At 42.0% G+C, this 72,089-nt stretch overlaps 1 pseudogene; it reads left to right on the top strand.

Annotated features, from left to right (window-relative positions):
* Nucleotides 1-54,119: 54,119 nt before the first annotated feature.
* Nucleotides 54,120-55,475, top strand: LOC138094489 (tubulin alpha-1A chain-like; annotated as a pseudogene).
* Nucleotides 55,476-72,089: the final 16,614 nt, after the last annotated feature.

Raw genomic sequence — 72,089 nt, 5'->3', positions numbered from 1 at the left:
TAGGGCTTATATCTCAAGTGTGCCTTTCTGGGCTCCAGTAATGAGGAGATAGGGATGCAGGAAGGGTTCTGGATTGCAGGTATGCATATACCCTGCCAATATGTACCTCTCTAGTCAGCTAACAGCAGCTAGTGGACTCTATCAAGGCTTGACAGCCAGACTCAAAGTTGTGACATCATGATTTCAAAACTGAGTTTATCTTTTCCATCTGGTGTTGCAGATAGCAGGGACTAGGTCTTGGTGTTAGAGAGTCACATTGTCACTTTCAAATGCTCTCCCTGCCAAAAGTATACCTCATTAACAACAAACAAAAACTTTTAAAATAAAATTTTTAAATATACTCATTTATACACATTTTTTAATCTAGAAATATTTCATGAAAATCAAATAAGAAAAAAAATCAAACAAGAAAGGAAGTATATTCTATTTTGGCTTGTTTCCTTTTTTCCAGTCTTCTCCAAATACTTGGATGCATGCTAAGTTGATGAGTTCATGGATTGGATACTGTAAATGCTTTGAATTTTTATAAAATCCTTAGGAAATTATACCAGATAAAATTTTTTCCTTCTTGTGATGTATTTGAGGAGAAGGAAAGACAGGAGGCACAAAGTTGAGCAGGCAGTGCCTGTGTACTCAGTCGCCAGGCTCCTCTGTCCATGAGATTTTACTGGCAAGAATACTGGAGTGGGTTGCCATTTCCTCCTCCAGGGGATCTTCCTGACCCAAGGATTGAACCCGCATCTCCTGCATCTCCTGCACTGGAGGCAAATTCTTACTACTGAGTCACTGGGGAAGGCCAGGTAGACAATGAGGAGAAGGTTAACAGTGCCAATGACCAGTTGTTATCCGGAGACCTGAGAAAGGAAGATTGAGGATCCTACGACCTAGTTCCTTTCCACCTTAGAATTTCTCTCCTTACATTCCCTAAGTGATTTTCCATGTTTACATTTCCTTAATGATAATGATAGATGTCAAGATGAAAGAAGGCCAGTGAGTGTATCCGAGTATTGTGCTTTTGCCTTTCAACTAGGCACCTAAGTACATCCACAAATCAACTCTTACTCAGAAGAATGGCCCTGTAGAAGGTATTGTCATCGTCCTTAATCTCTAAGCCCCTTCTTTGAAATGACTCTCTGACCTTCTGCCGTTTGCACTTTTTCTTGGCAATTTTTCTTCAACGGTATTTTTCCTGTTTTCTCTCTAGCCATTATGTTATCTATTTTACTGATGAATACTATTTCCTCCCTATCTACCCATTAGCTTACTTCAGCTTTATTTTACTCTTTCTGACTATTGCCTCTTTACAAACTTCCCACACGAGTTCCCCTTTGGCACTTTTCCAGCCATTTTTCTTCTTAACTCCTATTTTGTTCAGAGTTCATAAAAATATATATGTAGTGAATATATAACACTTGTTCCCAAGGGCAAGCTTTACAGGAAGCATCTCACAGGCCCCATTCATCAAATTCCACACTGTAACCTGGCCTCAAATGCCTAAGTATTACCCTTTTAATAGCAGATTCTATTTAAAGCTTTTGGAGCAGCATCCTGAGAATGGAACCTAACTCTCTTTCTCCCTGTCCCTCTTCCTTGTCAGCTGTCATAATGTGTGTGAAAAGGCTTTGAAAACACTGAAGCATGTGCTGTGGTTGTTGTCATTGCTGATATTACAGTGTGTTTGCTTATGCCTTCATTGAACAAGAATTTATTGAACACCTTCTCTATGTCAGGCATTGGAGATAAAATGTGAGCAGAAGAGAATGGTCCAGAATGCAAATGGTGAGAACAAAAAAAAAAAAAAGGAAAATTACATAGTTCCTATTCTTATAGGTCTGGAGAAGGCAATGGCACCCCACTCCAGTACTCTTGCCTGGAAAATCCTATGGACGGGGGAGCCTGGTAGGCTGCAGTCCAGGGGGTCGCGAAGAGTCGACATGACTGAGTGACTTCAGTTTCACTTTTCACTCTCATGCATTGGAGAAGGAAATGGCAACCCACTCCAGTGTTCTTGCCTGAAGAATCCCAGGGACGGGGGAGCCTGGTGGGCTGCCGTCTATGGGGTCGCACAGAGTCGGATACGCCTGAAGTGACTTAGCAGCAGCAGCATTCTCATAGGTCTTACAGTCTAGAGAAGAATATGGGTGTCATTTGAATAGCTGTGTGACTAGGTTTATAATTACCACGAGGTATGATGCTGTGAAGAAAAGGTTTATCATGCCATATAGTAGGGGATGGGCAACTGATCTCACCTTGGAGGAGTTGGAGTCACCTGCTACATCCTGGGGGATAATGGGGAGTTAACTGAACCAAAGCAGGTGGTGAGCAGCACCCCAGGTACAGCGCACCTCAAAGTGGGAAGCAGCAGGGTTAGTTGCTTCAGGAACTGGAAGAAGGTCAGTGTGATTGGATGGGAGAAGGGAAGGTCAAGGAGGGATGTGGTCTGTGATGAGATTGAAGGGAAAAAATGGTTGGGCCAAGTTTTGTGAGCAACACTTAAGGGTTTAGCTTAGTTCAGAGAGTTATGGGATGAGAGTAAAGCATTTAAACAGAAAAAAACAAATTCCATTCAAAATTTTTCTCTCTGCATACAGTGGAGAATGGATTGTATTGTAGGGAAGAGCAAGGAATGGTCAATTCAAGGAGCCTGGGCGGGGAGGATGATAAGTGAGAGAGATGGTGGTGATTTAAGCTTAGGCGGTGGCAGCAAAATTGGAAAGAAGTGAGGAGAGTTGAGAAAATACTTAGGATGTGAAATTGTCAGAATTTGGTGAGAAAATGAATGTAGCAGCAGCAGAAGAATGTGAAAGCAAGATTTGCTTTTTTAAAAAAAGATTTGCTACTAGCTTTTCCACTTGGACAATTAGATGTTCATGGAATCATTTGCTCAGCTCTTCATCCATGGAGTAGTAAGTGAGGCCATTCTGAAAGAGCATCTCTCCCCCACACCTACACACACAGCCTAAGATTATGAGTGTGCAGTGGTCTTGCTGAGCAGCTCTGTTTCACAGTGGCTGAGAAATCCATGATGCTAACTCCAAAGACACTAAAGGACAGGAGTCGGAACTTCAGAAATGAGACAGCCTCCATTCAACTACAGATCAGCAACCTGTTAGGCAAGACCTTCTAAACCATAGTTTGGTCCAGTCACTCCACAAACACCACGTGATGCCTGCTCATTGAGCTCTTCTCCGTCCACAGGCCCCAGTCCCATTAGAGCCACTGACGGATCCCAAGTCCAGGTCTCATGGTGAACACCTGGTAAATTTTCTGTCCAGAAAATTTCCTACCTCAGAGCCCACATAATAATTTCCTGTCTCAGAGTCCCAATCCCTCCTCTGTTATGACCTAAACCACAAATCTCTCATCCTAAATGCTTTGTAGGACAAGAGTTCATCTGCCTCTCTGCTGGAGAAAAATACAGAAAAGCAGGTTGTTGCCGGAGGTGTGACGCCCAATCAAACCTGGACATTTCTCTTTCTGAACTCTAAAAGGCTATTCTTTCATTCTTTTTGGACAATCAAATGGGATTACCTTCAAGAGGATTCTAGTCTGCCAACACAATAGATCTGCTCACAACTCCATCTCTGTGATTAGAGATGGAAGAAGAAAGACCTTGAGTTATTCTCCCAATGCTGCTTGAAAACTCTCTGAACCCCACTTTCTACAGCTCAAAACAAAAACTGTTTAAGTTCATCTTCAGCAAAGCATTCTGCTATGCCTGTTACATTGTCAATGATATTGTCAATGAAACTTGCACTGTGAAGAATGTATCTAGTTGTCCTCCAAAATCCAGTCTCCCCCTCTACTTAGACGGATGACCAGACTAAATTCCCAGTCCCCACTGTAGTCGTGTGTGACCCTAGGTCCAAGTTCTCTCCCAAGAATGTGAGTCATAATGGTTTGCTCTACTTCTCAGTCTAGACCATTAAATCCTCCAGCCTGGACCCTGAATGATTATAGAGGATAATGGGTCTCCTGACTAAAACTCACATACCATGACTATTAGATGAGAAAGAAATAAGCTTCTTTTCTTTAAGCTGCTAAACTTTTGAAGTGTAACAAGTAAACAGAATATTTTTTGTTCTGAGGTGACTCATTCACTAAACCATGAGCTTCTTAAAGTCAAGGATTACACTATACCTGATTCTTCATTGAATCTATTGCCCCTAGCACAGTGCTTGACAAATAAGAAGCTGTGCAATAAATGTATTTCAAATACGTTGTATTGCTTAGGAAACAGTATGCAATAGGCTTGCAAGTTTGCTCACATGGCAACTCAGTCATAGAGAGAGATGTTCAGCTCAGTCGCTCAGTCGTGTCCGACTCTTTGCCACTCCGTGAATCGCACCACACCAGGCCTCCCTGTCCATCACCAACTCCCAGAGTTCACTCAGACTCATGTCCATCAAGTCAGTGATGCCATCCAGCCATCTCATCCTCTGTCGTCCCCTTCTCCTCCTGCCCCCAATCCCTCCCAGCATCAGAGTCTTTTCCAATGAGTCAACTCTTCACATGAGGTGGCCAAAGTACTGGAGTTTCAGCTTTAGCATCATTCCTTCCAAAGAACACCCAGGACCAATTTCCTTTAGAATGGACTGGTTGGATCCCCTTGCAGTCCACGGAACTCTCAGGAGTCTTCTCCAACACCACAGTTCAAAAGCATCAATTCTTCAGTGCTCAGCTTTCTTCACAGTCCAATTCTCACATCCATACATGACCACTGGAAAAACCATAGTCTTGACTAGACAGACTTTTGTTGGCAAAGTAATGTCTCTGCTTTTGAATATGCTGTCTAGGTTGGTCATAACTTTCCTTCCAAGGAATAAGCGTCTTTTAATTTCATGGCTACAATCACCATCTGCAGTGATTTTGGAGCCCCCCAAAATAAAGTCTAGGCATAACCTTTCTGAAGATGGTTCCCTTGCTTGATAGTTGGGGTTTACAGAAAAAAGAAAGCTAAATGTCCAATCCAGTGAAACTTCTGTCTATTGCCATTCTTAAGTAGCCTCATTGGGTAAAGATTAAACTTCAAAGATAATTGCTCTCATTTATTCTCACTTGAGTGCTTCCCCAGTGGCTCAGCAGTAAAGAAATCCCTGGTTCAAAAAGATCCCCTGGAGAAGGAAGTGGTGACCCACTCAGGTATTTTTGCCTGGGAAATGCTATAGACAGAGGAGCCTGGTGGGCTCTAGTCCATGGGGTCACAAAAGAATTGGAAACAACTTAGAGACTAGACAACAAATTCTCACTGGACTTTCTTCCAGATGGCATCTGTTGTGTAAGAGGAAACACATTTGAGTAAAAGGGTCTCAGACCTACCTGATGCCCTCCCAATCCCGGATGGCCTCAGCTGTGGAAGATCTGATTGTGGTGTGCCGTTGCCGAATGTTTTCTCAGTTTAGTCAGAGTCCTGTGTCCACTTCTTGTTGATTCGACTCCCTTGCTTTTTGCAGGCGAGACTCAAACTCTCTGAGTCTCTGCTGTGTCCTAGAACCCTGACCCAGACTTTCCTGCTCCATCCTGTACCATGAGATCTCCACCTCCCTGGCCTTCTGTTTGGTGTGCACGCCATGCAGGAATCAGGGGAGACCCGGGAGTGCAATCTAGATTCTCCATCCAAATACTGACCATTTTACTCAGCTGCTTGTCTCTTGTTTCATGGGGTCCATTGCACAGAAGCCTCTTGCAGGTTCAAAACAGAAAATGATACAAAAGAAATGCAGGACCAGTATGTCTGACAGTTTTCCTCTCCTGCCTTTTCTTCCCTCCTTTTTCCTATGATCACTTGGGGTCGAAAAAGGCTAGAATTTTTCTCCTCCTGCACAGCAAACCCTCCTACCCAGTGAACATCATATACCCAATGAACACATCACAGCAGAAAATGTGTTTGGCCCCAGAACATATTTATTTCTTAGTGTAGAGACATGTGCTCCAGGTGTGATTCTAGCTATGTGAAACTAGAAATAAAGGATTTAAGAAATCTTTTGTCTGACATAAATCTGATCTTCAAATATTTTTAGAAAATTCTGTATTGTCACCCTACTTATTTAACTTATATTCAGAATCGGTCAAGTGAAATACCAGGCTGGATGAAGCACAAGCTGGAATCAAAATTGTCGGGAGAAGTATCAGTAATCTCAGATATGTAGATGACACTATCCTTATGGCAGAAAGCAAAGAGGAATTAAAGAGCCTCTTGATGAAAGTGAAAGAGGAGAGTGAAAAGCCTGGCTTAAATCTCAACATTTAAAAAACTAAGATCATGGCATTCAGTCCCAACACTTCATGGCAAGTAGATGGGGAAATAATGGAAACAGTGAGAGACTTTATTTTCTTGAGCTCCAAAATGCCTGCAGATGGTGACTGCAGCCATGAAATTAAGAGGCACTTACTCCTTGGAAGAAAAGCTATGACTAACCTAGACAGCATATTAAAAAATAGAGACATTACTTTGCCAACAAAGATGCATCTAGTCAAAGCTATGGTTTTTCCAGTAGTCATGTCTGGATGTGAGAGTTGGACCATAAAGAAGGCTGAGTGCTGAAGAATTGATGCTTTTGAATTGTGGGGTTGAAGAAGACACTTGAGAGTCTCTTAGACTGCAAGGAGATCAAACCAGTCAATCCTAAAGGAAATCAGTCCTGAATATTCATTGGAAGGACAGATGCTGAAGCTGAAGCTTTAATACTTTGGCCACCTGATGTGAAGAACTGACTCCTCAGAAAAGATCCTGATGCTGGGAAAGATTGAAGGCAGGAGGTGAAGGGGACGACAGAGGATGAGATGGTTAGATGGCATCACCGACTTGATGAACAAGTTTGAGCAAGCTCTGGGAGTTGGTGATGGACAGGGAAAGCCTGGCATGCTGCAGTCCATGGGGTCGCAGAGTTGGACACAACTGAGAGACAACTGAACTGAATTTTCAAAATCAGTTGCTAACAAGTTTGCAAGTTTGGTGAAACTCAAGTAAGTAAGTCTCTTAAAAGATAAAATCCAAGTCATGTTCATGCTTCCCACATTAATTTTGCACTAAGTTCCCCTCAAAATAATTAAATCATCCTCTAGGAAACAGATAACTTGGTCTGACTAGAGAATCACACACTGGAAATACAAAAAGGAAACTTCTGTTAAAATTATATCTGACTCCAACTCCATTTGGGGCTTGGAACAACATGAAATGTTACCTTGTAAAAATCAAATCTGTAGAAGGTGAGAGAAACATGATTTTATCTACCACCAATGTCTTTATCAGCTGTGATGTTGACATAGGCGTCTTGCTTAATAACCAGCTGTCTCTCTTAAACTATAGGGAATGCAATTATCTTTTCAAATTGGCTCTGACTTCTTCCCGAGTTTGGACAGTGGATGCCCTGAAAATAATGAATGCAGAGCACAGACAAGAAACAGCTATTTAGTTCATTAACGATAACTTGAATAATCACATGACTTGTTTGCCTTTCTCTTTTCCAAAAGGAGTTTACGTTAAACACAATTATTCATGTCAGACAATCTAAAGCAGACATCTTAAAGAAGGGAGATTAAAGTCTAATAAAGATACTAGTGTGTTATTCATCCTGACATCATAACAACAAAAGAACTTTTTTTTTTTTTAATTGAAGTATGTAATGTGAAATCTTCACAATAACCCCATGCGGTAGTCACACTTGTTATTTAACTTCTGCAGGTGAAGAAACTGAGGCTTGGAGAAGTTAAATGTCTTAGTCAAGGCCCACAGGGAGAAAGCAAGTAGTAAATGGAGCCAGGACTTGAACCGAAGTCCTTTGCCTCTTGGATCTGTTTTCATTTCACTCACTATACACACCATCAGTCCTCGTGTCTGAGCGTCATTTCCGCTATGATCATTACTGGTTGTGCTGGGTCTTTGTTTCAGTGCACAGATTTCTCTAGTTGCAGCACGCAGGTTTAGTCGCCCTGAATCACGCAGGGTCTTAGTTTCCCGACCAGGCGTCAAACTCGAGTTCCCTGCATTGCAAGGCAGGATTCTTTACCACTGGGCCAGCAGAGAAGTCCTTGACCATTACTCCTTCTGATTTCCAACATCTTGAGCCTTTTTTTTCTCTCAAGACATCATGACATTTAATTGGCCAAAGCCCTCAAAAATGGATGGTGGTGCTATGGAGACTTCCTTGATACAGGAATTAGCTTGTTAGTAAATTAAATCAGCCTGTAAAAGAATCTTACTCTTACTCTATTACTTTAAGCCATCTGCTTTGTCATGATCTGAGTTTTAGCTTAATGAAAGAAAAAGTTGAATTAAAGTTCTTTTTTTTTTTATCATAACACCAGAGGCATAGATGGGAGATGTTTGCCATAAGCTTCGGATGGCTCATCTGCCTCATTTGTGTGCAGAGCACACAACTCTAGTCTTTCCAACATTTTTGCAAGACAACAATGGAATGGAAATATGAAGAGATCTCTTCCCTCTGAGCTTCACAGCTCTGCCAAGCCAGGAGCAATACGGGAGCAACAAAATATAGCAGAAAACTCATTTTTATATTAACCCATCTGTCTGGGTTCTGTTTCTTTTTCTACATAATAGTTTGTAACAGTGTTTACAATATAAACTGTCCAAGACCACAGACCAACATTTTAAAAAGAAGAGAAAGAGGAAGGAAGAGAAAGAGATGTATTTCTGTCTTTAAATACTCTGAAAACCTTTGTAGAGGGAAAGAATCTTCAAACTTTGAGCCTGGCCTTTCCTGCTCTTTTTTATTTTCTTTCTTTTTTTTTTTTTTTGCTGAGCCAGGGCAGCTGTGCCTTACTCACACCCTTTCATTTTCCTCTTCTTGTGTTTTCTCCAGACAAAGCATCCATTAGCCTCTCTGGTGTGTGTAATCTAAGAAATAATTCTTTTTTTTTTTTAATTGACTTAAAACATAACCTCTAGCTCATGTCTTCATTATTTGAAACAATTTAACTCTAGAACCAATCAAATAAAGCCACCTAAATTCAACCAGTCATTTGTGAAAGTGCATTAATAAACTTGAATGTTAATTAACCAAAGCTATTTCTTCCACACTCCTGCATCAGGTCTCTCTCTCACTGAAGTGTCTTAGCACTGATCCATGGACACCTTCCAATTAGCGTGGCTTTCTAGAAGCCTTTAGCCAAAGGTTTAAACAGCTTATGTATTATTTTGCACATTAGTGGCGATTAGCTTCAGTAATCACAATTCCCGTTTGCTGCGGGAGCCTGGAAATTAATTCCCAGAGCAGGCTGAGCACAGGACAATAGGCCCAAAGGTGTTTTAAAAGAAAATATAAATAGGTTTAGTCATAATGCATTAATCAAACCAAACATGTCAGTTGGTCTCAACATCTCTCTGTCTTCACTTTTCTGATCCCCAGTTCATATGTTTACTGTGAGGACAAACAGATGATTATGAAAATAGAGATCAGTTTTACAGGGATGGGAACCAAACCTAATTGGTATTGAAAAGACAAGGTGGTCAGCACCATGGATCGTTACCTGTCAGTTACCATATAGGTCTGGGATTCTGGGGGTTGAGTAGGAGAGCATGCTTGGGGAACAGGAAAGGGAACTATAGGGGGAAGGGGAGGTTCTAAGATTAGCCTATTTCCTGTCTCCAGTCTTTGTTCTCATTACTAGTTTTCTCTGTTTAGAACCAAAAAGCAAATGTCCACAATCCCTCTACTTGACATATCTGTATGATTTACGAGACTATTACCATAATGATGAAGAAACTGTACTTTTCTTCTGAAAAGCGTTTGATAAAAAAGCCACAAGACGGGCCTCTTACTGGGTGAAGATGAAGAATCTCCTTTTCAGCAACTCACCACCTTTTTACTTAAGAAACCTCAAGGAGTTAAAATTCAGCAGAGCACAACAGATATCCCCTATTGCCATTGATGCTGTAACTGCACTTTCCGGGACACGTCTTTCACAGCAATTTGAGAATCTAAGTAAATCGAGGAAACAGTCATGAGTTGCAATTCAGAAATCACACTGGTATTATTCTTGCTTCCAAAGCAGATTATAGGATCAAAGATTAAGAACATGGTTTTCCTAACTTCTGACTGGAAAAGAACCACAATGATTAAGCTCCACATTAGGAATCAGGTGCAGAGAAATGGAGCTACCGTCTTTTGGAATGGAATCTTTGAGAAGGCCAATCTACATGGTCATTTGGAAGGAACTGAACAGCATTTAGGCCCAAATGTGTATGTGTGCTAAGTGGCATCAGTTGTGTCTGACTCTTTGCGACCATAGCCTGCCAGGCTTCTCTGTCCATGGGATTCACCAGGCAAGAATATTGGAATGGGTTGCTGTGCCCTCCTCCAGAGGATCTTCCTGACTCAGGGATCGAACCTGCATCTCTCAACGTCTCCTGCATTGGCAGGCAGATTCTTTACCACTAGCACCACTTAGGAAGCTCTTAGGCCTAATAAGGCAGGTTAAACTTTTATAAATGCTATTATAATTCTCTAATCATTACCTTTGGCCAACTGATGTGAAGAACTGACTCCTCAGAAAAGGCTTCGATGCTGGGAAAGACTGAACACAGGATGAGAAGGGGATGACAGAAGCTGAGATGGTTGGATGGCATCAGTGACTCGATGGACATGAGTTTGAGTAAACTCTGGGAGTTGGTGATGGACAGGGAGGCCTGGCATGCTGCAGTCCATGGGATCACAAAGAGTCAGACTTGACTGAGCAACTGAACTGAACTGAACTGAATCATTACATTTAACAGTAGGGTACTAGAATCATCCATAGTTTAGGAATTTAAAAAATCTACTATTTAAAGGGAATTGGTCAGCTTGGGCTCTCTTACAAAACAGCATAAACTGGAGCTTAGAAAAACTGAAATTTATTTTCTCACACTTATGGAGGCTGAAATTCAGAGATCAAGGTGCCAGCATGGTCAAGTGTTGGTGAGTGTTCTCTTCTTGTCTTGCAAATGGCCACTGTGTCCTCACATGGCAGAGAGCAAGTTCCCCGAAGAGCACTAGTTCCACCAGACCAGAACCTCAGCCTCATGACCTCATCGAGCCTTAATTACCTCCCAAAAGTCCCATCTCCAAATACCATCCCATTGGGGATTACAGCCGCAACATGTGAATTTTAGAGGGATATAAGCATTCAGCCTATAACATAGAGCAACATGAGATTCAAAACTTGGCCACATGGAACAGTGAGAAAAAAAAAATTAATATCTATAGTCTTTAGAACCAAGAATTTATGCTAACGTGTGCCTCCTTATTTTGTGATTCTAAAATCTACAATTCCATTACCTAGAGACATATTCATACTTCACGTACCTAAATACGGAAGAAAGGAGCTAAACACACAAGAAGCACCCTCTGCTGCATCAAATAACTTAATGTTTGGGAACTGAATCATCTCCAAATTATGATTAAAAAAGAGTGCAGAAAAAGGAATGAATGACTCAGCAGCCCAAAATTTAAAGCATATTTGGGCAATTATTTATTCTGTCTCAGCTTCCTCATCTGTAAAATGGGGAGAATAGATACCCTATCTATTTTACAATGCTTATAAAAGTATTAAATGAGGTGTTATTGAAAAGTTTGCCTGAATGAGTAGGTATTATTATAGTATTAATGTTGCAAATACTTATTTAGTTCCATATATCTTGTATTCTGCTGTATTCAAGAAATGCAAAGTTAAGTTAGACAAGGGTCCCTATCAATAAGGAGATCACCATCTGGTGGCAAAGACAAATCCATAAACAATGCTAAACAACTGATTAGGGTACAATGTAATAAATGTTGTAGAAGAGCTGTGTATGAGATACTATAGAAGTATCACATGCACGCTAAGTCACTTCAGTTGTGTTAGACTGTGACCCCGTGTACTGTAGCCTGCCAGGCTTCTCTGCACATGGAATTTTCCACACAAGAATCCTGGGGTGGCTTGCCATTTCCTCCTCCAGGGGATCTTCCCAACCTAGGGATTAAACTCCTGTCTCTTAAGACTCGTTCATTGGCAGGAAGGTTCTTTACCACTAGCACCACCTAAGAAGCCAAGGAAATATCACATTGGAGGCTTAATACAGGATTCAGAAACTAGCTATTTGGCATGAACCTCTGGCCAACCATTTGATCAGATCTTTCAGTTGGCTCTCAAATTTCTTGCATATGGTCTCCTTGCATGGACTAGATTGGCTGCATGGATTTTTGAAGCTCTACTATTTGAGGCAATTAATGTTTCAGTTCAGTTCAGTTCAGTTGCTCAGTCGTGTCCGACTCTTTGTGACCCCATGAATGGAGCACGCCAGGTCCACCAAGTCAGTGATGCCATCCAGCCATCTCATCCTCTGTCGTCCCCTTCTCCTCCTGCCCCCAATCCCTCCCAGCATCAGAGTCTTTTCCAATGAGTCAACTCTTCGCATGAGGTGGCCAAAGTATTGGAGTTTCAGCTTTAGCATCATTCCTTCCAATGAACACCCAGGGCTGATCTCCTTCAGAATGGACTGGTTGTATCTCCTTGCAGTCCAAGGGACTCTCAAGAGTCTTCTCCAACACCACAGTTCAAAAGCATCAAGTCTTCGGCCCTCAGCTTTCTTCACAGTCCAACTCTCACATCCATACATGACCACAAGAAAAACCATAGCCTTGACTAGACAGACATTTGTGGACAAAGTAATGTCTCTGCTTTTGAATATACTATCTAGGTTGCTTATAACTTTTCTTCCAAGGAGTAAGCGTCTTTTAATTTCATGGCTGCAGTCACCATCTGCAGCGATTTTGGAGCCCCCCTAAATAAAGTCTGACACTGTTTCCATTGTTTCCCCATCTATTTCCCATGAAGTGATGGGACCAGATGCCACGAACTTCGTTTTCTGAATGTTGAGCTTTAAGCCAACTTTTTCACTCTCCTCTTTCACTTTCATCAAGAGGCTTTTGAGTTCCTCTTCACTTTCTGCCATAAGGGTGGTGTCATCTGCATATCTGAGGTTATTGATATTTCTCCTGGCAATCTTGATTCCAGCTTGTGCTTCTTCCAGCCCAGCGTTTCTCATGATGTACTCTGCATAGAAGTTAAATAAGCAGGGTGACAATATACAGCCTTGACGTACTCCTTTTCCTACTTGCAACCAGTCTGTTGTTCCATGTCCAGTTCTAACTGTTGCTTCCTCACCTGCATACAGGTTTCTCAAGAGGCAGGTCTCGTATTCTCATTTCTTTCAGAATTTTTCACAGGTTATTATGATCCACACAGTCAAAGGCTTTGGCATAGTCAATCAAGCAGAAATAGATGTTTTTCTGGAACTCTCTTGTTTTTTCCATGATCCAGCAGATGTTGGCAATTTGATCTCTGGTTCCTCTGCCTTTTCTAAAACCAGCTTGAACATCTGGAAATTCACGGTTCACGTATTGCTGAAGCCTGGCTTGGAGAATTTTGAGCATTATTACTTTACTAGCGTATGAGATGAGTGCAATTGTGTGGTAGTTTGAGCATTCTTTGGCATTGCCTTTCTTTGGGATTGGAATGAAAACTGACCTTTTCCAGTCCTGTGGCCACTGCTGAGTTTTCCAAATTTGCTGGTATATTGAGTGCAGCACTTTCACAGCATCATCTTTCAGGATTTGAAATAGCTCCACTGGAATTCCATCACCTCCACTAGCTTTGTTCGTAGTGATGCTTTCTAAGGCCCACTTGACTTCACATTCCAGGATGTCTGGCTCTAGATTAGTGATCACACCATCGTGATTATCCGGGTCGTGAAGATTTTTCTGTACAGTTCTTCTGTGTATTCTTGCCACCTCTTCTTAATATCTTCTGCTTCTGTTAAGTCCATACCATTTTTGTTCTTTGTCAAGCCCATCTTTGCATGACATGTTTCCTTGGTATCTCTAATTTTCTTGAAGAGATCTCTAGTCTTTCCCATTCTGTTGTTTTCCTTTATTTCTTTGCACTGATCGCTGAGGAAGGCTTTCTTATCTCTTCTTGCTATTCTTTGGAACTCTGCATTCAGATGCTTATATCTTTCCTTTTTTCCTTTGCTTTTCATTTCTCTTCTTTTCACAGCTATTTGTGGTCCACTGGAGAAGGGGATGGCAAACCACTTCAGTATTCTTGCCTTGAGAACCCCATGAACAGTATGAAAAGGCAAAATGATAGGATACTGAAAGAGGAACTCCCCAGGTCAGTAGGTGCCCAATATGCTACTGGAGGTCAGTGGAGAAATAACTCCAGGAAGAATGAAGGAATGGAGCCAAAGCAAAAACAATACCCAGTTGTGGATGTGACTGGTGATACAAGCAAGGTCTGATGCTATAAAGAGCAATATTGCATAGGAACCTGGAATGTTAGGTCCATGAATGAAGGCTAATTGGAAGTGGTCAAACAGGTGATGGCAAGAGTGAACGTCGACATTCTAGGAATCAGCGAACTAAAATGGACTGGAATGGGTGAATTTAACTCAGATGACCATTATATCTCTACTGTGGGCAGGAATCCCTTAGAAGAAATGGAGTAGTCATCATGGTCAACAAGAGTCTGAAATGCAGTACTTGGATGCAATCTCAAAAACGACAGAATGATCTCTGTTCCTTTCCAAGGCAAGCCATTCAATATCATGGTAATCCAAGTCTATGCCCCAACCAGTAACGCTGAAGAAGCTGAAGTTGTTCTATGAAGACCTACAAGACCTTTTAGAACTAACACCCAAAAAGATGTCCTTTTCATTATAGGGGACTGGAATGCAAAAGTAGGAAGTCAAGAAACACCTAGAGTAACAGGCAAATTTGGCCTTGGAGTATGGAATGAAGCAGGGCAAAGGCTAATAGAGTTCTGCCAAGAGAATGCACTGGTCATAGCAAACACCCTCTTCCAACAACACAAGAGAAGACTCTACACATGGACATCACCAGATGGTCAACACCAAAATCAGATTGATTATATTCTTTGCAGCCAAAGGTGAAGAAGCTCTATACAGTCAACAAAAACGAGACCACGAGCTGACTGTGGCTCAGATCATGAATTTCTTATTGCTGAATTCAGACTTAAATTGAAGAAAGTAGGGAAAACCACTAGACCATTCAGGTATGACCTAAATCAAATCCCTTATGATTATACAGTGGAAGTGAGAAATAGATTTAAGTGACTAGATCTGTTAGATAGAGTGCCTGATGAACTATGAACAGACATTTGTGACATTGTATAGGAGACAGTGACCAAGACCATCCCCATGGAAAAGAAATTAATATTTAGGAGATTGTTATGTCCTCAGGATAAACTGATCCTTTTATCGTTGGCTCTATTTAACCTTGGTAATGTTCTGTCGTACTTTGATATAGTCACTTTTTAGAACTTTCTGTGGATCTGTGTTAGCATGGTGTATCTTTTTCAATACTTTCACTTTTAACCATTTTATATCTCTATATTTAAAGTGGGATATAATGGATATTTCTTGTTAATCCAATCTTGCAATCTCTACCTTTTAAAAGACATGTTTAGATCATTTATAATTAATGTGATTATTGACATAGTTGAGTTGAAATCTACCACCATGCTATTTGTTTTCCCTTTGTCCCATCTATTCCTTGTTCCTTTTACCTCTTTTTATACCTTTTTTGAATTGAATATTTATAATTATTTAATTTTATCTTTTATTGGATAATTAGATGTACTCTAGGGCTTTTGTTTTACTGATTACAGTTAAAAATGGTCACTTCAAGTGATATTATACTCACTCACATTTAGTAAGAACCTAACAAAATTATACTTGTTTCTCCCCTTCTTTCCCTTGTGCTGTGATTTTTCTGCATTTTATTTCCATACATGTTATAAACCTTACAACACATTGTTATTACTTAAAGCAAAATAAATGTCCAGAATACATTATTATTTTTACTTTAAAAAGCAGGTTATCTTATAAAGAAATTTCAGTAATAAAATGGATTTTATATTTATCCATGTAGCAATCACTTCTGGTGCTCTTCATTCCTTTATGTAGATCTAGGTTTCTACCTGGTATCATAAAGACTGTCTCAAATTTCTTGTAGTGTTGGTCTTCTGGTGATGAATTCTTTCAGCTTTTGGGTATCTGACTGGTCTTTATTTTGCCTTCAATTGCCAGGGATATATTCACTGACTAAAAAACAAAAATCATGGGTTGATAGCATTTCCCCCCAGTGCTTTAAAGATGTTGTTCCAAACAGTATGGAGACTCATAAAAAAAAAAAAAAAACTATATGACCCAGCAATTCCACCCCTGGGTATATATCCAATAAAAGTGAAAGCACTAACTCAAAAAGATAGCTGCACCACAGTGTTCACAGTAGCGTTGTTTAAAATAGCCAAGATATGGAAACAATCTAAATGTCCATCAAGAGATGAGTGGACAAGGAAGACGTGGCATACCTATAGAGCATACTACTACTCAGCCATAAAAAGATGAAAATTTTCCATTTGCTACAGTATGAATGGACTTGCAGGATATTATGCTTATTGAAGTAAGTCAGACAGAGAAAGATAAATACTGTATGTTGTTATTTACATGTGGAATCTAAAAAATAAAGCAGTACTGAATATAACAAAAAGGAAACAGAATCCTAGATATTGAAAACACATTCATGGTTACCAGTGAGGAGAGGGAAAGGGGAATGAGCAAGATGGGGGTAGGAGGCTAAGAAATGCAAACTACTCTGTATAAAATAAACTACAAGGATATATGGTACAGCACAGGGAATATGGCCAATATTTTATAATAACTATAAACGGAGTATGATCTTTAAAAACGGTGAATCGTTATGTGATATGAAACATATATGACATTGCAAGTCAACTTTATCTCAATTTTTAAAAAAATGAAAAAAAAGGGGGATGTTTTTCCATTATCTTCTAGTTCACATTATTTCCAAGGAGAAAACTGATGTTATCCTTATTTTTGTTCCTCTGTAGCTTGTCTTTTTTCTAGTTGCCTTTATGATTTTCTATCAGTGGACTTAAACAATTTGTTTATGGTGTGCCTAGGTATAGATTTAAAGTGAACGTGTTAGTCATTCAGTCACGTCCAACTCTTTGTGACTCCATGAACTGTAGCCTACCAGGCTCCTCTGTCCATGGAATTCTCCAGGCAGGAATACTGGAAAGGGTAGCCATTCACTTCTCCGGGCCGGCGGGGGGGGGGGGGGGGGGGTGGTCTTCCTGACCCAGGGATTGAACCTCAGTCTTCCATACTGCAGGCATATTTTTTACCATCTGAGCTACCAGATGACCCAAGGAGATCAAACCAGTCAATCCTAAAGGGAATTAGTCTTGAATGTTCTCTGGAAGGACTGATATAGAAGCTGAAGCTCCAAAACTTTGGCCACCTGATGAGAAGAACTGAGTCATTGGAAAAGACCCTGATGCTGGGAAAGATTGAAGGCAGGAGGAGAAGGGGACGACAGACAATGAGACAGTTGGATGGAATCACCAACTCAATGGATGTGAGTTTGGGCAAACGTTGAGAGATAGTGAAGGACAGGGAAGCCTGGCATGCTACAGTCCATGGGGTCACAGTGTCAGACTCAATTTAGCAACTGAGAAACTACAACAACAACAAGGAATAGATGTGAGCTTTCCCGGGTGGCTGAGTGGTAAAGAATCTGCCTGCAATGTGGGTTCAGTCCCTGGGTCAGGAAGATCCCCTGGAGAAGGAAATGACAACTCACTCTAGCATTCTTGCCTGGGGAATCCAATGGACAGAGGAGCCTGGTGGGCTATAGTCATGGGGTCACAAAAGAGTAGGACACAACTTGGTGACTAAATAGTAACAACAAGGTATAAATTCCTTCGGGCTTCACTTGCTTGAGATTTCTAAGTATATGGTTGATGGTTTTGGTCACATTTGGAAAAGGATTGACCATTATTTCTTCAGATAGTTTTTCAGTCTCACTAGCACTCAAATGGTGGAGAAGGAAATGGCAGCCCACTCCAGTGTGCTTGCCTGGAGAATCCCAGGGACGGCGGAGCCTGGTGGGCTGTCGTCTATGGGGTCGCACAGAGTCAGACACGACTGAAGCGACACAGCAGCAGCAGCAGCACTCAAATGGAGACGTTCACAATCCATGTATGGTCATTGCTTGAATCTGTCCCACAGTTCAACAACTCTGTTCATTTTGCTCAGTCATACTTCCTGTTTCCTTGTTTGTTTCTTTCTTTAAACCTGTCTTCAAGTCTATTAATCTTCTGCAGTGTCAATTCTGCCAGTGATCCCATCTAGTATACTTTTTGTCTGAGGTATTATAATTCTCCTCTAGCTTTTCTATAATTTAGGTCTTTTCAAATTTCTTCCATGTCTCTACTTAACATGTTTAATCTTTTTTCCAGCTCTTGAACATATGAATCATAATCATAATTGTCTTAATGTCCTTGTTGATTGGATCTATCACCTGTGCCTTTTCTGGGTTAGTTTGATTGATTTTTCTCCTTATTATGGGTCATATTTTCCTGTTTCTTTTCATGTCTAATAATTTTTTATTAAAACCAGATATTGTGAATTTTACCACATTGACTTCTGGATACGTTTTATTCCTGTAAATGTTATTGAGCTTTGTTCTGGATGCAATTAAGTTCCTTGGAAATTATCTGACCCTTCAGGTCTTACTCTCAAGCTTTCTGGTCTCGACAAGAGTTGCCTTTAGTCTAGGATCAATTTTTCTCTTCTACCATCTCAGTAGGAGGGTAAGTCTAGTTGCTGTTACCCTGTATTGATCAGAAATGTAAGCCCTTGTAGAATAGATTATAATCCCTTTGATACAAATAGTCATGGTGCCAAACCTTGCCACGGAATTAGAAGACAGAAAACTTGACTTTATTTTACTACCGAAGAACAGAGGAAAGGAAATTAATCCTCCTTCTCATCCTCTAAGCTTGTCCTAATGAGCCGCTGAGCCATCAACAAGTCTGAATGAACAGCTGGTACTATAGTTTCAATGTGAGAGTTGGACTGTGAAGAAAGCTGAGCACCAAAGAATTGATGCTTTTGAACTGTGGTGTTGGAGAAGACTCTTGAGAGTCCCTTGGACTGCAAGGAGATCCAACCAGTCCATTCTAAAGGAGATCAGCCCTGAGTGTTCTTTAGAGGAAATGATGCTAAAGCTGAAACTCCAGTACTTTGGCCACCTCATGAGAAGAGTTGACTCTTTGGAAAAGACTCTGATGCTGGGAGGGATTGGGGGCAGGAGGAGAAGGGGACAACAGAGGATGAGATGGCTGGATGGCATCACCGACTCGATGGATATGAGTCTGAGTGAACTCTGGGAGTTGGTGATGGACAGGGAGGCCTGGCGTGCTGTGATTCATGGGGTGGCAAAGAGTCGGACACGACTAAGCAACTGAACTGAACTGAACTGAAGAGCTCTGAATTAGTGTTGGGTAGTATTGTTAAGGATTATCATTCTAGTCTTGGGAGGATATCCAGGAACAACTGGTGTCCCTTTGTGCCCCAAGTAGTACATACAGGAAAAGCGTTCGAGGGGAATATGTTCCAGAGACGCTGTCTCCAGCACTTCATGGACAGGGAGGAAGCCCCATTGGCCAGCTGAATCAGACCAAGTAGCTTCTAAAACTCTATCCTATTTTAATTTTCCTGTCTTAAATGCAGAGACAATGTCTACCCACTTTCCTAACCACAAATGTTTTTCATTTTCTAGTTCTTGTTTAATAAACACTTAGCAAATTAGACCTTCAGTATAAAAAATATTTTGAGCAAATTAAGTGGAACAAAGTATAGTTTTGGAATTTATTAATCATACAGGAGGGGACTAGGTAGAATATTACGAAATCTACAATGTGCTTTGATGAATATTCCTCAATAAAATCACAGTCCTTGTTCAAGACATCTGATATCTTCCTTCTTTGTATAGATGATTCTTGAAATAATCTCTAAAAGCCTCTTAAACTCTAACATTCTATTTTTCTCAGATATTTGTTAGTCTAATCAACTTATGAGGAACTGAAATATAAAGAAGCAAAGCTTAAGAGAATCTAGTAGTAGAAAGAACATTAGATTTAAGAACCAGAAAATCTTTTTGAGTCAAGAATCTATATATCTAACTGTGTAAACTCAAGGTGGGGGGTAAGGGGGGCCAGGGCCAGAAATCACTTAACCTCTCTAAGTTTCATTACTACCTCTATTTTTTGGTGAATAGATCTCAGTCCAGACTCATCTATGATGTGAAAATAAATTAAATGAACATGAAAGCACTTTTGAAACATAAAGTACAATTGCCCAAGGCCACAAAAGAAATTACTAAAAGAACACAAAAGAAATATATATCAAGGATTCTAAACACCAAAACATCTAAACAACATTAACATTGTAACTCAGTTGTTTTTATGACTGCAAAAAAAGCATACAAGGGTAATAAATTGAGGGATGATATCCTACATTGTGTGGCCTGTGGAATGATGTTCAGTGATATCTCGATGGCCAAATACTTACCAAAGGACAGACAACCAGTGACAGCATGGCAGTGACATCATGATGTGATACTGTTCGCGACATAATAATCTTTCATCATTTGTATGTTGGGCTGACTATGTAATACTGAGTTGCTACTGTCTAACTCTAGAGTCAGATATAGCTTAGCAACTGAACAACAACTCTACACCATGTGATAAAATCTTTTTTGTGTGATCATTATTTGTTTTCTGAACATTCTGAACATGCTAGGATCTCTAGGAAATCCGATCTTCTGACTAATATTTTTTTATCCTTAGTCGTGCCACCCTCTGCCCTCACTTTCTGTATGACTAAAGAGTTCAAAGCAGAAACATCTTAATATTCAACTACAAATGGATCATGAAACACATTTTGCCTACACCTTTTTCTGCTCTCATCCTCCTAACCAGAGTAAATTGGCTGGAAATAAAAGACATGCAAATAAAGTTAATGTTTGGTCTAAAGAGGGAAAAAGTGAAAGCGATCAGTGTTTCCATTGCTCCTTCTTCACCAGCTGGTGAGGGAGGGATTCTACCCTAGAGTCATGAGGATGCGGAACACGTGACACCCAAGACCAGTAGCTCAATGGCATTTTACTGTCCAGGGAAGGAAGGCACTGTGCCACCAGAGTGGACAGGAGTTGTGCTTGCAAACACAGTGAACCAGCAGGGGCTGGGTAGAGGTGGGTAACGAGAGGGTGAAGTGACTTCTGGTTTTTATAAGCATATGCGATTGGCCTATTTGAGTAATTCCACAGGCTGCCAGGGAACTGAAACCTGCTACTCAGGATAAGCAGGCACTGTGCCTCATCCCTGGGATAAGGAGGCTTGTTTGGCTAGGAGAGCCTATCAGAGGGAGCAAAGTGGTTAAGGGGATACAGTGAGGCCACTGGAGGCCCTCCCATCTTAGAGGGCTGCACATAGCATTAATTTTAGGCCTACACCACAATAGAGATTGTATAAACACACTCACCACCGTGGATAATGAGGCTCATCTCCTGTAACTTGCAGGCCATTCCCATAATCCATCACCTCTTACCCCTGCTCTTAATTCAAACAATAAGTCCTTTCAAAACTGGAGATAAAATTAGGAATGCTGGAAACATTGTTGGGGCCGTTCCCAGCCCTGCTCCCTTGTTTAGAAAACTGTAGAAAGACTGGGGGCCTCTTTGATGGCCTGCAGCCTGTGGTTGCACTGTCTCCAGAAAGGTTCCTTGTGACTATTCAGACATGTGACTGTGATTCCTCGCAAGCATAACAGGGGCTGGCCCAGCTCCATTTACTGAAACAAGGAAATAGAGTCAATTGTGCTTGTCAGTTGCTGTAGCTGTAACTTAGGAAACTAGCAGCCCAGTGATCACATTTAAGGAAACTGCAAAGTCTACAGTTAAATAAGGCATTTGCAGCTATTTATGGAAAAGAAAAAAATTTTAGCAAAATGCAATTGAGATTAGTTCTAATTAGAGATGCACATAAAAAGAGATATCAGTTCAGTTCAGTTCAGTTCAGTCACTCAGTCGTGTCCGACTCTGCGACCCCATGAATCGCAGCACTCCAGGCCTCCCTGTCCATCGCCAACTCCTAGAGCTTAGTCACACTCACATCCATCAAGTCAGTGATGCCATCCAGCCATCTCATCCTCTGTCATCCCCTTCTCCTCCTGACCCCAATCCCTCCCAGCATCAGGGTCTTTTCAAATGAGTCAACTCTCTGCATAAGGTGGCCAAAGTACTGGAGTTTCAGCTTCAGCATCAATCCTTCCAATGAACACCCAGGCCTGATCTCCTTTAGGATGGACTGGTTGGATCTCCTTGCAGTCCAAGGGACTCTCAAGAGTCTTCTCCAACACCACAGTTCAAAAGCATCAGTTCTTCGGTGCTCAGCTTTCTTCACAGTCCAACTCTCACCTCCATACATGACCACAGGTAAAACCATAGCCTTGACTAGACACACCTTTGTTGGCAAAGTAATGTCTCTGCTTTTGAATATACTATCTAGGTTGGTCATAAATTTCCTTCCAAGGAGTAAGCATCTTTTAATTTCATGGCTGCAGTCACCATCTGCAATGATTTTGGAGCCCCCCAAAATAAAGTCTGACACTGTTTCCACTGTTTCCCCATCCATTTCCCATGAAGTGATGGGACCAGATGCCATGATCTTCGTTTTCTGAATGTTGAGCTTTAAGCCAACTTTTTCACTCTCCTCTTTCACTTTCATCAAGAGGCTCTTTAGTTCCTCTTCACTTTCTGCCATAAGGGTGGTGTCATCTGCATATCTGAGGTTATTGATATTTCTCCCGGCAATCTTGATTCCAGTTTGTGCTTCTTCCAGTCCAGCTTTTCTCATGATGTACTCTGCATAGAAGTTAAATAAGCAGGGTGACAATATACAGCCTTGATGTACTCCTCTTCCTATTTGGAACCAGTCTGTCGTTCCATGTCCAGTTCTAACTGTTGCCTCCTGACCTGCATACAGATTTCTCAAGAGGCAGGTCAGGTGGTCTGGTATTCCCATCTCTTTCAGAATTTTCCACAGGTTATTATGATCCACACAGTCAAAGGCTTTGGCATAGTCAATAAAGCAGAAATAGATGTTTTTATGAAACTCCTTTGCTTTTTTGATGATCCAGAGGATGTTGGCAATTTGATCTCTGGTTCCTCTGCCTTTTCTAAAACCAGCTTGAATACCTAGAAGTTCACGGTTCACGTATTGCTGAAGCCTGGCTTGGAGAATTTTGAGCATTATTTTACTAGCCTGTGAGATGAGTATATTATCAGCTAAATGATAACATGATTATCTAAATGATAATAGGCTATGATAAGCTAAAGTGAAAGTAAAGTCACTCAGTCGTGTCCGACTCTTTGCGACCCCATGGACTGTAGCCTTCGAGGTTCCAACATCCATGGGATTTTCCAGGCAAGAATACTGGAGTGGGTTGCCATTTCTTTCTCCAGGAGATCTTCCCGACCCAGGGATTGAACCTGGGTCTCCCACATGGTAGGCATTGTAGGCAGACGCTTTACCCACCAGGGAACAATTTATGATAAGCTAAAAGACAATAAAATTAGCATCATATCTGTGATATTTACACACTGAATTTAAAATACCATAATTAATTGAAATTTTTTTTCTGTGTACAAAAGCAATCATATTGTCTTATTTTTTTTAAGTTTTAGGTGTTAACTGATGACATTTCAAATATACTGCCAAGTAGAGAAAATATTAACAGATACTTATGTACCGACCTCCCATATTAACAGATGTTAACATTTCACTTTATTTGAAATGTTTTTCAATTTTCTCTCTTTTTAAAAAAGAAAATATTAAGTGTAAATCTTCCACCTCTCTCCCTAGAGATAACTGCTACCCCAAAGATAGTATGTTCCTTTTCACATATATATATATTTATACTTATATTAATATTCCCCTTAAATGAAGTATATACCATTCTTTTGTATACTTTAAATATTTATATAAATATTAGAAAACATAGTTTTTTACATTGCCTCTTGTAACTTTCTTTCCTTAGCAACACATTTTGAGATGAATTCATGTTGATATTTGTAGATCTACTTTGTTCATTTTAGCTTTCTCCAGGATTTCATTATAAGAGTAAATCAGTTTATATGCTCACTGGCCTTCTGTGATACTGTGATTTATAAGAAGAAGTACATATTTGGTCTTTGTATTGTTTCTGGAGCAGAGCTCCTAAATCATTTGGAATTCCTTAAACATTGAGAACATAAATGTGTCTTGTTACATCAGTGAGGTGACTTAGAAAGCGTCTCGGGCTGGATGCAGGCAACCAGGAGACTGGAGGGTTGGAACTTTCAGCCCCACCCTCTGACCTCTGGGGAGGGGAGAGGGCCTGGAGTTTGAATCAATCCCCCGGTGGTTCAATCAACCATGCCTGGGTAATGAAGCCTTCATTAAAACCCAAGAGGAAAGGGTTTGAGAGCCTCTGGGCTGGTGAACGCATGTAGGTGGGGAAGAGCAGGGTGTCCAGAGAGCATGAAACTCCAAGCCCTCTCCCCATACTTGTCTCGTGCATCTCTTCCATCCAGGTGTTCCTGAGTTACACCCTGTAGTAACAAATCAGCGGTCTAATGAGTAAAATTTTTCTTTGTGTTCTGTGGGCCACTCTAGCAAATTAGTCAAAGCTCAAGAGAGGGTTATGGGAACCTCCAGTTGAAAATAGCTGCTCGGTCATGAGTACAGGTGACAACCTAGACTCGTGACTAGTGTGCGTATGTATGTGTGTGTGTGTAAGGGGAGAGTTCCGCACTCCCTTGCTGAGTCTCGTACGGTTATTTCCACCAGGAGTTTCTGGGGTGTCTCCTGTCCTGCTCCTCATTTCTGCTCCCCTCAAAGCACAGGAGCTCATCCTTGAATCAGGGGCCCCTAACCCCCATGGAAGTCATGTTACCCTGTCTAGAGCCTTGTTTCTTAGACCTACTGCTTTCTAAACTTTGACACTGGAGAGGGAACAATCCTTCAGTCCTTGCTAAGACCAAGCTGTGTGGTGTTCCACGAGGAAGTGGGAAAACGCTCCCCCTTCTCAACACTGTCCCACCTGGGCTTGCGTGTTACGCTAGTCATGCCTGAACCTCGCAAGGATGACAAAGCCTCCTAAAACTGACCGGTTTGGTTTACCTTTCTAGCACCTCTCTCCTTGAGGCCTGGCTAGGGAGCAGTCAGCAGTTTTCACACTGTCCCCTTCACGGTCCCCTGTCCTCTCTGCCGCTTCCAGGCTGCTCCCAGCATCTGTGCCCTGACTTCCTCCTGGCAGCCCCATTCTCCACGCAAAGAAACTTATGCAAACACACTTCAGGGGCAGCCAGCCCCACACAACCTGATAGATCTAGATTTCTCTTTGGGTTCAGGCAAGATCCCTGCTCTCTGTACAAAACAGGCACACACACACACACACACACACACACACACCACACCACACTGTACCTCCAGTCTTCAGCTTCTTCCTTTCTGCTGGCCCTTTCTCTTTATATTCCCACATGCTTAAAGCTCTTCCTTCCTGAACTAAAGCAAGACCCTCATAGACCCATCTGCTCTATAGCTGCTACTGTCTTTCCCATCCTTCACAGTCCACTTCTTCCTTTTAACTTGGTATTAAAATCTTATGATTGTTACTCCTGCTGTATTAGTATGACTTAAAGTTTTACAGTGAATGTATATTATATTTTAACTAAAAACTTATCATCTCTGTTATGGGTTGAATTGTGTCCACCACCCAGCCCCTCAAAAAGATACATTTGAATCCTAACCTCTAGTACCCCAGAACATGATCTTATTTGGAGATAAGGTCTTTGCAGAGGTAATCAATTGAAAATGGAGTCGTTTAGGGCAGTCCCTAATGCAGTATGACTGTTACTGTTATAGAAAGAGGAACTTTAGACACAGACAAGGAAGAGCTTGAGGTGACTGCACAGAAGTCAAGGAATACTGAAGATTTCTGGCAAACCACTAGAAGTCAGGGGAAGCATAGTACAAATTTCTGCTTTGGCCCTCAGAAGGGACTAGTCCTGCTGACACTTTGGTTTCAGACTTACAGCCTCCAGAAGCAATAGGTTTCTGCTGTTTAAGCCAGGCAGTTTAGGGTTCTTTGTTAAAGCAGCCCTACCTTGGATGGAGTCCCTCACCTATCTCTCTCCACTGCCTCACCTGCCTCGCACTCCTCAGCTCACTGGGGATTTAACTGATGTCTCTGCCCTCTATTTTGCTGTAGCTTTCTCATCAAAATCACCAACCAACCACCTTCTTGTTGCTGGTTCCAACTGGACATTCTTCAGCTCTTTCCCAGTCTCTCTGCAGCCTTTTACATGTTTATCTCTTTATTTCATCCTTCTTCCTAAAACACTATCTTCTGGTTTTCATGTCACTGCACTCCTGAGTTTTTCTCCTCCTTCTCTTTTTTATTATTTCCCTTCTTTTACCCATTCTTTTGATGGAAAATTTCCTCAGGGATTTATCTAAAGTCCTCTTATTTTGGCATGTCATTGCCTCTCTCTGAGGCTGGTGGCTAAGTCCAGGTCTTAATCAGGTTTAGGTTCAAACGTGGCAAGTTTCTACCAGGAGACACATAATGCCCAGTTCCTTCTATCTTTATAGCACTTGCTGCTATTGAGGAACACAAACAGATTCATTATTTGATTAGAGGTTTGCAAGATGATATCCTTCAGTTCAGTTCAGTTGCTCAGTCGTGTCTGACTCTTTGCGACCCCATGGACTGCAGCATGCCAGACTTCTCTGTCCATCACCAACTCCCAGAGTTTATCCATACTTGGTGATGCCATGCAACCATCTCATTCTCTGTCATCCCCTACTCCTCCTGCCCCCAATCTTTCCCAGCATCAGGATCTTTTCAAATGAGTGAGCTCTTTGCAGCAGGTGGCCAAAGTATTAGAGCTTCAGCTTCAACATCAGTCCTTCCAGTGAATACCCAGGTCTGCTTTCCTTTAGGATGGACTGGTTGGATCTCCTTGCTGTCCAAGGGACTCTCAAGAGTTTTCTCCAACACCACAGTTCAAAAGCATCAGTTCTTCTGCACTCAGCTTTATTTATAGTCCAACTCGTACATCTATACATGACTACTGGAAAAACCATAGCCTTGACTAGATGGACCTTTGTGGACAAAGTAATGTCTCTGCTTTTCAATATGCTGTCTAGGTTGGTCATAACTTTCCTTCCAAGGAGTAAGCATCTTTTAATTTCATGGCTGCAGTCACCATCTGCAGTGATTTTGGAGCCCCCCAAAATAAAGTCTGACACTGTTTCCACTGTTTCCCTATCTATTTGCCATGAAGTGATGGGACCAGATGCCATGATCTTCGTTTTCTGAATGTTGAGCTTTAAGCCAACTTTTTCACTCTCCTCTTTCACTTTCATCAAGAGGCTCTTTAGTTCTTCTTCACTTTCTGCCATAAGGGTGGTGTCATCTGCATACCTGAGGTGATTGATATTTCTCCCGGCAAACTTGATTCTAGCTTATGTTTCTTCCAGCCCAGCGTTTCTCATGATGTACTCTGCATAGAAGTTAAATAAGCAGGGTGACAATATACAGCCTTGACACTCTCCTTTTCCTATTTGGAACCAGTCTATTGTTCCATGTCCAGTTCTAATGGTTGCTTCCTGATCTGCATATAGGTTTCTCAAGAGGCAAGTCAGGTGGCCTGGTATTCCCATCTCTTTCAGAATTTTCCACAATTTGTGATCCACACAGTCAAAGTCTTTGGCATAGTCAATCAAGCAGAAATAGATGTTTTTCTGGAACTCTCTTGCTTTTCTAATAATCCAGCGGATGTTGGCAATTTGATCTCTGGCTCCTCTGCCTTTTCTAAAACCAGCTTGAACATCTGGAAGTTCGCGGTTCACGTATTGCTGAAGCCTGGCTTGGAGAATTTTGAGCATTACTTTGCTAGTTGTGAGATGAGTGCAATTGTGTGGTAGTTTGAGCATTCTTTGACATTGCCTTTCTTTGGGATTGGGATGAAAACACCTTTTCCAGTCTTGGAGCCACTGCTGAGTTTTCCAAATTTGCTGGCATATTGAGTGCAGCACTTTCACAGCATCATCTTTTAGGATTTGAAATAGTTCAACTAGAATTCCATCACCTCCACTAGCTTTGTTCATAGTGATATTTCCTATCATTCTTGTTTTATTAGCTGAAATAATTTGATACAGAGAAACTTTCATTTATAAATTATTTGGTTACTTGAGGAATAATTAATATAGGAAAAGGAAAGTAAATGCCTGATTTCTTTACTGTAAAGTTTTCAAAATAATGAGTTGCTTCCTTTTTTATTATTAGAACCTACAAAGGTGACAAATGTATGTGTTTTTCATTGTGAACTCATAGATTTAGACTTATTTGATGTATTTTAATCTGCTTTAGATGTTCTTTTTTTTTTTCATTTTTTAGTTGAAAGATAATTGTTTTACAGAATTTTTCTTCCAGATCTTCTTTTGATGCTAAAAGTATTCCCTCTCTTGCCAGTGGGAACCTATCAAGGTGGCTCCTGGATTCCTTTCTTGTTGCCCCAGAGGTCTTTGCTTACTTTCTGTTTTGAAGAGATGCTGTAGACTCCTCTTGTAGGTTTTCTGCCCTAGACTTGGTTTCAGTCATTTCCCCAAAGAGCCCTCAGATTTTCTTTTCTGGGGACATATGAATTTCACAATGAATAAAAGAAAGTTTCTGAGAAGAATGCATTCTTTCACGAATAAGAGCTGGCTAGAAGAAAGGAAAATAGAGTACTTATCTAATTTGCTAATCTTGTTAAGGCCTGAGAGAAATGAATATCGAGAATGAGAGGAGAAATATTATTTAAGTGTAAAAAAGGGCAATTTGGTGTTTTTTTGTGCTTTATACAATTATATACTACTCTTAAATTCTCTTGTTTCAAAACTGCCTTAACTACATTAGGCAAAATTGCCAATCATGCCTGACATAAAGTTTCCTCAAAATGGAATGCTACCTTTTTTGCTGGTCTCATAGCATATCGGAGTAATGTTTTATAGCTAAGTGAGGTGAGGAGAATAACTTCTGGCTAGACAAAGCAGAAATGAAGAGTGCAATTCTCAGAAGTTTTCTTACAGGGAAAAAATGAATTCTCCTCTGTATGTTCTTTTTTGTACTGCCTGGAAAGCAGAAACAGTGGCTGGAACTTTAGCAGCCATCTCAAGCCATGAGATACTAATGCATGTTGAGGATGGCAAAGCAACAAAATAGAAGAATCCTGGTTCCTTGATACTGTAGAAATTTTCTTCTGTACAGGGCCAGATGGTAAATATTTTCAGCTTTGCAGACCTAAGATCTTTGTCACAAGTAATCAACAATGCCATGTTAGAGTGAAAATGACCACAGATAATATATAGTGAATGAATTCCAATATGTTTCAATGTAAGTTCCAGTACCACTTTACTTATGGACACTGACATTGAATCATACAATTTTCATGTCACGAAACTGTATACTTTTTTTGGAAAATGGTTTTGTCAACTATTTAGAAATATAAAATCAATTCTTGAAAGTAGGCAGTGGGCCCGCATTGATGGGGGTGGGGTTTGCCAACTGCTATAGCCCACCACGGTCCCAGATTGCTCATCTTTAGGCTTTGTTTGTAGGAGAGAGACTTTTGTACTGTTTCTGGGAGATGGAGTTTGCTGTGACTCAGCAGTGCTAGACTGATAATAAGTAGTTGGCACAGCCCCCAGGGAGCTCCATCTGCACACATCCCATAGCATCCTGCTCCAGTTCCGAAGAGGCTCCCCTCTTCAGGACTAATATCGCCTGAGAGCGCACCTTTGCTAGGCTTGCTCTTCCTTTCTCTCCTGTTTCCTCTACTTTTTACTGGACTTGCTATCGGTTCAGTTCAGTTCAGTTACTCAGTCGTGTCCAACTCTTTGAGACCCCATGAACTGCAGCACATCAGGCTTCCCTGTCCATCACCAACTCCTGGAGCTTGCGCAAACTCATGTCCATTGAGTTGGTGATAGCATCCAACCATCTCATCCTCTGTTGTCCCCTTCTCCTCCTGCCTTCTATCTTTTCCAGCATCAGGGTCTTTTCCAGTGAGTCAGTTCTTCACATCAGGTGGCCAAAGTATTGGAGTTTCAGCTTCAGCATCAGTCTTTCCAATGAATAATCAAGGTTGATTTCCTTTAGGATTAACTGGTTGGATCTCCTTGCAGTCCAAGGAACTCTCAAGAGTTTTTTCCAACACCACAGTTTAAAAGCATCAATTCTCCAGTGCTCAGCTTTCTTTATGGTCCAACTCTCACATCCATACATGGAAAAACCATAGCTTTGACTAGACAGAACTTTGTTGGCAAAGTAATGTCTCTGCTTTTTAATATGTTATCTAGATTGGTCATAACTTTCTTTCCAAGGAGCAAGCGTCTTTTAATTTCATGCCTTCACTCACCATCTGCAGGTATTTTGGAGCCCAAGAAAATAAAGTCTTTCACTGTTTCCATTATTTCCCCATCTATTTGCCATGAAGTGATGGGACCGGATGCCACGATCTTCGTTTTCAGAATGTTGAGTTTAAAGCCAGCTTTTTCACTCTTCCTTTCTCTGCTATTTCCTCTACTTTTTACTGGACTCATTATGGGAGCACTTCCTTATGGTCACTTGTAGAAGGACATGGCTCAGTATCTGCTTCTGGAAACCCCAGTCTAAGTCTGTAGTCATTGTCATTGCTCAAGGAACCCTTTCTTCAGGCTTTAATGAAATGAGGAAGTAGTAGCTTGCTCCTTATATAAATATAACCCCAGGTCCAGACATAGTTCTTTCTCAGTATAGCAAATGACTGAGAGCAGGGGCTCTGGAGTCAGCATGCTTGCGTTAAAATCCTGCCTAGCCTTTCTAAGCCTCAAGACTCCTCATCTTTAAAATGGAGCTAACAAAAAAGTGTACTATTCAGCACAGAATAAATACTTCATAATAACCACCAGGACACAGAAGCAACCTAGATGTCCATTGGCAGATGAATGGATAAGAAAGCTGTGGTACATATACATAATGGAATATTACTCAGCCATTAAAAAGAATACATTTGAATCAGTTCTAATGAGGTGGATGAAACTGGAGCCTATTATATGGAGTGAAGTAATCAGAAAGAAGAACACCAATATAGTATACTAACACATATATATGGAATTTAGAAAGATGGTAATGATGACCCTATATGCAAGATAACAAAAGAGACACAGATGTATAGAACAGTCTTTTAGACTCTGTGGAAGAAGGCAAGGGTGGGATGATTTAAGAGAATAGCATTGAAACATGTATATTATCATATGTGAAACAGATCACCAGTCCAGGTTTGATTCATGAGACAGGGTGCTCAGGGCTGGTGCACTGGGATGACCCTGAGGGATGGGATAGGGAGGGAGGTGGGAGGGGGGTTCAGGATGGGGAACACATGTACACCCATGGCTGATTCATGTCAATGTATCACAAAAACCACTACAATATTGTAAAGTAATTAGCCTCCAATTAAAATTAAAATAAAATAAAAATAATTAAATTAAACCTGGGAAAAAAATAGTAAAAGATTTGGAAAAAAATTGGAAGACTCCAGAAAAAATCTGTATTCAGATTATTTCACAAGTGTCTTTTAAGTTCTTGTTCCAATTTCATGAAATAAAAATGGAAATTAATGCTGTAAAAAAATACTCCATAAATGTTCAGTTCAGTTCAGTTGCTCAGTTGTGTCCGACTCTTTGTGACCCCATGAATCGCAGCATGCCAGGCCTCCCTGTCCATAAACATTAGTTATTACAAATATCAATATTTACCGGTTGTCCAAGGTACTTGGATGAGCTTGTCTTTTCTTTTCTTTTCTTTTTTGCATGCTCAGTCGCTAAGTCATGTCTAACTCTTTGTGACTCCAGGGACTGTCGCCCTCCGGGCCCCTCTGTCCATGGGAATTCTCAGCAAGAATACTGGAGTGGGTGCCATTTCCTTCTGCAGGGGATTTCCTGACCCAGGAATTGAACCCGCATCTCCTGTAGGCGAATTCTTTACCACAAAGTCACCAGGACACATCACTGCTACTTGTAAATTCTAAGAGCATTTTCTTTGTAAATAATAAAGAAGCAGTGCTTTCTGCTCTGTGGGAAGCTGAAAACCAAACAAATGTTTTCTTTGTAGGTAATACTTGAAGATCAGTACTTCTAATTATAGTATAAAGTAAGGGATATATCCTGCTCTAAAACTTTAGCATTAAGTTAGACAAATGGCTATGGTCTGAAACCAGGCACACCTGAGCCAGAATCCCAACTCCTGGCCATTCACTGGTTCCCCAGAGCTGTTATTACTGATTCACCCAACCAGGCTGTCAATACTTCTCTCCTGAGGCTATTGTGCAGATTAAACCACACTGTGCATATAAAGCCCTTAGCTACTCCCTATAACTTCACATGTAGCAGGTACTGGTCTATTATTACACAGAGCATGATATTCCAGACAGGAAGTACAGAGATTCCAAATATCACTCAGGTACCTTTGTCCTGAGGACAAACATGGCAATGGTGCCCATTGCTGGAAAACTTTGTGGGATCATCATCTAGCTCTTTCCTTGGCCACTGAATTCAGCCTTCTTGGGTCAGTTTGCTCGAAACCAGTCCCACCGTGAATGAGAGGGAAAATGGGCAGCTCCTCTGCTGCTGAAATAGAGAAAGAACTAGTCCTCTGACATACTCTGCTCTGGTGGCTCCCAGCACGTCTGCACTTCAGCACCAACCACTCAATGCTTTGTGGGTGTCACTGCACAGCGGGGTTTAAGTGCCAGTATTTGTGCATCCTTTCTGGGCACCCCCTGATGGAGACAGTGCTCAGAGCCTGCAGTGCAGGCTTCAGAGTCAAAGGGAAAACAAATCCCTTCTGTATGGACCACGAGAACTTCATCAAGGAGCCTTTTTGCTCTGCTTGGGAAGGGAGGAGAATGAAAAATGGGAAAACCACATGCTCCAAGGGATTCAATCAATATTTGCAGGCTGCCTGACTCAGCAGCTCGGGCTGACCAAATAAGAACTTGCCATATTTAAGTCTTGAATAAACGATCAATAGTAGGATTGTATTTCCATGAACCAGAGAATTCTAATTTAGTGGCACAGATTTTTTTTTTAATTGAATTTTTTTTTTTTTTTTTTTTGCCACATCCAGCAATTGCTATCAGATGCTGAATGTCTGTGGTCACACACTCAGCTTCCTGTTTATAAATGTGCTCTGTTTTCTGTGAGTCAGCGGTTTCTTGTTCTACATGGAGGTATAACTGACCACGTCAGGCCCAGAAGGCGAGCTTTGTGAATGGCCCAGTGTGCACGAGCCTCTGTGCATCAGGCCTTGGGGATTGTGCAAACAGATACTTACACTGTATGTGGCCGGACACAAGCTGAAATAATTCTGCCCAGTGAGTTTGTTGGTTTTGCGTATGGTTTGGAGCTGAACTATCGTTAAAGCTAACCAAACCCGGATTCTAGTTAAAGTCGAAAGGGCAGATTTTAATCAGTAATACACTATCATAATAGGGAGAAGAATCCAGAGTTAACTGAACTGAACTTCAATTTGTACAGAGGTGACTGGATGTTTTAACGGCAGAATGACTGGGTGGGGAGGAGGGGTGGTGGTCAGTAGAATCAGGGAAGTGAAAGATCACAGATGCGTGGTTGCTGTAGATGCCATTAGACCAGCAGCATCTGTTAGCTGACAGTTATATCAGAGTTAGAATTCTGTCCTCCTACAAAGACTGGGGGACAGAGGCCCTGTTCTTCCTGATGATCACATTGTGAGGAATGGCTTCCAGGTCCTTGAGAAAGACACTCGTGTGAATCTCAAAGGGGCAGGGGAAAGGCTCACAATGGCAATCCCTTTCCAGTAAATGCTCTAAGAAAGGGTGGTCAAGGGACAGTCTCAGGGGCTCGTTGCTGGAACAGACAGTAAATTCCTGAGTTTCCTCAGGCAAGCACTGTAAGGGCAGTGAGAGTCACCCTGGGAGCGTGGCCTTGAGCTGTTAGAAATTTTTTTTCAAACTGTTCATTTTAGATGGAAGTTCAGCTGATTAAGAATGCTGTGATAGTTTCAAGGACTCAGCCATATATACACATGTATCCATTCTCCCCCATGCTGCCCTCCCTCCAGGCAGCCACAAAACATCGGGCAGAGCTCCCTGTGCTCCACAGTGGGTCTACATGTCGATGTGCACCATTTTAAATATAGCCGAGTATGCATGTCGATCCCAAACTTCCTAACTATCCCTCCCCCCGGCATGTTCGTGCCTGTTCAGGTGTCTTAGGCCAAGGCTGAGGCCCAGCTGAGAAGAGGGATCAGAGGGGTCCGCCTCGAGTCAGTCAAGGGAGAATCTTTGTCTCTGTGAAGCCCACCAAGGTCTGTGGTTGGTGCAACACTATTTCCCTACCTAAAGCCAGGCCTCCTGTCCCCCTCAGTGGCCTTCCAGTGGGGTTAGAACGTCACGTGTCTAATCGCCTTAAAGAGCATCTGGGTTCTGGGCTTTCCTCACCTCGCTTCCCTCTCCAGCCATGGCTTGCTGTTCTTTCAGTCTGTGGGTGTGGCTTTTCTTCTTCTCCTCCCTTTACCCACCTGGTAAGCCAGCTGCATGCCTCCTTCAGAGTTCCATTTATTCCTCCCGTCTTCCCTGGAAAAGCCTTGCCTGGTGTCCAAGAGCTGGGTTTGGAACCCCCACAACTTATCACACTCTATTTTAGTGTCTGTTTCAGTATCAGTTTCCCCCACCATTCTGTAAGCCTCAGGAAGCCAGGGACTGGCTTCAGTTCATCCTTATCCCCCCAGAACTTAGCAGCAGCAGGTGCTTCATAAACGCTTGCTGAGCAAGTGAGTGGGTACTGCTTGTCCTTTGATGCCTCCTGCCAGGACCCTGTTCTTAGCACGGTTTGAATCCCAGCTTCGTCACTCACTCGGCGTGGGACTTTGCTAAATCACTCTGTACCTAAGTCTTCGTCAGTAAGATGGGTTCATGACAACATCACAGGATTGTTGTGAAGATTTAATGTTATATGTGTACAGTGTTCAGAACAGAGCCTAGCATATGGTAGTGAAAGACTGTTGTTACTATTGTTCCAAGGATGCAATCTGATACTTTCTGCCAGTGGTTTGTTGAATGAATGACTGAATGAATTGATAAATATCCAGCATGTCACATCCTTGCTTCCTCTCCCCTCTGGACAACATTTCCACTTTCGCCTTTACTGCTTCTGTTTTCTAACTCAGAGGAGTAAGCTAGAGGGATCTGGAGCCTTCTCTCACCTGAATATGGGAGACAAGCCTGTGAAGCGAAAGTATTGTTGTGCCCATTGTGGAAAATACAGTCTGTCACTACCCAGAACCTGAAGAAGAGGGAATAAAGCATTAAACAATGGATTGGAAGAGGCCAGATGAAAGCTAGATTTCTGCCTTTCTGAGGCAGAAGCTTCCCAATGAGGGAAGAAGATGTAGAGTGAGCTATGTGTGTGGCTTCATGAGAAAGGTGGTGAGAACCCTAGCTTCTCTTGAGTAAAAACCCTGCAGTGAAGGTGGGGGGAAGAAACCCAGGACAGGAGGGTACCAGGGCAGAGGGGAGCTGGGTCTTTCTGCCCAGATGTAGTTCAGGAGATGCTGGTCCACAGAGAAGATGATGCTCCATAAAGAAGCTCCTGACCACCATGGTGACTGAGTGGTAGAATAGGAAAGACTGAGTGTAGTGTCTGGGGCATGGGCAACGGGCAGCTGTAGGAACTCCCACCCTACCCCATCCTGACCCTGGAGAGCACTGCGAGCTCTCTCAGGAAGTATCTTGTGGGGTCAAGGTGTGTGGCCTTATACCCAACTGAACTAAGGACCTTAGCAATGAAGGCTAGCTCATTGATAGCTGTTTCTCATGCCCATAGGAGAAGGAAATGGCACCCCACTCCAGTACTCTTGCAGTCCATGGGGTCGCGAAGAGTCGGGCACGACTAAACGACTTCACTTTCACTTTTCACTCTCATGCATTGGAGAAGGAAATGGCAACCCACTCCAGTGTTCTTGCCTGGAGAATCCCGGGGACAGAGGAGCCTGGTGGGCTGCCGTCTATGGGGTCACACAGGGTTGGACACGACTGAAGCGACTTAGCAGCAGCAGCATAACTGCCCATAACTGTGGTTTTGCAGAGGCAACTGTTCTGAGGTTTGCTTTGTTGTTTTTAAATTAGTAACTGATTTATTAAGGTTTGACATTTGAAAACCTGGTCCTACCTTTAGCTTTCAAGTGCAGTTTGTGAATAAAGTTTGCTGGTCTTGCAGATATTATTCCGGTCATTGTTTTTGGGGAGAAATTTGCTTAATGTTTGGTTCCCTTTATGAAGCTAAACACATTCAAATATTTCAAATGACGTTGTATTTTAATACATTTATTTTCACTTAACGAACTTTCCACTTTATTTCCACTTCAATTTTCTAACTTCCCAAGAGAAATCAGAACTGTAAGATTTTCACTTAAAAATAATCTGTTATCACTTCTTAGACTTTCGGCTAAGATCAAATATAGAAGTAATACACTAACACTGTCAGTCAATTATACTTCAATAAAAAATATATATATTAAGAAAAATAATACATTAAAATCAATTACTCAGTTATAAATTTCAAATTGGAGTTATATGGCTGATCTTTTATTCTAATAAGCCCAGCTCCTAAACATTATAAGTATTTGTATGCATTAATATAAAACATCAATATTATTGCTTGGTATCCTTACATATTTTTATATGCAGTTCCAAACCTCCCTGTTTCTACTAAGGAGACTACTGTACCCCACACTATATTTAGGGATAACTTTCTCAGTTTGCTTGTCTCTTGAATTAGACCAAACTCAGATGACCTGGCCAGGGGCATGAGACCCTGGAAGGATGTATCTTATCCTACTTGTAGTTGCTATCAAATAGACATCACAACTTTAAGAAAATGACCTCTACCCTCTAAGGGCAAGTTATAAATTTCCTAATTCTGCGATCTGCTCAAAAAGATTGAGATTCACACTTGGGATTATCAGTTGATTAAAGTCCCTTGAAAAAGACGTATGTATCTTAAGAAGCAAAGAAATGCAAAAACCCAGAGAGGAACTTGCATTCTTTCATATTTATAAGCTCTCCAGACCCTAAGATCATAAAAATGCTCTCTGATGAATTTTGCACAGCTATCTCAGCTTCTCTGAATTGTCAGTCAGTCCCTGCAGGACCATTCAGCTGACACGGGGAGATGAGGTTTCTCTCTGTACATGCTGTTCTCTACTGGGGATCACCATGGAGCCCTGACCCAGGGCCTCTGCTAAGCTGTCCTGTCCAGGAAATTTTGTGTGAATTAGTAAAAGGCACCTCTTCTTCCATACAGAACTGCCCCCACCAAGGGCTCTAACCTGGAGAGTGAGCACAAGGAAGGTATTTCAGCCTCATTTGCCTCTGGTTCCAAGTACCTTGTGATGAGCAAACAATACAGTTGTCCCTGTCAGCCTTACACTGCCTCTCTAATTCCAGGGCTGAAGATCACTCTTGCACAGGAGGTTAGGAGAAAAGAGTAGCTCTTCTGTCCATGGGGATTCTTAATGCCTTCCTCCAGGGATCTTCCCAACCCACAAGACTGAAACCATCCACAACTGCCAAGTTATCCTGACTAGCAAGCATAATATTTCTTCTACAGGACAGAAATCTGGGCTCAAAATCCAGGTTCAGTGGCAGGGAAATAAAGTCATCTTTGCAGACTTATAACAAAGGAAGACTTCTAGGATACATTCCTTGCGATTTCTGGACCTCAGTTTCCACACCTGTGAAGTGGGATAATCTCTACACTAGTACTTCTCAAGTGTTGTTCTGCATTAGGCCACCTGGGAATCCTGTTGAAACGTAGATCCTTTTTAGCGGGGAAGACTCAGAGCCTGGGCTTCTGCATTCTTAGATCAGTTCAGTTCAGTCACTCAGTCTTTGCGACTCCATGGACTGCAGCATGCCAGGCTTCCCTGTCCATCACCAACTCCCAGAGCTTGTTCAAACTCATGTCCATTGAGTCTGTGATGCCATCCAACTACTTCATCCTTTGTGTCCCCTTCTGCCTTCAATCTTTCCCAGCATCAGGGTCTTTTCTAAGGTGTCAGTTCTTGGCATCAGGTGGCCCAAAGTATTGGAGATTCAGCTTCAGCATCAGTCTTCTGATGAATATTCAGGACTGATTTCCTTTAGGATTGATTGGTTTGATCTTGCAGTCTAAGGGACTCTCAAGAGTCTCCTCCAACACCACAGTTCAAAAGCATCAATTCTCTGGCACTCAGCCTTCTTTAAGGTCCAACTCTCACATCCATACATGACTACTGGCAAAACCATAGCTTTGGCTAGACGGACTTTTTCAGCAAAGTAATGTCAGTTCAGTTCAGTTCAGTAGATAGTCGTGTCTGACTCTTTGCAACGCCATAGACTGCACCACACCAGGTTTCTCAGTCCATCACCAACTCTGGGAGCTTGTACAAACTCATGTCCATTGAGTCAGTGATGCCATCCAACCATCTCATCCTCTGTCATCCCCTTCTCTTACTGTCTTCAATCTTTTCCAGCATCAGGGTATTTTCAAATGAGTCAGTTCTTCACATCAGATGGCAAAAGTATTGGAGTTCCAGCTTCAACATCAGTCCTTCCAATGAATATTCAGGACTGATTTCCTTTAGGATTGACTGGTTGCATCTCCTTGCAGTCCAAGGGACTCTCAAGCATTTTCTCCAACACCACAGTTCAAAAGCATCAATTCTTCAGTGCTCAACTTTCTTTATAGTCTGACTCTTACATCCATACATGACTACTGGAAAAACCATGGTCTTGACAAAGTAATGTCTCTGCTTTTTAACATGCTGTCTAGGTTAGTCATAGCTTTTCTTCCAAAGAGCAAGCATCTTTTAATTTCATGGCTGCAGTCACCATCTGCAGTGATTTTGGAGCCCCCAAAAATAAAGTCTGACACTGTTTCCACTGTTTCCCCATCTATTTCCCATGAAGTGATGGGACCAGATGCCATGATCTTCGTTTTCTGAATGTTGAGCTTTAAGCCCACTTTTTCACTCTCCTCTTTCACTTTCATCAAGAGGCTCTTTAGTTCTCCTTCACTTTCTGCGATAAAGGTGGTGTCATCTGCATATCTGAGGTGATTGGTATTTCTCCCGGCAATCTTGATTCCAGCTTGTGCTTCGTCCAGCCCAGCATTTCTCATGATATACTGTGCATATAAGTTAATTATATGCATTGCTAAGTGTTGCTTCTTGACCTGCATACAGATTTCTCAGAAGGCAGGTCAGGTGGTCTGGTATTCCCATCTCTTGAAGAATTTTCCACAGTTTGTTGTGATCCACACAGTCAAAGGCTTTGACATAGTCAATAAAGCAGAAATGGATGTTTTTCTGAAACTGTCTTGCTTTTTCAAGGATCCAACGGATGTTGACAATTTGATCTCTGGTTCCTCTGCCTTTTCTAAATCCAGCTTGAACATCTGAAAGTTCATGGTTCATGTATTGTTGAAGCCTCACTTGGAGAATTTTGAGCATTACTTTGCTAGCGTGTGAGATGAGTGCAATTGTGCGGTAGTTTGAACTTTCTTTGGCATTGCTTTTCTTTGGGATTGGAATGAAAACTGACCTTTTCGAGTCCTGTGGCCACTGCTGGGATTTTCCAAATTGTCTGGCATATTGAGTGCAGCACTTTCACAGCATCCTCTTTCAGGATTTAAAATAGCTCAACTGGAATTCCATCACCTCCACTAGCTTTGTTCATAGTTATGCTTCTTAAATCCCTCTTGACTGCATATTCCAGGATGTCTGTCTCTAGATGAGTGATCACACCTTCATGGTTATCTGGGTCATTAAGATCTTTTTTGTATAGTTCTCCTGTGTATTCTTGCCACCTTTTCTTAATATCTTCTGCCTTCTGTTAGGTCCATACCATTTCCTTCCTTTATTGTGCCCATCTGTGTATGAAATGTTCCCTTGGTATCACTAATTTTCTTGAAGAGATCTTTCCCATTCTATTGTTTTTCTCTATTTCTTTGCATTGATCACTAAGGAAGGCTTTCTTATCTCTCCTTGCTATTCTTTGGAACTCTACATTCAAATGGATATATCTTTTCTTTTTTCCTTTGCCTTTCACTTTTCTTCTTTTCTCAACTATTTGCAAGGCCTCCTCAGACATCCCTTTCACCTCTTTGCAATGCTTTCTCTTGGGGATGATCTTGATCACTGCCTCCTGCACAATCATTAACCTCCGTCCATATTTCTTCAGGCACTCTGTCTATCAGATCTAGTCCCTTGAATCTATTTGTCACATTCACCATACAATCATAAGGGATTTGATTTAGGTCATACCTGAATGGTCTAGTGGTTTTTCCTACTTTCTTTTATTTAAATCTGAATTTTGCAATAAGGGATTCATTATCTGAGCTACAGTCAACTCCCAGCTTTGTTTTTGCTGACTGTATAGAGCTTTTCCATTTTTCACTGCAAGAATATAATCAATCTGATTTTGGTGTTGACCATCTGGTGATGTCCATGTGTAGAGTCTTCTCTTGTGTTGTTGGAAGAGGGTGTTTACTATGACCAGTGCATTCTGTTTGCAAAACTCTGTTAGCCTTTGCCCTGCTTCATTTTGTATCCCAAGGTCAAATTTGCCTGTTATTCCAGGTATCTCTTTATTTCCTACTTTTGTATTCCAGTCCCCTATAATGAAAAGGACATCTTTTGGGGGTGTTAGTTCTAGAAGGTCTTGTGGGTCCTCATAGAACTGTTCAACTTCAGCCCCTTCAGCATTACTGGTTGGGACACAGACTTGGAATACTGTGATACTGAATGGTTAGCCTTGGAAATGAACAGAGATCATTCTGTCATTTTTGAGATTGCATCCAAGTACTTCAACTCAGACTCTTTTGTTGATTATAATTGCTACTCCATTTCTTCCCAGGGATTCTTGCCCACAGTAGTAGATATAATGGTCATCTGAGTTAAATTCACCCATTCCAGTCCATTTTAGTTCACTGATTCCTAAAATATCAATGTTCACTCTTGCCATCTTCTGTTTGACCACTTGCCATCTCCTGTTTGACCACTTCCAATTTACCTTGATTCATGGACCTAACATTCCAAGTTCCTATGCAATATTGTTCTTTATAGCATCAAACTTTACTTCCATCACAGTCACAGCCACAACTGGGTGTTGTTTTCACTTTGGCTCCATCTCTTCGTTCTTTCTGGTGTTATTTCTCCACTTTTTCCCAGTAGCATATTGGGCACCTACCAACCAGGGGAGTTCATCTTTCAGTGTCATGTCTTTTTTTGCCTTTTCATACTGTTCATGGGGTTCTCAAGGCAAGAATACTGAAGTGATTTGCCATTCCCTTCTCCAGTGGAGCATGTTTTGGCAGAACTCTCCACCATGACCCGTCTGTCTTGGGTGGCCCTACATGGCATAGCTCATAGTTTCATGAGTATTGTAAAGTAATGACTGCTCTTTACTATGCTTTCTAGGTTTCTCATAGCTTTTCTTCCAAGGAGCAAGCATCTTTTAATTTCATGGCTGCAGTAAGCATCTGCAGTGACTTTGGATTCCCCCAAAATAAAGCTTCTCACTGTTTCCATCGTTTCTCCATCTCTTTGCCATGAAGCAATGGGACCAGATGCCATGACGTTAGTTTTTTGAATGTTAAGTTTTAAGGCAGCTTTTTCACTCTCTTCTTTCACTTTCATCAAGAGGCTCTTTAGTTCGTCTTCACTTTCTGCCATAAGGGTGGTGTCATCTACATATATGAGGTTATTGATATTTCTCCCAGCAATCTTGATTCCAGCTGCATTCCTAAGAAGGCCCCAATTGTTGCCAGGGCTTTCAGGCCTTGAACTTCGCTTTGAATAGCAAATGAATGTGGACAATTCTAAGGCTATTATTTTATGGTTACAAAGTATCTGGAGAGAGCCACCTAATTGCCTTATGCTGAGGATCAGCCCTACAAAGTTAGAGGTAGCTTTTTAGTTATACTCCTAACAGTTATATACCTAACAGTTGCAAAGCAGAAATGTTTATATATATACGTTTTTTCTTTTTTAAGAAATTTATTTTTAATTGAAGGATAATTTACAATCTTGTGTTGGTTTCCACCATACATCAACATGTATTAGCTATAGGTATATATGTCCCATCCATCCCCATCCCACCCCTCTAGGTTGTCACAGAGCCCAATTTGAGTTCCCTGAGTGACACAGCAAGTTCCCACTGACTGTCTATATTACATAGGGTAGTGTATATGCTTATATATTTTTGAAGTCTAGCCCTCCTCTCCATTCTTTCTTGGTGTTCCAACCTCCCCAACCCTAATCCCACTTTTTAAAAAACATTTCATTTCACGACATCTGTGGCAAACAGAGAAAAAGACAGTGTTTCCAGAATCAAAGTTGAATGCATGAGAAAACTTCAATAAAAACGTTTTGAGGAGGGTAAAAGTATGTTTTCTGATAAACTTTAAATGATGCTTTTGGAGACTAGGGGTGGGGCACTGATGAGTATTTTAGAGAAAGCTGGGTAGTTGATGAAACATCTTAATAACACATGACATTAAACACTGAGAACGCATGTCCTGTTATCCAATTCAGAAAGTATGTTCTGACCCAAATATTTGAAATAGTGGTTGTCTCAGAAAACCCATGGCAAAAGGTCCCTGCAAGGTTAGTTTTATAGAAGCTGTCACTCCATTTCCCCAGGGGTAGGGGGTGGAAATGCTCTGTTCTGTATACAGGCTCACAGACACATATAGTCACATACATGCACACATACACACTCTACACTACACACACATACAGCACACTTACACAAGACACCATATAGTCGCACATTTTAAACTGGCAGAAAACTAAAATACTGATCAAGGAATGTCTTCTAATAGAAGCTTCATTTTCTTCCTCACAAAATTGTTAAATCTCTCTTTAGTCCTTTCTCCTGACACCCCAAATGACCCTGTGTGCCACCAAGCACCCCAGGCTTCCTTCTGAAAACATAGCTTTGGCTGATGACCCCTGGCAGACTGAGCGGCCAGGGCCAGTTCGCATGCCCACCGTCCCACTGGCAGCCCTCCACAGCAGCACTGCAGGAAAAGGCCAGCAGTACAGCTGCACCTCTCCCCCTGCTTTGGGTTTTCTGGGTCACTGGGCCAGGATTTGGTATTCAAGCTAGTAGGCCCAGGGCATCTTGTGGGGACAAAACCATCCCTAAGATCTGAGCTGCCCCCAGTCACCACCACCAAGCCAGATCAGAATGTAAGTCACCTGCTCTTTGGCAGTTTTTGTTTAAGTTGCTAAGTCACATCCAACTCTTTGCAACCACTTGGACTGTAGCTCACCAGGCTCCTCTGTCCATGGGGATTCTCCAGGCAAGAATACAAGAGTGGGTTGTCATTTCCTTCTCCAGGGGACCTTCCCCATCCAGGGGTTGAACTTTCATCTCCTGCACTGGCAGGTGAATTCTTTACCACTCAGCCACTAGGAAAGCCATTATGTAATGATTACTGACACATCCCCCTGGTTTTATCAGCTTCTCAATAATAATGTCGGATCTGACCCAAAGGGTGAAATGACCTGGGCCCACATTGCTGAGGGTAGCGGCTCTTAGTGTTTTGATGTGATTCTTGACTGTCTTTCTTTGATTCCAGCCCGCATGTTGCGGGGGAAAAAATCTCCTGAGTTCAGAGACCCTCTTGTCCCCAAAAGGTAACAACTGTACCACAGTAACATGTCAAGAGATATTAGTATCCCAACCCTGCATTTTGAGGAGTGATGTGCACAGTGTTTGCTGCAGGGGTGGGGTGGGGAGAGGGTGAATAGGTCTCCACTGGAGACTGTTCACCCTGGGATTCAGACATGCCTAGACATATCCAGGGAAATTAAACAAAATTGCAAGGAATATCTGGCACATTTCCTTCCCTCCTTCCTTTGCATGAGAGACAAGAACAATTTGGGGTGACTCACGTTATTTGGCTTAACTACAATATATCAAGGTCAAGGGTAGGAAAGGAACTATTTTGAACACAGAAGTGTGGTTTTCACTCAGATTGTCCCATGAGACTAAAGTTCCTGTGAATTCTAACCCGTGTGCTGCAGGGAAGAGCCCTGGGGCCGAGATGCATGTAGACTTGTCTGGGAGTCTAGGGCAGCACAGTGTTCACAGTGTGGCTAGGAGGCTGGGAGCCTTGTGCTGGTATTTATTAAATGTGTGATACGGAATATATGTACCTAGATCCTGACACATGGGAAGTGCCCAGTTAAATACTGTTTTTTACTGTATCATTTTCCCCCCTATCTTCACAATCACCCCATGAGGTGGATATATTATTCTCATTTTACAGATGGTAGCAAAGTTAGGATTTCCCTGGTGGCTCGGCAGTAAAGAATCTATCTACAATGCCGGAGATGTGGGTTTGATTCCCCGGGTGGGGAAGATCCCCTGAAGATGGAAATGGCAACCTACTCCAGTATTCTTGCCTGGGAAATCCCATGAACAGAGGAGCCTGGTGGCTACAAGTCCATGGGATTGCAAAAGAGTTGGACAAGACCTAGCAACTAAACAACAGCAAGAGGTTAGGCGATGCTCCCACATGACACACCTGACGTGTGCAGAAAAAGATGCTAATTTCTGTGCTCCTATCCATCAAGGCAAATTCTGTGGAACTCGTAGCAACCTGAATAGTGAACTTTGTTCATCAATGGATTCAAATACATCAGTTCAGTTCAGTTCAGTCGCTCAGTCATGTCCGACTCTTTGCGACCCCATGAATCACAGCACGCCAGGCCTCCCTGTCCATCACCATCTCCCGGAGCTCATTTAGACTCACATCCATCGAGTCCGTGATGCCATACAGCCATCTCATCCTCAGTCATCCCCTTCTCCTCCTGCCCCCAGTCCCTCCCAGCATCAGAGTCTTTTCCAATGAGTCAAGTCTTCTCATGAGGTGGCCAAAGTACTGGAGTTTCAGCTTTAGCATCATTCCTTCCAAAGAAATCCCAGGATTGATCTTCTTCAGAATGGACTGGTTGGATCTCCTTGCAGTCCAAGGGACCTTCAAGAGTCTTCTCCAACAACACAGTTCAAAAGCATCAATTCTTTGGCACTCAGCCTTCTTCACAGTCCAACTCTCACATCCATACATGACCACAGGAAAAACCATAGCCTTGACTAGATGGACCTTAGTCGTCAAAGTAATGTCTCTGCTTTTGAATATACTATCTAGGTTGGTCATAACTTTTCTTCCAAGGAGTAAGCGTCTTTTAATTTCATGGCTGCAGTCACCAATGGGGTGAAACTTAGGTACATGCTCAAGCCTAGTTCCAACCAAGGCTGGGAAATACTATCTTTATTCTGGGTGGTCGTAGTCCAGTGATAAATCCAGGGGAAATGGAAAAGAAGAGAAAGTGGATGATGGGGTAAATAGGCAATGTGCCATACAGCCTGAAAAAAGATCCTGCCCTCTCTAAGTGCAAAACTAAAGTAACCTTTGGCTTCTCTGCCAGAAGCAAAAGTTGAACAGCTAGAGGCCAAAAGTGACCATGAAGAATTCTGTCGGCCTCAAGAAATGTATTTGTATTGTTTAAATATTCCTCTTATTTTCAGTCTTTCCTTTGCAAAAAGGTTAAAATTGATTCTAGAGATCAAACACCAAATGAAATGGCAAATTGTATTTTACAGTAAATCAAGTGGAAACTAATCTCATATCCTAGACCTTTTGTTCTTTTTCTTCTCATTTTTCAAGCAAACTATGAGAAATGGATTGTGTAACTTTGCGGGACTTATTTATTGTTAAACCAGGAAATTCTTGCAAAACTACAGTATTTTAAGGAAGAACATATTACACAAATGCTAAAAAATGAGTATGAAAACATTTCTATTGGGAAGGTAAAATTATGGGAAAGAATTTTTGAGATTTTTAGAGATTTAGGTCAACATTTAAATAAACATGTTTGTCATGATCTCTTTCCTGTCCAAGCGGGAGTCCTTCATCTCTTACTCTAATTTCCCACTGTCCTAAAATGTTTTACCCAAAATATTCGTAAGTGTGCCATCTATTTTCTGCTATGAGTCAAGTTGCACAGGAGGTTGTTTATTCTCCCATAAATCTTCCTTAGGGCCTAGAGGCACTGACATTCACAAATGGGAATAACTGCCCTGGAGTCACTCCTTTGAGATGTTGTGCCACATAGCTGTCCCTTCTATTGCTGTCATCTATTAACCTCTTGGTTCACTCCCAGGTTTCACTGACATCTTGAGCACCCAGCTCATTGCCCTTCCAGCACCAGTCTGGTGCTAGTGACTCCATCCTTGTTGATTTCAAGTGACCACATGGGCAACTCACCCTTCACCTTGCCTTCCATTTCCTGGAACTCCTCAAATACAGTGGCTGACATATTTGTTCCACTTAGCCCACCTAATCCCACCACACACTTTGGCTCTTGTCATCTCTTATAATTGTTCTAACCCTGTTAACCTACTATCTCACCCTCAGACAGAACTTCTTATATTTTCAGCTATCCCTTCTCTTCACTCCCTGATCACCTGAACTTCAGCCTCATGCAGATCATTAGTCCCTGGAGCTCTTTAATCTTCTTGCCGTCTACTAGCACCTTCCTGGCCTCATTCTTAAACTGTTTAGCCCCAATTCATCCAACGCCCTTTTACCCACACTCCAGAGTCCTCAAGCTGTCCTCCCATTGCCTTGTCTAGGAAAATCTGAACAGGGTCACAATCCTCCCACGTGAGTGAGATGGGAAGGGAGTAGAAGAAGTACAGAGGTGTAAAAGAAACACACCAGGGGGACCAGTTTGGAGATGATTGAACTTGTTCCTCTGAAGTAAGCGTTTGCTACCTGTATTGGATGTTAGCACAGGAAAGGCGTGAACGCAAGAGACAGTACCCAGGGAGACTATATGGGCCTTGCTTGGGCAATTCAAGAAGAGCGTGATAAGGGGACTGTTTCCAAAGTGTGAGCAGAATACAGGGAAACCACATGTGATAGTGAAGTGCTCTCAGCTATAGCTACAAAGGGCACTTACCATCCTTTGGCCTGAAGGGGCTAAGGGAGGAAGTCCTATGTAGAGCCCCAGAGAAAAAGCTGTGTGAAGAGGGTCATAGCAAGGATTGCAGCCAGATGGCCCGCAGGAACCCCACAGGAAAGAAGCAGGGAATGAATGCCTTGACCGCACTCTCCTCCCACCCTCCTCCTTCTTTGCTCAGGCTCTGCATCAGCAGAGCTAACCAGAAGTCAGAGGGTGAGGAAACCTCTTGATGTAGCCCATATATCTCAGCCTCCCTGGGAACAGAGCAAGGGGGAGCGTCTACATGGAGGGACAAAATGGAAACTTCCCACAGTCACCAAAATCCTAACTGTCCACTTCTTCTCCCTCCTCCTGCAGGCAATATTCATGGGAACTCAATGTTATATTGTTAATTACCACTAGGCCATATAACATAATGGATCCGAATAGCTAACACTCTTTGAGGACTTACCATGGGTTGTATAACCTGAGATAAGTATGTTCCTAGATTGACTTATTTAATCTTTGCAGCAATTCTGAGGTAAGTAAAATTAATTTCCAGAGGCTTATTCTTAACAAAGAATAAAAGCTGAGAGGATAAAGGATAATTTGCCCAAGTCGCTTCTGAGATAAGTCAGTATCAAAAAAAAATACTCAGAAAAATGCCTTAGCATATAGTAAGTGCTAGTGGACTTCTCAGATGGTTCAGTGGGTAAAGAATCCACCTGCAATGTAAGAGACACAGGAGACAGAGGTTCAATCCCTGGGCCTCTGGAGGAGGGCGTGGCAACCCACTCCAGTGTTCTTGCCTGGAGAATCCCATGGACAGAGGAGCCTGGTGGGCTACAGTCCAAGGGGTTGCAAAGAGTCACACATGATTGAGCGCACACACAGAAAAATTTTAGCTGTTATTATTAACATAAAACTATTCTCCTAATAGGGCTTCTCAGGTGGTGCCAGAGTTAAAGAACCCACCCGCCAATGCAGGAGACATAAGAGACTTGATCCCTGAGTCTGGAAGATCCCCTGGAGGAGGGCATGGCAACTCACTCGAGTATTCTGGCCTGGAGAATCCCGTGGACAGAGGAGCCTGGCAGGCTACAGTGCACAGGATCACACAGACTCAGACACGACTGAAGCAACTTAGCCCACCCAAATGCCTTCTCCTAATAACCCTCATCACAGCAGCTCTGTGAGAAGTATTGTGACGATCATTCTCATGTGAAGAAAACAAAGCTTGAGCAGGCACATCACCTGCCCCATCAAGTCTTCTGACAGCAGCCAGGCGTGTTGTGCTACGTCACAGCTTTTGTTCATTGTTCACACTGCCCATCTGTGAGGCAAAGATCATGGTCTCTTTTCCAGGCTAGTCTTTTCCCCAGTCAGATACTGACAGATGAGCATCCTAGTTACATGTCATTTATTCTCTCTGGAGTTATTCCCAAACTCTGAATGAGGTTTTTAGAGAAAGTAAGATGAGCTTTTAGCCACAGAATGCTGTTGCTATTTCCTTAATTTTGATTCTAATAGACGCTTAAATCTGCAACACTTGGAAGATTATTGGTGGCGGGGCAGGGGGGCAAACTTTGCTCTTTATTTTACTGGGAAAATGGTAAATATGCCCTCTTAGCTCTGATCATAGTAGAATTGAAAGAATTTCAACTATGGCCAACCGTCCATAACCTAGCTTCTACTTTCTAAGGTGAAATAAGATAATACAGAATGTTCACTCAGATTTAGCCCTTCCAGCCGCAAGAAACTTTCCAGCTGTTGGGATCCAGGACCTCTTGCTTTAAAATGCATAGAATTCTTGCTTCTAGAGCCAGTTAAATCCAGCTGGGACATTTTGTTTAACCCTTAGCTAGCCAGGAGAAAACCTGTGCCAAGTCTGGTTCACAACAAGAGCATGCTTCTTCTTTGTTGGTACTGACAGCAGGCCTGCTAGACTGTATGGAGATAAGTCTGATATATTTTGAACTCTGTCATCTTGGACAAGGTGCTTAACTTTTGCTGGGTCTCAATTCCATTCATTCATCCACTTGTTCAAAGAACTTCTTGACATCTAGTTAGATGATAATTATAGAAAGCCAGGTTAGAACCAAATGGAGCCTTTGAGCACAGCTATATAATTTGTACTAGATGATGACAAGCGGTTATTTCCAGATCTGTTGACAAGTGGGAGATTCCATTATTGTGACAGATTGGTAGGTTTCTCTGTCATACAAATTCTCCTGGATCTGTTCTTGCTCCATCGTGGCGCTTGGAGTGGTGCGGGGGTGGGGTGGCGGGGTCGCAGGTGGGCAACAACAGTGATTAGTTTGAGCAAGGTCTCATCTGCCTCCCGATTTCCATCCGCCTGGTCTCTTTGTGCTTTGAAACTTAGCCCGACTCTGAACACCCTCCTTGGAAGAAAAGCTATGACCAACCTAGACAGCATATTAAAAAGCAGAGACATTATTTTGCCAACAAGGTCTGTCTAGTCAAAGCTATGCTTTTCCACATATGGATGTGAGAGTCAAAGCTATGATTTTTTCATTAGTCATGTATGGATGTGAGAGTTGGACTATAAAGAAAGCTGAGCACCAAAGAATTGATGCTTTTGAACTGTGGTGTTGGAGGACTCTTGAGAGTCCCTTGGACTGCAAGGAGATCCAACCAGTCCATCCTAAAGGAAATCAGTCCTGAATATTCATTGGAAGGACTGATGCTGAAGCTGAAACTCCAATACTTTGGCCACCTGATGTGAAGAACTGACTCACTGGAAAAGACCCTGACACTGGGAAAGATTGAAGGTGGGAGGAGAAAGGGATGACAGAGGATGAGATGGTTGGATGGCATCACCAACTCTATGGACATACGTTTGAATAAGTTCTGGGACTTGCTGATGGACAGGGAAGCCTGGCATGGTGCTGTCCATGGGGCCGCAAAGAGTCAGACACGACTGAGTGACTGAACTGAACTGAACTGAACTGACCACCCTCCATCCTCTCTTCTAGTTGCTTGCTAAACATCTCCACAGCAAAATCCCCTCTTCTCGGCAAAGCAAAGGTCAAATGGCAGCTGAACAAAGCAGTCTGAAGGAACAAACAAAACCCCATCTCCTTGTACTTTGAATGGTTCATCCCTCTAAACTAAGATACTTCATAACAGATGGGTTTTCATTAAAGTGTTACCATATTTCTCAAGGGATGTAGAATGTCAGTAGGACATCTTAAATGGGGTTCAGAATTAAGAGCTCTGCATGCAACTGAATCTGCTTCAAATTATGCTCTGCAAAAGACAAAAATATAGCCCTAGTGTCTAAAAATATTTCTTAGTAGTTGGCCAAAAATGCATTTATTCTTGGATTCATAAAAATGCAGGCCATGTGAAATATGTGGAGAGCATGCACTCTCAAAAAAACTGACCAAAGAAAGAGGACAAAAAGTTAAAATAAACTTTGAAAATCGTTTAGTGAAGGGAAAGAGAGAAGGTGGAAATGGTAAGGCACTGGGGTATGACTGGAAAGAGGAACGGTGAAGATTTGCCCTCGGGGAAGATGGCAGGTCTGAGGACCCGACTCCCCCCACCCCTCAACTCTCCCCCACTCAGCCCAGGAAGGTCCTGAGCAGCTGTAGGCCAGGCTCCCCACTCTCACCACTTAGGGGACACTAGAAAAGCCAGAATGGAGGGCCCATCAGTTCAGTTCAGTTCAGTTCAGTCGCTCAGTCGTGTCCAACTCTTTGCCACCCCATGAATCGCAGCACGCCAGGCCTCCCTGTCAATCAGCAACTCCCGGAGTTCACTCAGACTCACATCCATCGAGTCCGTGATGCCATCCAGCCATCTCATCCTCTGTCATCCCCTTCTCCTCCTGCCCCCAATCCCTCCCAGCATCAGAGTCTTTTCCAATGAGTCAACTCTTCGCATGAGGTGGCCAAAGTACTGGAGTTTCAGCTTTAGCATCATTCCTTCCAAAGAAATCCCAGGGTTGATCTCCTTCAGAATGGACTGGTTGGATCTCCTTGCAGTCCAAGGGACCTTCAAGAGTCTTCTCCAACACCACAGTTCAAAAGCATCAAGTCTTCGGCACTCAGCCTTCTTCACAGTCCAACTCTCACATCCATACATGACCACAGGAAAAACCATAGCCTTGACTAGACGGACCTTAGTCGGCAAAGTAATGTCTCTGCTTTTGAATATACTGTCTAGGTGGGTCATAACTTTTCTTCCAAGGAGTAAGCGTCTTCAAATTTCATGGCTGCAGTCACCATCTGCAGTGATTTTGGAGCCCCAAAATATAAAGTCTGACACTATTTCCACTGTTTCCCCATCTATTTCCCATGAAGTGATGGGACCAGATGCCATGATCTTCCTTTTCTGAATGTTGAGCTTGAAGCCAACTCTTTCACTCTCCTCTTTCACTTTCAGCAAGGCCTTCATGCTGGGGATGATTTTAGGTGTGGTCATTCACCTAGAGCCAGACATCCTGAGTGTGAAATCAAATGGGCCTTAGGAAGCATTACTACAAATAAAGCTAATAGAGGTGATGGAATTCCTGCTGAGCTATTTCAAATCCCAAAAGATGATGCTGTTAAAGTGCTGCACTCAATATACCAGCAAACTTGGAAAACTCAGCAGTGGCCACAGGAGTCAAAAAAATCAGTTTTCATTCCAATCCAATAGAAAGGCAATGCCAAAGAATGTTTAAATTACCCTACAATTGCACTCATTTCACATGCTACCAAGATTATACTCAAAATTCTTCAAGCTAGGCTTCAGCAGAATGTGAACTGAGAAATTCCAGATGTACAAGCTAGATTTTAAAAAAGCAGAGGAACCAAAGATCAAATTGCCAACATCTGTTGGATTATAGAAAAAGCTACTGCTGCTGCTAAGTCGCTTCAGTCGTGTCTGACTCTGTGCGACCCCATAGACGGCAACCCACCAGGCTCCCCCGTCCCTGGGATTCTCCAAGCAAGAACACTGGAGTGGGTTGCCATTTCCTTCTCCAGTGCGTGAATGTGAAAAGTGAAAGTGAAGTTGCTCAGTCGTGTGTGACTCTTAGCAACCCCATGAACTGCAGCCTAACAGGCTCCTCCGTCCATGGGATTTTCCAGGCAAGAGTTCTGGAGTGGGTTGCCATTGCCTTCTCCATAGAAAAAGCAAGGGAATTAAAAAAGAGATCTACTTCTGCTTCACTGATTATGTTAAAGCCTTTGACTGTGTGGATCACAACAAACTGTGGAATATTCTCAAAGAGATACAAATATCAGACCACCTTACCTGGCTCCTAGAAACCTGTATGCAAAACAAGAAGCAACAGTTAAAACCGGACGTGGAATAATGGACTGGTTCCAAATTGGTAAAGGAGTACGTCAAAGCTGTATATTGTCACCCTGCTTATTTAAGTTATATGCAGAGTACATCATGTGAAATGCTGGGCTGGATGAAGCTCAAGCTGGAATAAGGATTGCTAGGAGAAATATTAACAACCTCAGATATCTAGATGATACCACATTAATGGCAGAAAGTGAAGAGGAACTAAAAAGCTTCTTGATGAAGGTGAAAGAGGAGAGTAAAAAAGCTGGCTTAAAACTCAACATTCAAAAAACTAAGATCATGGCATCCAGTTCCATCATTTCATGGCAAATAGATGGGGAAAAAGGGAAACAGTGACGGATTTCACTTTCTTGGCCTCCAAAATCACTGTGGACTGTGACTGCAGGCATGAAGACACTTGCTCCTTGGAAGAAAAGCTATGACCAACTTGGACAGTGTATTAAAAAGCAGAGACGTTACTTTGCCAACAAAGGTTCATATAGTCAAAGCTATGGTTTTTCCAGTAGTCGTGTACTAATGTGATAGTTGGACTATAAGAAAGACTGAGCGCAAAAGAACTGATGCTTTTGAACTGTGGTATTTGAGCAGACTATTAAGAGTCCCATGGACTGCAAGGAGATCAAACCTATCAATCCTAGAGGAAATCAACTCTGAATATTCATTGGTAGGACAGATGTTGAAGCTGAAGCTCCAATACTTTGCCAACTGATGTGAAGAATGAAGAACGGACTCATTGGAAAAGACCCTGATGCTGGGAAAGATTGAGGGAAAGAGAAGAAGGAGGCAACAAAGAAAGAGATGGTTGGATGGCATCACTGATTCAATGGATATGAGTTTGAGCAAGCTCATGGAGATAGTTAAGGACAGGGAAACCTGGTGTGCTGCAGTTTATGGGGTCGCAAAGAGTCAGACACGATTTGGTGACTAAACAAAAGCAAAAGAGAAAGTCAGTTTTTTACAAAATACAATAAGAAATAAGTTGCTGAAAAATGAAATTAAAAAGACAATTAAAATTAGTCCCTATTTTTATTACTAGACTCAAAAACCATGAAACTACATTTCAAAATTATAAAAAGAATTTGACTGTGTAGATCACAAAAAGCTGTGGGAAATTCTTCAAGAGATGGGAATACCAGACTACATCCCTGCCTCCTGAGAAACCTCTATGCAGGTCAAGAAACAACAATTAGAATCAGACATGGAACAATGGACTGGTTCAAAATTGGGAAAGGAGTGGATCAAAGCTATATATTGTCATCCTGTTTATTTAACGTATATGAAGAGTACATCATGCAAAATGTCAAGCTGGATGAACATAAGCTGGAATCAAGATTGCTGGGAGAAATATCAATAACCTCAGATATGCAGATGACACCACCCATGTCAGAAAGTGAAGAGGAATTGGAGAGATTCTGAAGAAGGTTAAAGAGAAGAGTGAAAAAGCTGGGCTTAAAGTTCAACACTCAAAAAATGAAGATCATGGGATCCTGTCCCATCACTTCATGGCAAATAGATGGGGAAACAATGGAAACAATGACAGACTTCATTTTCTTGGGCTCCAAAATTACTATGGACCATGAATACAGCCATGAAATTAAAAGATGGTTGCTCCTTAGGAGAAAAGCAATGACAAACCTAGACAGCATATTAAAAAGCAAAGACACGGCAAGTTCTTTTACATCGACCGCCTAAGAGTCATGCTGTAAGAAGTAACAACCTCTTCTCTCCGCCATCTGCTCGGCAACCGCAAAACAGCAATTATGCGTGAGTGCATCTCCATCCACGCTGGCCAGGCTGGTGTCCAGATCGGCAGTGCCTGCTGGGAGCTCTACTGCCTGGAACACGGCATTCAGCCCGATGGCCAGATGCCAAGTGACAAGACTATTGGGGGAGGAGACGACTCCTTCAACACCTTCTTCAGTGAGACAGGTGCTGGCAAGCATGTGCCCAGGGCAGTGTTTGTAGACCTGGAACCCACAGTCATTGATGAGGTTCGCACTGGCACCTACCGCCAGCTCTTCCACCCTGAACAGCTCATCACAGGCAAAGAGGATGCTGCCCGTAACTATGCTCGAGGTCACTACACCATTGGCAAGGAGATCGTTGACCTCGTCTTGGACCAAATTCGGAAACTGGCTGACCAGTGCACAGGTCTTCAGGGCTTCTTGGTTTTCCACAGCTTTGGTGGGGGAACTGGTTCTGGGTTCACCTCCCTGCTGATGGAACGCCTCTCTGTCGACTATGGCAAGAAGTCCAAGCTGGAGTTCTCCATTTATCCAGCTCCCCAGTTTCCACAGCTGTCGTTGAACCCTACAACTCCATCCTCACCACCCACACCACCCTGGAGCACTCTGATTGTGCCTTCACGGTAGACAATGAGGCCATCTATGACATCTGCCGTAGAAACCTCGATATTGAGCGCCCGACATATACTAACCTGAATAGGTTGATAGGTCAAATTGTGTCCTCCATCACTGCTTCCCTGAGGTTTGATGGCACCCTGAATGTGGATCTTACAGAGTTCCAGACCAACCTGGTGCCCTATCCCCGCATCCATTTCCCTCTGGCCACATACGCCCCTGTCATCTCTGCTGAGAAAGCCTACCATGAACAGCTTCCTGTAGCAGAGATCACCAATGCTTGCTTTGAGCCAGCCAACCAGATGGTGAAATGTGACCCTCGCCATGGTAAATACATGGCCTGCTGCCTGTTGTACCATGGTGATGTGGTTCCCAAAGATGTCAGTGCTGCCATTGCCACCATCAAGACCAAGCGCACCATCCAGTTTGTGGACTGGTGCCCCACTGGCTTCAAGGTTGGCATTAATTACCATCCTCCCACTGTGGTACCTGGTGGAGGCCTGGCCAAAGTACAGCGAGCTGTGTGCATGCTGAGCAATACAACAGCCATCGCTGAGGCCTGGGCTCGTCTGGACCACAGGTTTGACCTGATGTATGCCAAGCGTGCCTTTGTTCACTGGTACATGGGTGAGGGCATGGAGGAAGGAGAGTTTTCTGAGGCCCATGAGGAGATGGCTGCCCTTGAGAAGGATTATGAGGAGGTTGGTGTGGGTTCTGTGGAAGGAGAGGGAGAGGAAGAAGGAGAGGAATACTAAAGTTAAAATGTCACAAAGGTGCTGCTTTTACAGGGAAGCTTATTCTGTTTCAAACATTGAAAAGTTGTGGTCTGATCAGGTCATTTGTATGTTGCAGTGTATACGCTCATATACAATTACTGACCTATGCTTTAAAACATGATGCTTTGTTACAGACCCAAGCTATCCATTTCTCTGATAGGTTTGAATAAAGTATCCCCTGTCTTAAATGAAAAAAATAAATAAATAAAAATAAAAAGCAAAGACATTACTTTGCCAACAAAGGCCCATCTAGTCAAAGCTATGGTTTTTCCAATAGTCATGTATGGATGTGAGAGTTGGACAATAAAAAAGGCTGTGTGCTGAAGAATTGATGCTTTTGAACTGTGGGTGCTGGAGAAGACTCCTGAGAGTCTCTTGGACAGCAAGGAGATCAAACCAGTCAGTTAAAGGAAATCATTCCTGAATATTCATTGGAAGGAATGATGCTGAAGCTGAAGCTCTAACACTTTGGCCACCTTTTCTTTTCCTCTAAGAAAGAAGGGAAAGAAGCAGATAAAAAGGTAGAAGGCCTAGAAGGGTGAGGTGTAGGCCAAGTCCCACAGGGAAGCTCTGGAGACAGTGCAGGCCCCACCTCAGAGCTGTCCTGATCAGGCATGAGGGAGCTGCAGTATTTATACCCCCATAGCTCAGTCACTGACTGCAGTCCACTCCTGTTCCAATTTTCTATGTGCAAGCAAAGAAAAACCCTGGCATTAACTTGAGGGCTGCCCTCAACCAATGATCCAGTTTCAGGCTGTTGGGAGTAAAAGCACCCAGAGAGCCTGGGAGGGAAAAACAGTGAAGGACTCATGGGCTGGAATATTGACAGGGTCTCTTACACTGGAGCAGTAGTTTCCAAACTTCTCTTTTACTAAAATTTTTTAGCAGAAACAAAACTCTTCTTGGAAGTTCAATAACTAATACTGATAAAGAGTTACAATGGTTGAAAAAAAGGAGAAGGGACCCTGTCTCCTCCTTAATCCTCACTCCCTCCTTTAGGCTCCAGGCTTCACAGACTTAGAGCTGCCTAGGAGGCTGTTGGGACACTGTGATCATCTGCCTAGGGCTGCCAGAACAAAGCATCACAAAGTGGGTAGGTTAAACAATGTGCTGAAGCTGAAGCTCCAATACTTTGACCACCAGATATGAAGAGCCAACTCATTTGAAAAGACCCTGATGCTGGGAAAGATTGAAGGCAGGAGGAGAAGGGGATGACTGAGGATGAGATGGTTGAACAGCATCACCGACTCAATGGACATGAGTTTGAGCAGGCTCTGGGAGATGGTGACGGACAGGGAGGCCTGGCATGCTGCAGTCCATGGGGTTGCGAAGAGTTGGACACAACTCAGCAACTGATTGAACAACAACAAAACAATATAAATGTAATCTCTCAGTGTTCTAGATGCTAAAAGTCCAAAATCAAGGTGTCAACAGGATCACTCTCTCTCTGAAGGCCCTAAAAGGAAGCACCTTCCTTGCCTCTCCCTAGCTTCTGGTGTTGCCAGCAATCCTGGGCACACCTTGACTTATAAATGGCTGTGTCTTCACTTTGTCCTCCCTGTGCACATGTGTGTACTTAAGTTTCCTCTTCTTAGAAGGACATGCTGGGTTAGGGCCCATCTTAATGACTTCATTTGAAGCATTAGGGGTTAACACATCAACATATGAATTTAGAAAGACATAATTCTGCCCATAATAGACTACTTCTAAAATCCTTCACATCATTAAGCTTCAGTGTCCAGTGTTTCTGTATAAAGTGGTTAAGTCTTCTTCAGTGGTATTTGCTGAAGTATTTTGAATGTTAAACTTCAGTGGCTTGAACACTGTTCCTCAGAGTTAGCATCCTTAGTGAATCCCAGGAGCACCCTCAAATAGCTACCTCATTTACATCCAACCCAACAGCCAAGGAAGAAGTCTAGGAGTCAATCATGTGGCCTGGGAGAAGCCAAGCATTATTCATTAACACTAGCAATATCACACGGAGAAGGCAATGGCACCCCACTCCAGCACTCTTGCCTGGAAAATCCCTTGGGCAGAGGAGCCTGGTAGGCTGCAACCCATGGGGTCTCGAAGAGTCAGACACGACTGAGCAACTTCACTTTCACTTTTCACTTTCATGCATTGGAGAAGGAAATGGCAACCCACTCCAGTGTTCTTGCCTGGAGAATCCCAGGGATGGGGGAGCCTGGTGGGCTGCCGTCTATGGGGTCACACAGTCAGACACGACTGAAGCAACTTAGCAGCAGCAGCAACAGCAATATCACAAAAGGCAAGGGGCAAGAATCTCCTTCATCTTGTATGATCTTAAATCATCCAAGTAGGTGTTCAGGTAGTTTGGAGAGGATGTTATTTCCATCTGTCAGATGAGAAAACTGAAGGTCTGAACACAGCTTCTCCAAGGCCACATTGGAACCACCCTCCACTACTTACTAGCCAAGCCCGGCACTTTTTTTTTTTAGACAAAACCAGCTTACTTTGTCTCTTCCAGTTAATAAGAAAAGGCCTTTTAAAGAGTGAAGTCTGCAGTTAATGAAGGAAAAATGATATAATACTTTTGACTAAATCAAACATCTCTTTGGAGGAAAAGTAGTTTATATCTTTATATTTGGTTAAAGTGTAAATTGAAATTGCATGAGCCTGAATAAGGCTTGCCGTATGCCAAGCACTATTCTAAGGAGTTTACATGTATTAATTCTTTTAATCCTCACAAGAGCCATTGGACTAGGTACCATAATTATTCACATTTTATGGATGAGGAATTAGAGATGCAGAAAGGGACTGGTTTACTAGAAAATAATTCATTCCTGCAAGTACTTCAGGGAATCTCAGCTAATAATAACATAAATAACAGTAAAGATATCTTCTATTTATTGTATGTTTTACATACAGTTTTTATACTCTATCTTCATAGTAATACTGCAGTGAGTATTTCTATGTCCCTTTCACAGATGAATAAACAAAATCTCAGAGTTCAAGTAACATGGCCACGACCCCATGGCTTATCGGTGGTAGATCTCAGGCAGGTCTATCCAGTTTCTTGGTTCTTCAGACCCTCCCACACAGTTGGTCTGACAAAAGTGGCTTTATCTTATAATTTAGGCCCTCTGGGAGATGAGTGCTAGCCTCAGGCCCCAAATACCTCTGGGGCAGTAAGTAATGCATTCCTTTCACAAAATTATAAAATTCTAAGAAATGAGTACTGTAACTAGCCATTCTCATACTTTCTAAACACATGTAAGTCATCAGCAACTTTCTAGTATATTTTTTACACAATAGGCAGCAACAACCTATCAAGTTGGCATCCAAGTATGTGAAATCAGTTATGCTATAATTAATTGAATGACAAGCACAGCCCATTACCTGGTACATTTTAATATGCTTATAGTGGAAATGATAACATGGCAGTTGTCGTAGTTGCAATATGTAAAATAATAAACAGAACGGTTTCTGGTATATAGTAGGCATGCAATAAATACTATTTAAATGCTTTACATGTATTTACTCATTTTATTCAAAGATTATTACAAATACTCAAACAGCTAATGTGGTTATTTTCGTCTTCATTCTCTTCTCAATTCCTTTACTTGTGATGACTTTAGGGCTAGAACTGGGATATTTTCATAAAGTACTTATCTACTAGGCATCAAGAATGTTCTGAGGAACAGTACTGGGAATGAGGTGGGTGAGGACAGGAGTAGAGATAGAGAGATCTTTGTCTTACTTAATATTTTTGGATGACTTGAATAGTTATTTCTTCTATGTTTTCATATAATTAGACAGTGGGAAAGCCAAGGGGAAATGGGTCCAAGTTATTAGGGAAACATATCCAGCTAAAATCAATGGGTCAAACTACTTTTGGTCAAAAGCAGGCGCAACAATATGGTCAAATGACAATTTTGTAGAAAATGAATATTCATGACTCCAGAACTCTTCCCTCACTTGGAAAAAATCCACCAGATAAAGAACTGTGATATGCTTGGAAGAGAGAGGCACTCCCAAGTCTCCTAAGTGTGGGCACTGTCTCCTGGAATGGCCAAGGTACCAACAGGTACCACGGAGGACACTGTCTCCTTCCCCATCCCAGGTTGCCAGGCGGGCCACTGTGCTTCAGAGTGAGGGATGGTGTAGCAATAGGATGCATCAGAGAACAATGAAGTTAGTGCAAGGAGAGGAAGGAATTCCTGGACTTGACATCTGGCTCCTTGAAAGTCCCTAGGAAACAGTTGTACACTCACTCCCTCCTTTTGCAAGAAGCTAGAGGAATCGAGACTGGTATTCCAGATGTTCTCCCAGGGCCCAATGCTGGCCAGTTATATTTGATCAAAGTCTTTGGCCTGCTCAAGAGTACCTACTAGTAGAAACCTCAGATTATTTGAAAATTTTGCTAAGGTTAAGCAATGCCCTTCACAAACAAAACAAATTCTTTGACCTAATAGCAGTGGGATTACTCCTTCAAAGCTCAGTCTAAATATTAGCAATTGAGACAAAAGTTATTTATGTTTCTTTGAAGATGTATTTAGAAACCTGTAAGATTTGCTTTTTTCTCTTTTTATGCTGAATGAAATGACTGAGAACATGGTAGGAATCTAACAAACATCATTCAATGATGACTTGCCTACCAAAGGGTTCTGCTTCTCCAGTGAGACTGAAGGAGGAAACAGACAGAACAGGCTCCATCTTGAAAGAAGGACTCCATCTTGGGCTGGACTGTGGACTTTGAGCTATATGCCCAGTATCTATGGAAACAACATACCAACTGGAAACCAGACCCCCCAGATGGAAGACCCCCTTGGCTTGTACCTAGACTCTCCATTGCCTAAAACAATACTCTAATTATCTGTGTAACTGAATAGAATCATAAATTCTATTATGCTTATTGGAGTATGACCACAGGCCTATTGATATTTGTCCACCGTTAACTACCTAGGCTCAAGGCATATGAATCACGGGTTAACTTTGTATCTTTCTTTTCCTTTGTTGAGACTAGTTTCAGGGGATTTGGGGAGGTGGGTTTGGAAACGTACTCTTAGGTTATAAAAGGTTTTCAAAAACTGGTCGGGGTCTTTGGCTAAGAGGAGACTCTGCTTTGGGTCTGCCGATATAATAAAATGCACTCCATTGTCCTTCTGAATGAGTTTGTTTGCCTGAATGCTTGGCTACAACAAGACGAAGGTCAAGGATCTACATTTATTTCAGAAGAGGCTTCTGGGGAAGGATTTTTCCTGAAATAAGCTCTTCCTGAAGTTAGATCAAGGTGCTCTGTTTTGAAGTATTTACTTACTTGATAGACAAGAAGACTCAGATGTCTTTCTCTCATAAGACAATATGCAATTCGCTTACCCCTGAATCTCCCTCTACTCCCTTCCTGACACCAAACCAATAGATAGAATTAAGTCGTAACATAATTGGGCTTTCCAGCTTTACATAGCGTATCCACAAACTTCCTTCTCTGAACCTTTTACTTCCACTTCCTCTGCCTGCCACAGCAATCTCTGGCCTTTTTACTTCATTTCATTAGTTCATCTCTTTCACCATTCTTCTACCATCCCCTGGAGGAGGAAATGACAACCCATTCCAGTATTCTTGCCTAGAAAATCTCATGGAGAGAGGAACCTGTTGGGCTACAGTCCATAGGGTCGCAAAGAGGGCCAGACACGACTGAGCAAATGAGCAGGCAGGAGTCATCCTAGCAGCATCCTACAACAATTTCCAGGGCCTTCTCTAGTTTATTTTGGTGTATCCTGCAGATGGGGACTGCAGCCATGAAATTAAAAGACGCTTACTCCTTGGAAGAAAAGTTATGACCAACCTAGACAGTATATTCAAAAGCAGAGACATTACTTTGCCGACTAAGGTCCACCCAGTCAAGGCTATGGTTTTTCCCGTGGTCACGTATGGATGTGAGAGTTGGACTGTGAAGAAGGCTGAGCGCTGAAGAATTGATGCTTTTGAACTGTGGTGTTTGAGAAGACTCTTGAAGGTCCCTTGGACTGCAAGGAGATCCAACCAGTCCATTCTGAAGGAGATCAACCCTGGGATTTCTTTGGAAGGAATGATGCTAAAGCTGAAGCTCCAGTACTTTGGCCACCTCATGCAAAGAGTTGACTCACTGGAAAAGACTCTGATGCTGGGAGAGACTGGGGGAAGGAGGAGAAGGGGATGACCCAGGACGAGATGGCTGGATGGCATCACGGACTCGATGGACTTGAGTCTGAGTGAACTCCGGGAGTTGGTGATGGACAGGGAGGCCTGGCGTGCTGAGATTCATGGGGTCACAAAGAGTCGGACACGACTGAGCGACTGAACTGGACTGAACTGAACTGGAAGAGTGCTCCCAAACCAATAAACTTTCTCTCATCCACCTTTGTATTTCATCCTTTGCAGAAATAATGGTCATCATATCTCCATATAATGCACCAGTCTTCCCGCTGCAGAAACCAGGCAGACACTGGCAGGTGGTGGACTAGTGCAAACTCAACTAAGTAGTAGCCCCAGCTGCAGCTACTGTGACAGTTAGAGCAGATGAGCGTGTTTTCAGGCTCATGGGATGGAGTCAGACATCATTTTTTATCAGAAAAGAAGGTTAGATTCTTCACATTTATTTGGAATATACAATAGTATGTGTTCACTGTCTTTCCCTAGGAGAAAGGAAGAAAGGAAGGGAGGGAGGAAGGGACAAAGGAAAAAAGTGAGGTAAGGAGTAAACAGATATCATTATGGAGGAGAAAGAAATTACCTTCCATCCTTCTAGGTTCTTCTGACTGGCCCAAGGATTAAATTGACACAACCAGATTGAAAGGAGAACATCAAACAAAAATTTAATAACACATAGACACGGCAGAAACCTAGAAAAACTGAGTCATTTGCGAAAATGGCTGAAGCCCTCACCTTAAATACAATCTTCAGCTAAGGGCAAAAGAGCATGCTGAGGGTAGGCGATTGGGACTTCAAAGGGGAGCAAGACAATTTATGTGGAGATGAAAAAGCAAACGTTTACAAAACAAATGTTTGTCAAGCCAGGCAGAGACAATGGGATACAGAAAGGAGCTTTTACAAACACACTTTGCCAGGTCCCTCCCTGTCTACACGCCTAGTTCATACTATAGTTATCTATGGTGATAGTTCCCTCCTAGGAACAGGTCTTCTATCTACATTTTTTAGGCAGTTAGGGGGAAAGTCAAAGGTTTTTCTTGAGGCCTTTGAGTCCAAAAAATAATCAGGCTAAATTAATCCTCATGGAAATGAGACATATTTGAGGGCAGCAAATTTTGTTCCCCTACACCAGATATGATGATAAAACACAGAAGAGAAAAAACCATGTTTAAACTAATGTTTAATGTTGAAAAGTATACAGACCAGGAAGGCTATCCTGAAGATTATCAGTAGAGAAGATAATCCCTGCCCTTAAAAACACTCACCAAATGTGGTTTATACATCTAATGGATATTATTCAGCCTTTAAAAAGAAGGAAATTCTGAGATATGCTTTAACTTGGATATGCAAAGTGAAATAAGCCTGTCAAAAGGACAAATATTGTATTCCACTTATATGGGATGCCTGAAGAAATAGTCAAATTCAGAGAGACAGAAAGTGGACTGCTAATTACCAGGGCCTGGTGGAGAGTGGGGTGGGCAATTTTTATTTAATGAGTATAGAATTTCCATTTGAAAAGGTGAGAAATTTCTGGAGATGGATGGCAGTGATGGTTACACCATAGTGTGAATGTTCAGCATTAATGTCATTAAACTGTATACTTAAGATGGTTAAAATGGTAGGTTTTTTTTGTTATGTATGTATGGATGTGAGAGTTGGACTGTGAAGAAGGCTGAGCGCTGAAGAATTGATGCTTTTGAAATGTGGTGTTGGAGAAGACTCTTGAAGGTCCCTTGGACTGCAAGGAGATCCAACCAGTCCATTCTGAAGGAGATCAACCCTGGGATTTCTTTGGAACGAATGATGCTAAAGCTGAAGCTCCAGTACTTTGGCCACCTCATGTGAAGAGTTGACTCATTGGAAAAGACTCTGATGCTGGGAGGGATTGGGGGCAGGAGGAGAAGGGGACAACCGAGGATGAGATGGCTGGATGGCATTACGGACTTGATGGACGTGAGTCTGAGTGAACTCCGGGAGTTGGTGATGAACAGGGAGGCCTGGCGTGCTGAGATTCATGGGGTCACAAAGAGTCGGACACAACTGAGTGACTGAACTGAACTGAACAGAACTGAAATGTTACCATAATTTTTTTTAAATCTAGAATTTAAACAAAATCTTCCCCAATATTCACATAATTTAACACTCATTATAAGTTCAGAAAGCAGATCCAGTCCTGCTGAATTCTGACATGGACTGAGTCTCTTCAGTTACCATGTGGATTTAGATGAAAACATTTTATTTCGGGGTGGGACAGGGCAAAATGTGACCTCCTTCACTGGCAGTCACTCTCTGAAAGGAAGTGGAGCCTGAGGATGCATTTGGTTCTGTGAGCCCCATTCAGCTAGAGAGCTGGGGGCAAACGAACTTCACCTTTTTCCTCTTCCCCCATGCCTGCCTTCTCAGAGACGTAACATCAAAATGTCTGTTGTTTTTGTTTTTTCTTTATAGATGAGCCTTGATGCAGGTGTTTTGATGTCATATTTTAGTCCCTAATCCTGAACCCAGTCTCTTGGTCTCTGTGGCTCTCATTTAAACTCACTGCAGAGTAAAATTTTTTCTCTTTCTGTGAGAAAGAGCATATTTTAGATATTTCTTTATTTATGATTTCCCCTCTATGTTTTGAGTTTTCAAAACTGGAGTTGTGTTGTTTTTTTTAAAATCAGAAGTCTATACAATTTCTAATTTGAAAAAAATAGATAAGCAACAAGCAACAAAGGTTTATTGAACAGCCCAGAGAACTATAGTCAATATCTTGTAATAACCTATAATGGAAAATAATCTGAAAACTAATATATGTGTATATGTATAACTGAATCTCCTTGCTGTGCATCTGAAACATTAATAAGCCAACTATTCTCTTTGCAACCCCATGGACTATAGCCTGCCAGGCTCCTCTGTCCACAGAATTCTCTAGGCAAGAATACCGGAGTGGGTTGCTATGCCCTCCTCCAGGGGATCTTCCTGACCCAGGAATTGAACTAGGGTCTCCTCTATTGTAGGTGGATTCTTTACCAGCTGAGCTACCAGGGAAGCCCATTTGTATAACTGAATCAACTTGCTGTGCACCTGGAACATTGTAAGTTAACTATACTTCAATAAAATAAATATATTAAGGAAAAAAGGGTTTTTTTAATCAAAAGTCTATAAAAAATAATTACACACAATAAACCTTGAGAATACACTTTGGTTGACTCTCTGTAAAAAAATTAGTAAAACTGAAAAAACCAATCTTCTAGCTTCCAGAGAGTATACTTTCTTTTGCTAATGAGGAATTAGGATTCTGTTTCCAGTTATACAAATTAACCATGATCTTGAAAAGACAAATGGACAAACTCCTGAATTGCTCAGAGCAAAGCAGGTAGAGGGAAGCTGTGCTGGAAAACAAGCATTCTTTCTTGAAAGTGGTTCCCCATCCCACCCAGAGTGCGGTCTCTTCTTAAACGCCACTGTAGGGAATCTGTTTCTTAAACCAGGTTTCAAACTCAGTCTCCCAAGTTACATAGTGGAACTTTAACTTATACCCAAAACTTTCTTTGTAACACTTCTGAAATTTTGGTTTTTAAGCTTTACTGAATTGAGAATCATTGCCTAAGTAATAAATCAGAGAAAACAGACGTATGTTACCTGGATAATACTAGACTGCTCATGGTGTAGCAAATAGAATTAGTAAAATCAGGATCCTTTTCCATTTGCTGTTTATAATAATGACTCTGGCTTCAATTGTTTATATACATGTATATTTATACACTCATGGGAAATTAACTTATCCTAGGATGATCATACTGAGTAGTGGTATCTATTCATCTTGTCTACCCAGCAAACTTTCACATCTCTTTTTCTTTAGTAACACATCTGCTCCCCTAATCATAATGCTCTGATTGCCAGGCAACAGAGATCAGCTCAGTGGACAACTATTTACTTGTCAGTCGTACAGTGGTGGTGATTTAGTCACTAAGTCATGTCCGACCTTTGCAGCCCCATGGACCATAGCCCACCAGGTTCCTCTGTCTATGAAATTCTCCAGGTGAGAATACTGGAGTGAGTAGTCATTTCCTTCTCCAGGGGATTTTCCTGACCCCGCGATGAAACCCAGGTCTCCTGCATTGCAGGCAGATTCTTTATCAACTGAACTACCATGGAAGCCACTATTTACCTTTTGCTGCCAACAAATTTTCAAAACTCTGTGACTTAAAACATAAGTAATGATTTATTATAGCTCATGGGTGCCGTGGGTCGGGAATTTAGACAGGGCAGAGCAGGATGGCTCATCTCTGTCACACAGTGTTTGGGGTCACAGCCGGAAGAACTGAAGTCTAGGGCTGAAATCAGGTGCAGACTCACAAACATCTCTGCATGTTGATGCTGATGTTGCATCTCCATGTGGCCTGGGCTTCCTCACAACATGGAGGCTGGGATCGAAAGATGAGTATCCCAAGAGAGTGTGGCTGCCAGCCATAACGTGTTTCTGACGTCCTTTTGATATCCTTTTGATGTCCTATCCTCAAGAGTTCAATGAGGATACTTTAGAAAGTACTCTGTTTCTAAAGTACTCTGTTGGTTGGAACCATGACAGTCCCCACCCAAATAGAAGGAAGGGAAATACAGGAACCCCCACCAATTTCTGTCCCCTTCTCTCACTTGGTAGAAGGAGTATCAACTATGTTGTAAGATGCTTATCTAGAATGAAGAAGGAATGTATTGATGTGATCATTTCATCTTACCAATGAAAACATCATCTACCATGGTTGGGTACGTGACACAAGCAGAGCTGTTCCACATACTTCCCTCAGAGTGACAGATGCTGAAAGAAAGAAGCTCCCTTTTCTTGGAGTTTCTAAGCTGAAGGGTGTAAATCAAGGGCAGCAGAAGTCAACTTCTCTACCATGTAGAAAAAGTCTAAATGAAAAGCTAAGATCGAGTAACAATAAGGCAAGAAGAGAAAGGATCAGAGAAAAAGAGTTCTGATGACATTGTCACTACCCTCCAGAATCTAGCATTGAGTGAGTGACTGGCATATAGCTGTGGACAATAATATTTACTGAAAGAATAAAATGAAAGTCTTAATAATGAACTATTAGCCATGAAAAAGAACAAAATAATGCCATTTGCAGCAACATGGATGGACATAGAGATTATCATACTAGGTGAAGTAAGTTGGACAGAGAAAGACAAACACCATATGATATTTCCATTCATTTGCGGAATCTCATTTTAAAATGGATGCCTCTTGAGAAACCTGTATGCAGGTCAGGAAGCAACAGTTAGAACTGGACATGGGACAATAGGCTGGTTCCAAGTAGGAAAAGGAGTACATCAAGGCTGTATATTGTCACCCTGCTTATTTAACTTCTATTCAGAGTACATCATGAGAAAGGCTGGGCTGGAAGAAACACAAGCTGGAATCAAGATTGCTGGGAGAAATATCAATAACCTCAGATATGCAGATGACACCACCCTTATGGCAGAAAGCAAAGAAGAACTAAAAAGCCTCTTGATGAAAGTGAAAGAGGAGAGTGGAAAAGTTGGCTTAAAACTCAACATTCAGAAAAGTAAGATCATAGCATCTGGCCCCATCACTTCATGGGAAATAGATGGGGAAAACAGTGGAAACAGTGGCTGACTTTATTTTTCTGGGCTCCAAAATCACTGCAGATGGTGATTGCAGCCATGAAATTAAAAGATGCTTACTCCTTGGAAGGAAAGTTGTGATCAACCTAGATAGCATGTTGAAAAGCAGAGACATTACTTTGTTAACAAAGGTCCATCTAGTCAAGGCTATGCTTTTCCAGTGGTCATGTATGGATGTGAGAGTTGGACTATAAAGAAAGCTGAGTGCCGAAGAATTGATGCTTTTGAACTGTGGTTTTGGAGAAGACTCTTGAGTGTCCCTTGGACTGCAAGGAGATCCAACCAGACCATCCTAAAGGTGGACCGGTTGGATAAGTCTTGGGTGTTCATTGGAAGGACTGATGTTGAAGCTGAAACTCCAATACTTTGGCCACCTGATGTGAAGAGCTGACTCATTTGAAAAGACCCTGATGTTGGGAAAGATTGAGGGCAGGAGGAGAAGGGGACGACAGAGGATGAGATGGTTGGATGGCATCACCGACTCAATGGACATGGGTTTGGGTGGACTCCAGGAGTTGGTGATGGACAGGGAGGCCTGGCATGCTGCGTCTCATGGGGTCGCAAAGAGTCGGACACAACTGAGTGACTGAACTGAACTGATACTGATAAAAGAACTTATTTACAAAATGGAGACAGACTCATGGATTTTGAAAACAAACTCATGGTTACCAAAGGGGAAATGTGGAGTGGAGGATAAATTAAGAGTTTGGGATTAATATACACACATTACTATTATATAATAGGTTAATCAATAAGGACTTACTGTATACTGTAGGGAATTCTACTCAATATTGTGTAAAAACCTATATGAGAAAAGAATCTGAAAAAGAATGAATATATGCATATGTATACCTGAATCACTTTACTGTACATTTGAAACTAACAACATTGTAAATCAATAAAATTAAAAAAAAAAACCTCAGCATTACTTGTTTTAAAAAAATGGAAGTCTTGACAAACAGAACATATTCAAGGTATCTAAAACCACTAGAAATGAGAGCTCAAAATTTTGAAGATAACTGACCTATGTATTTTCCCCTGAGGCATGTGGTGATTATCCACATGTAACCCTTCTCCTTGAGGATGGATGGGTCTAATATTACCCAACCTCTGGGGATTCTTTGGTGGTTCAGTGATAAAGAATCCACCTGCCAATGCAGGAGATGTAGTTTTAATCCCTGGGTTGGGAAGATCTGTTGGAAAAAGAAGTGTCAACCCACTCCAGTATTCTTGCCTGGGAAATCCCCTGGAGAGAAGAGTTGAGCGGGCTATTAGTCCATGGGGTCACAAAAAGTCACACATGACTTAGTGATTAAACAACTACAAACAAGCCAACCTCCAAGAATGAGACTTTTTATTCTTTCTACCCTCGGCTAAGTACTACCTCTGCAGCTAGAGGACAATTAATTTTAGTGACTATTGCTGCCGGCCCAGGTAGTCTTCCTAGAAAAAAGAGCCTTACTCCATATGTCTACAAATGGGGCATTTATTCCTGTATCCTGTAAAATCTTCCTGCTTTTATATCCTCCAGTCATTTTAAACTGGCTGTCTCTTTACCTGTGTGCTACAGATTTCCACTTAGAAGTATTTTTTCCCAGTGATTTTAGAATTCCACCCTTAGGGTGGTTTTGATACACATTTCAGATGAGAAAACTGGAAAATACACAAAACCATCTGCAGGAGAATCATTGTAAAACCTTATAAAGTACACGAGGGCTAACACCCTGCAGTGCCCTTGCTACTGAATTAGAATATCTGGGCTCATTGCATGACAATTATATTTCTAGAAAGCTCCAGAGATGACTACGATACATACCCAAGAACCACTGGGATTTGCATTGCACTTGGGATAGAGGTAACAAGAGAGCTCCATGTTCTCTCTGTCCCCAAACCTTTAAAACAACTTTTTAAAAATGTGACCATCTATTTATTTATTTACTCATTTATCTTCATTTAGTAGTATCTTATTTTCACTTTTTTTCTTCTGGTTTTGAGATATAACTGACCTACAGCACTGTGTAAGTTTGAGGTATATAGCATAATGATTTGACTTATGTGCATCATAAAATGACCACAATAAGATTAGCAAACATCCATCATCTCATACAGATATAAAATTAAAGAAACAGAAAAAAACTTTTTTTCTTGTGATGAGAACTCTTATGATTTACTCTCATAATAACTTTCAATACATAATATGCAGCCATGTTAATTGTATTTATCCTGTTGTACATTACATCCCTAGTGCTTATTTATCTTATATCTGGAATTTTGTACATTTCGACCACCTTCATGCAATTATCCAACCCTCACCTCCCTCTAGTAATATAAATTTTCTATCTTTCTCTATGAGTTGTTTATTGAATATATTATGTAAGTTTCAGGTGTACAACATTGTGATTCATAATTTTTAAAGGTTACACTCCATTTATGCTGTGCTGTGCTTAGTTGATCAGTTGTGTCCAACTGATCAGTTTGTGACCCCATGGACTATAGCCCATCAGGCACCTCTATCCATGGGGATTCTCCAGGCAAGAATACTGGACTGGGTTACCATTCCCTCCTCCAGGGGATCTTCCCAACCTGGGGATCGAATGCAGGTCTCCCGCATTGCAGGCAGATTCTTTACCCTCTGAGCCACCAGGAAAGCCCACAGTCCTTTTATAGTTATTATAAAATATTAACTATAATCCCTGTGCTGCATAACATATGCTTGTAGCTTATTCATATTTACAGTTGTCTGTACCTCTTAATTCTAACACCACTTTTGATGTCAAACTCTTAGAAGTACAGTTTACAGGGATTTGGAAGAGATGTCTTACCCCTACCCACCTGAGCTTCCATTGAAAGGAGCGGATTCCACCATGTATTCCCACAAAGGAAAGTGACCTTTTTCTTCCCCACAGACTGGGGTAGGAGACGGAGCTGGGAAGACTGTGTATTGCAGGACCAGTGGGGACAATGGACTCTCATAAGACCTGAAGCAAGTCTGAGTAATTTTGTCCCTCCCCTTCCCTCTACAGGGCCAGCTTTTAGAATCCAATCTTAACGTCCCACATTCTGCCAGGGAAGGTAGAATGAAGCCTGAGGCAGATGCATATTAGATAGAAATGCGGCCCTATAGCCAACTTTCCAGAATGTTCCTTAGGAGACACTGGGAGAAAAGCCCTCAGCTGGCCAGCTTGCCCTAATCAGGCAGAGAGGAAGCATGGAAACTCCAGAGCATAAACTGGAAGAGCATTTCATTTAAAACACTTCAGGCTTCATTTTAATTTCATCTGATTGAAAAAGGACTAACTGGTAAATAGACAGGTTTTTTCAGTTTCCCCGAATGGCTGTAGGGGGCAGTGGGCGTGTTGCAGTCCAACAGGAACAGTTTGCACAGCTGCAAAAGGGAGTTTTCCGTGTGCGTGCTCCAGTCTGAGCTGGAGGGAGGTGAGGGTTTGACATCAGCAATGCCTCTGAGCATAGTAACCAGGTCCCACGCCCTCTCCCAGTACTCACGGAGGCCCCCCAGCCCACCATGTCTTCTCCCCTCTAAACACAGAGCTTCTGAAAGGTGCCAGAGTTCTGCCTGTGAAATGGTGGATTCCAGCCTTTGGGCAGGGACGAGAGGCATGTTCTGACACATTGCCAAGCTGACTCTGAGAGAACTGGACAGATTTTGTGGTGGCTGGAGTTTTGGCATCAGACTTTTATTTCCATCTTGTACTGCTATGAGCTGATTTAGAAAGTTTCTCTTTCTTAAATAGGAATGTATTTTAGATGTGCAAAATCTGGTTACCATACTCCATGGGCCTATTTGCCTCCAACCAACTTTGAAAACCTACTTTGTCCTAATTGTGCCAACTCTTAAGCCATCCACAATGTTGAGTGTCCCGCAAAATCCACATCTTGAAAAGCAAAGATGATTAGTCCAAGGCATTTTCTTTTGTATGGAGATTTTCACATTGACTAGATTGTCAAAGATGTTCATGACATCATGGAGATGCCTTAGGTCTAACTTGGCAGTGGGCGTGGTGCCAAGAAGGGAGCTGTTCCCACTAAATCGTATTAACAATTTGAGCGTACACTTGTCATATTGGTCTCTTAGCTCCCAGTTCATCACTTTTCTGTTACGGTTCTGCCACTAATATTAGTTACTACATGTGATCTTACCAAGTTATTTAACCTGCCAGGCATTCAGTTTCCTCATTTGTAAAATGAAAATAATTTCTTCCATTACTAAGTTGTTATGAAATGAAATTGTGGATGTGGAATGTTTTTAATGAGTTCAGAATGCTACATGAATGTTTAAACAAAACAAAGGGATAGAGAAGTGGAGATTGTGAGGGAAATTCCAAGAGAAGCCAGGAGTTCAAAACACCATCTGTCAATTTAAGTGCTTACTGAAGGTGATTTCAGATTTCCCAATCCTGTGGCGAAATGGAAGACCCACTTAGATATGTCACAGGAGGGGCAAAGGAAAGATGCTTGGGTGGATATTGCTTTTGTATGGCTTTTAATTTATGGAGCTAACAGACCAGGGAATGGAACATGATGTCTGTGCCTGTGGTCCTGCCTGCTCCCGTTCACTCCATCCCCTGCTGCCAGACCAGAAACAACTCTGATCATAAAAGTCAGGAATGCTAGACAAGAAAGGAACTGTGAAGTCATTTTATGTATAGGTCGGCTGATACTTGTGTAATTTTCTTAGTCTAGACCTAAGTGGCTAGACACCTAGAATACCTCGGACAGTTCCTATTTCTATCATCTGTACCCAGTTTTCTTACTGTTTTCCTTCATGAGTCCCATGCTCCAGTCAAACTAGAA

The sequence above is a fragment of the Capricornis sumatraensis genome, chromosome 18 (assembly GCF_032405125.1).
Source record: "Capricornis sumatraensis isolate serow.1 chromosome 18, serow.2, whole genome shotgun sequence".
NCBI lineage: Eukaryota > Metazoa > Chordata > Mammalia > Artiodactyla > Bovidae > Capricornis > Capricornis sumatraensis.
The sequence above is the reverse complement of the archived record's forward strand: the minus strand, read 5'-3'. Positions and strand labels throughout refer to the sequence as shown.